Here is a 64,602-nt window from a genome sequence, read left to right as displayed (position 1 = left end):
CTCCCTCTTTTTAGTCAGAGGGAAACTTAGAAAGACAGCCGCCTCGTTGAAAGGAAGGAGAGTCAGGAAATATGAAGTCTTCTGGGAATTTAAAAAATATCTGACTTCCTCCCACACAAGTGAGCAGGCTGGAATAAAGGTGACAAGTTTGGTCAGCAATGGTGGAAGGGGCTGGCTGGGCCAGACCTAGACAATGGCTGTAGGAAGAACTCTGGGGCAGCTTTTTTTTTAAAAAAAAAACAAAAATGTAACTAACAAGATACGTGCCTTTTGACATTTTGCTTGAATGGAGCTTCTCTTGTCCACAAAGCCACTTCATTGCTCTCCTTCAAATCTCTTCTGAAAACTTTCCTTTGCCAGCACGCAGACAAAACCCAGGACAATGTTTAGTCTGCTGGTGTGCTGAGGCCATTGCCTGTTATGCTGACCAATATTGTTTCATTGTTTCCTTGTATGCCCCCATCTGCCTGTATCCATCTGTTGTTTCTTGCCTTGTACTGGGGTTGTAAACTCTGTGGGGCAGGAACCATCTTTTTGCTCTGTGTTTGTACAGGACCTAGCACAGTGGGCTCTTGGTCCACAATTAGGGCTCCTAAGTGCTATGGCAATATATGATAATAAATTAAGTGTGTATTTGTCTTTCTTCTGAGAGGAGATGGGGCAGAGAGGAACATTTCATCTCTTCTGTCTTCATTTGACTTTCTTTCCACGGCAGTCTCCTTTCCCCATGTCTGTTTTCCACTCAGATAAATCTATTTCCCATTTATCCTTTACTAGTTTTCGGTCTCTGCCATTTGCCTTCCACCAGCTCTCTTTTTAGTCATCCTTCCCATGTTATCTGTTTTCTCTTGCTAGTAATCTTCTGACTTCCGCTTATATTTACTCTCCCATGTTCTCTCCAATCTATGCCCCACGCCAGCAGTGGCTTCCCTATGTTCTGCTAACCTGCTCCTACAACTTCCCTATATTCTATTCTCTTTTCTCAAGTTTCTATAATCTATTTCTCTCTTACCATCCACTGTTCATGGGCTCCCATAGCCTTCTTGCCCTGTTCCACCCTTTATTTTCATTCACTCTTCATCTGCTTCAGTGGTTCCCAAACTTTTTGGCTCGAGGGCCACAAATATAATTTTTACAACTCTGAAGGGCCACCAGTCTTCACCAGCAGCCCCCACTCCTTCCCCACTGCAGCCAGAGGGAAGGAGTTCAGTGAGGAGGATCTCCCTCCCCCCTGGCTGCAGCAGGGAAACCCTGCGCTCCACCTGGGCCCCTAGGCAGCAGCTCCCTTCTGCAGCCAGTGGATGGGAGATCAGGGCTCCCCTCCCTCTGGCTCCAGCAGGGACTCCAGAGCCTAGGGACCCAGGCACAGTACTTTGCCATGCTCCCTGCTACAGCCAGGGGGAGGGGAGCACCGATCTCCCGTCCCCTTGGCTGCAGCAAGGAGCCTGCACCAGCAACACGCTCTGCCTGGGTTACTTAGGCAGCGGCTCCCTTCTGGAGGGAGGGGAGCCGCGAGCCACTCTGAAAGACCCCGCTGGCCACTTTTGGCCCATGGGTCATGGGCTGGGAACCACTGATCTACATCAGTTCATCGAGCCTGTTGTTCCTACAGCCCTATCAGTCCTGTGTCCCTGGTTTCCAATCAATCCGTCCTCTGTCCTGCAGACCTTCCCTCCAGCCAATTGCTTTTCTGACCCCAGTCCCCTACCTATTTAAATTGATTCTCCGACTTCACACCCCCCCCCCCCAAACAAACCTTACCAATCCAACGTCCTTTAGTACCCAATGCCCTTTTCCCAGCAAATGACTCTTACGAACCACAGCGCCTCACGTGCTAATGCAGCCATTTGATTGGCCACCATTCCCATCCCTTAGCTCCCGTTGGGCCCATTCATTCTCTGCTCCCCCTGTCATAGGGTGCCCCACTCACCACTGGTCTGGCACCTCCTCCTGGTCACTCAGGAATTAGCTCTTGAGGTTGACGCCCCCTTCACAGCTTGCCTGCCGTCGCTGTCTCTCTCACAGGTCTGCTGCCCCTTTCTTGTCCCGGGAACAACAGTGTCCCCTTCATGACTCAGCCTCCAGCTAGGTCACTCAGTGTTCCCCCTTCTGGGACAGTCGCATCCCTTCTCCCCAGCAGTTCTAGGTAATTGTCCCTCCCACTGCCTTCCACTGCCATTTCCTCAAGGGCTGATAGGGGAACAGGGCCAGCCCTCAACTGTGGGTTCCAGTCCAGGGACCCTCAGCTCAGCAGTTCTGGGACTTTCCTCTCTTAGCCCTCACTGCTTCTTTCCTGGGCTGCTTCCTACCACACCTGGTTCCCCATCTCTCTCTGAGTGTATTAGCTCCAAAACCATCTTCCCAAGGAGTGACAGCTGCCTGCTTTCCTGCAGCCTTCCCCCAGCAGCCCCCATCTCTTGCCAGTTACCTGGTTTTATTCAGGCTCCCTTCCCCCTTGTTCCTGCACAGCTGAATCCGCTTCTAATTGGTTCCCTGCTCCCTGGCTCTTTCTCCAGGTGCAGCCTGTGGAGTTAATTGGCCTGGCTTGGCCACCTTAAATCTTTTCAGTCCTGTGTAGGGTGGTCACCCCACCACACCCCCACGAAAGAAGAACAGTGCTTTGTAAACCAAATCCCCCTTTACAGTAACTTCGCCAAGATCAGTTTGCTTCACTTGATCTCAACACAGGCAGAATCATCAACAAGATTCCCTCTGCAAGCAGTGTCTTCGGCTGTCACCCAGGTCTTCGAAGTCACTTTCTAATGAGCTGGCTAACATAAAAAAGAAAATCCCTTTGTCATGTTTGTTTACACGACTGCCAAATCAAAAACTAAATGTGTACTGTCAGGCCTTTAAGCAAGAAGTGTCAACAAAAGGAGGAATGGAAGGCTGAGAGAAGGAGCTGCTACAATGGATTAGATGGTTATGTCCCCTGGGGAGGGAGATATACCAGGTGAAACAGTACAATTCTCAACCTCTTTTCTACAACATTTTTAACAATGGGTTAGATCCTGCTCTCCTTACCAAAGCAAAGTCATTAAATGCAATGGGTCTACCTGTGTGAAAAAGCCAAGCGGAATTTGGCCCAATATCAGATTTCACCAGTTCGTCACAATGTAGAATGGGTGACAGTTTCCACTTAGGAGGGATCTACGGATTGAAATAGCAGGGGTATTTCAGGTCAAGACTGAGGTGATTTACCTGTCATGTTGTGAAGCTTACACAACATATGGCTACATTGTGTGTGGCTCCAGCAAGCACTAATAGCCTGTCACTGAGCACCATGTTTAAACAATTTGAGCAAACAGCAAACACAGAAGGTGGGAGGAAAAAAAGCCTTGGAGGGATGAGAAAGAATATATTATTCAGCATACCAGGTGCTCCGATATTACAGTGAGGGTGACACACAAACCTGGATAGATAGCGGTGGATATTAACATGATCTTATGGTAAAATAATGTAAAACCAGGTTTCAGATGCATAAGTTTGTCTAATTTTAAAATCTACTCACCCAGCAATTTTTAGAATTACATAGACAATCGTCCTTGGTTTATACTTTGTCTGATCGTGTGAGATTCTTAAGAGAAAATGTTTTTGGTTTAGTGGAAAGGAAGCCAAAAAAAAAAAAGGATATGAAAGGAAAAATAAGTTTTAGCAACAACAAAAAACAAAGTAAACCACATCCACATAAATAACATGGACTCAAGTGTTGGAAATATATATAAAAAAAAAAAACCCAACATTTTAAAATAGAAAACTTTAAAATCATATTGCACTAGTTAGTATGAAAATAATAGGCTTTAGAATCTATGCTAATAGAGAATGTATTTAATCTGATGCAGAGTTGGAGATGAAGCAATCCAATCTACCATGGGAATGCTTAGCTCTGTGTCTGGTAGGTTGCCAACCATTTAAAATGTTTTTGTGTTGGTTTAATGATTGCTCCCATGAGCCTTGATGGTAAGGGTTGACATTAATTAAAGTACTAAGTCATCAGAGCTTGTATTGTGGAGTGCGGGAGAAGGGGTTGGATCCAATTGTCTTCAAGGTTTCTTTGGCCTTCCACATTTTTCTTTTAGATGCATTGTACATGCCAAGTATCCTCTTAGCTGAGGTGCAACAATGTAAACAGACATTCTCTGCAGATACGAAGTAACTCTGCAGGTTTTCCACATATTTTCATTTAGCCGATTAGAGGACACTCATTAAAATCTGCTAAACATGTAACTGGGTTGCATTCTGAATGTTAAATATATAAACAACAAAGAGGATTTAAAAAGATTGTCTATCCTTCTCTCCCTTCATTTGTGTGTACTCTATGCTCAATGGAACACAGTACAGTAGGAGCTTTGGTCCTCGTTCTGCATCCACTGACGTAATGGAAAAACTCCCATTGTCTTCTCTGGGAGCAGGATTTACCTAGAGCATTTTGTAAAGGTACATCTTTAAAGTATGTGAGGGACTTTACATACCATGCATTTCATACCCAGGCACAGACGTGTGAATATTCATTGCAGGGTTTAATTTGAGAGAGTCATAAAGTTACTGTAAAATAGTATAACATGCTGCGAATAAGGTCTACTGGTAAAATGATATTGGCAACATTTTTAATGAAAGATTTACCTTCTTGTCTTTAAGTACCTGAGTCATTATAATGAATACCTACACATTTAAAAAATTGCTAAATGTGTTTATATTACAAACACGAGGTCCAACTCTGTGAGGCAACACATTTACTTCTGTCAGCATTTCCACTGCATTGCAGAGAATGCACTGGAGAAAGTAGTGGGTGAAGAGAGAAGTTGCAATATGTCCAGCTGTCATTAAACCTTAGAATGAAATTATCTGAACAGTCTGGAACAAACTGAAAACCAAAACAAGTTTAATTTACAATAACTTCTATAATGCCTTATATGAGTGAGAATGGTTTGAGGTCCAGCCACAAAAAACTTTCTTGAGCATTCATGATACAAGAGATGAACAGCCCTCTGTTATATGAGAATATAGGGCTAGCCTGCCAGCTAAGGCAGCCCCCTGGGAGTAAGTATCGTCTCCCCAGACAAGGGAGACTGCAGAGAAGACCTAGGAGCCTCCTGCACCTGAGGAACTGGGTGAGTGAAGCCCAGAGACATTATGGGATTCGGCCTCACCCAACTCATGGCTGCCCTGCCTGAAGGCGCCTAGGAACATGGCAGGGCACCACCCAAGATCTATGACAGGCCACTATGGGAGGCAAGACACCCAGTGAATTGGACTAGAGGGGCCACATCCCAAAACGAAGAGACAGCAGTAGGAAGAAGCCCAGGGCAGTGGACTTAGGATCTCTGCTGGGAGAACCCCGTCCCCCCCACCTTCATCTTCATTCAAGGATGGACATACACAGGGCTCTGGGCTGGGACCCAGTGGAGAGGGATGGTCTGGGTCCCCCTAACTCCCTGCCTTAAAGACTGAGGCTCCTCAACCAAGGAGGAAGCTGAAAGTCATACACTCCAACTACTAGGCTGCCCAGCCCTCCAAACCCACTGCTACAGCAACCCTGATGAAAAACCCGATGAAGATCATTTGCCTGTAATCTCTATAGACTGGATCTACTGGAAAACCAGATCTCAGCCAAAATATTTAAATAAGTGGTGTACGATCAGATAAAAAACACCAGGATCTGAAGGAATATATGAAAACAGATATTCTTGGATTTGTTCATCCGTGTTGAAAATCCCAATGAATGTTCACAGATCCAGGAATGCCATCACTGAGCCTTTCCAAACTGTAAAATAGACTGCTCTCTATCTCAGGGATCAAATCTCTCTCACTCACAGTTTGACTTACAAAAGGTACAGAATAAAGATCTTTGCCCAGTTACGTAATCAAGATTAACACCTCTCTCCCAGATTATGCATGTATAGAGGAAAACTTATTGGTGTGTACACTGGTGGCTATTTGCACTAGTCCATGAGAATTGCTCTTGGTCTTTCATGTATATTGTATAGCGGTAGGCAGTATAAGCACAAGTTAAATATATAGCTAGTACGAAGTTCTTTTAACTGTCTTCTTGACTTTAAAAGGGGAATTTCCCAGTTTCCCCTTTTTTGAAAAAAATGAGTTTTACTCACTGTACTTTGACAGGTCTCAAAAATCCATAAGACCTTTTGGCAATCACAGAACAAACTATGTAAATGGAATAAACAATATATCTGGAAAGCACTCCAGTGCACTACAAATGCAAGTTTTTAAAAGAAACCAAATTCTCCAGTTGTTCTCTTTATTTCCTGTTTGGCACAACATACAGATCACAGATGACTCACTTGATGGGTAAAACTGTACATGAACTACACACAACTTATATTGGAAAAATTCACATTTGTTATGACTGCACGGATTTTAAGCTTCTTAACTGGGTTTTAGCTCAAATTAAGTGACAATTGTTGGATGTGTTATAAAATATTTAGTAAGCTTAAAAACAGAAAAATAGCTCATCTAAATTATATTGGGGAGGAATTGATCTAGTCATTAGAATATGGGACTAAGATTCAGGAGAGCTGTGTTCTCTTTCTTGGCTCTGCTATTGATGTTCTTTGTGACCAGAAGTCACTTACCATCACTACTTCAGCCTAACCCAAGAATATATTGGGCATCACAGAATTGAAGTGAGGCGTCATTCACATTTGTGAAGTGTTTTGACTTGTTCGATGAAGGTGCAAAATATCGTTCAATAGCCACTAATGGGGCGTCTGTTAAAGGAGTTATCACAGTGCTAACTCTATACAGACACTACCATTTCCACTTTTGAACCTTTGCCTTGAATAGTGTAGAAAGGCACGAGTCATTGTAAAGGTTTCCTGTGCTATAAGGGATAGGTAAGAAGAAAACATATGTTGACTATTATATAGCATGCTGTAACATCTATTACTAACCTCGGCTACTGGATTTCTTAATTCAGGAATGTAATGCGCCTGTTCCAAAAACGTCATCAGTTTAGTAGTTGAAGATCTGATGCATTAGCACCAAATCTTCAAAAGGAGGTTACATTTTATTTTTAATCCTTACAACAGCCTCCGGGAAAGGTGGGATACATGGGAAAGGTGCGGACTGCCCGCTCTTTAAATAAAGACACTTCTTAGACGCCGTAGCCTGCATACGGAAATGAAAGGCAATGAAGGCAGTCAGCCAGCACGTATTTACTGCTTTCTTACATCGATGAGAGGACGGATTGCTATTCCCGGTGGCTCTGCGGTGACAATGCTCGGGGGTTTCAGCTTGTAGGGCATCGGCCCCACGGAAACCGTTTTACATTTTAAAAGACGCTGGCGTTTTCCTAGCCCAGCGTGAGTTACCGAGCGGGGTATTGACTCTGGTTCCCCGATCACCCGGTTCTCTGCTCCGGCTGTATCAAACTCCTGGGGGCGGGAGGGTTACTGGAAACTCGGGCGGCTCGTGCTCTCGGAGAGCGGGGCTAGGTTTTGCAAACTTCCTCTGAACGCTTCTCCCGGCCACACAACACAATAAATCAAAACCTAACTGGAGCCTGGGACTTGCAGCGCCGGTTGCAGAGCGAACGGTTTGCAGGGGAATGTTTGCAGACCGGATTGGCTAACTCACTACATCTTTGCACGAATTCCTCGGCAGGAGCAAAGGCAGGGAGACACTCGCTGCTGACAGCCCAGGGTCGCACCAAAGAACCAAGCAACTGTGCGGGTCAGATATGTAAAGGGCCAGCTCGCTCCTCGCTTGTGCATCTGCAGGAAGAAGGAAGAAAACCAACCGACCAAGCAGGTGGATGTGACGTGGGGAGAGGAAGGCCCGGTGCCCACATGCCTGTAGACCTAACGGGACGAACAGAATCCGCATCAATACCCAGAGTATCTAGACTCAGCCTCTGGTTGCATCGCGGTAGCCTTAGGCCCTGATGAGGTTTCCACTGGGAGGGCTCCGATGACAAAGCTCTGACACCTACCCACACGCGGCGTTTCCTGTCTTAGCTCTCAGAGGAGCCCGGCCCCATCACCTCCCCCCGCCTAAATCTCCTTGGCCCAGCGCCTATTTTAAGACCCACTGGAAAGCCGAAGGGTGGAACCGCTCTGCCCCCGATGCGCTCAGCTCCTGCCGGCGCGCAATGCCCTACCCTGGGCCCTGCTCCTGCTCGAGCGGAGATCGCCATTTCTTCCCCCCGACTGACTCTCCTGGGGGCGGAGGTTGATGGTTTGGTGCGAGGTCACCAGCCTTAAACTTCTCGCAGTTCGCCATTTGCCGATGAGCAGCACTTGCCTTAGACCTGCTCCCGTCCCTGGCAAAGCTCCTGGTGGGAGGAAAGGGAGCAGGTGAGGTGTGGGGGGCGGGCCCTTCCTCAGCTCCTGCCGGTGCAGGAGGCAGAGCGGCTATTTCAGGGCGGGCCGCACTGCCACACGTGCTGCGGGGGGGTTGATCCCTTGCCAGGGCGCCAAAGACCAGCCCACGGCCGGACGGTCTCCGGTTACTGTGCTGTAGCGAGTCAGCTCTCCATTGACAGTCCTGGCCCAGAGGGGTTTGGCTTGAAAGGGGGATCGGGTGTGAACCCATGTTTTCCAGAGGAAAGGTTTCCTACGCACCGGGCCGCAGGGGTAACAGCGCTCTCCGTTTGCCTTCTGCCTCGCTATTCACTACAGGGGCCAGACCATGCCGCCCCCTAGGCGATCATTTGCGCCGCCACCCACGTTTGAATTGCATGCACCACAGCCGCAGAAAGCTGCCTGCAAGGTCCCCGCAGCCCTTAGCGCGGCGGGGTCCGATGGGGGAGCGCTCCAGGGCCAGGTCACGCACGCCGGGCTGAGCCAAGAAAAACGCCCGGCCTAAGGCAACGTTCAGGGTCAGTTTCCAGTGACAGCCCGGCGAGCAGAGCGGCCTGGCGGGGATCCCGTGGGGGAAGCTACGGCGCGGAGCGGTGGGACAGCCTCCCCCGGCAGCGCTTTGTGAGCGCCCCGTATTAATCAGTGAGGTAATCCCCGCAGAGCCGGCGCTGCAGCGACTGGGTGGTCTTTGCGGAGGGAGGCGCTCGCTCTTCTCCTCTGCCTCTCCCTCTGGCCTGAGCCAGTTCCTGCAGCTGGGCCGAAGGCGGCCCGCAGACTGCACTCGGCACATTTCTTCATTTCTCACTTGAGTGCCCTTCTTTAGTTCCCTTTCAACTGCCCACTTTATATCGGCTTCATTACACCACCGCTCCATTTGTAATGTAAATCGGGAAACTCGGGGAAGTTTTTCTTTTGGCCTTGTCTACGGAAGAATACCGAGAGGTATTCAAAACGTATTAACACAAATCAATGGCACCAATAAAAGCAAAATCTCCTTAGCAACATAATCTTGATTGCAAAAGGAGAACTGAGAGCATTTAGCAGAACAGTGGCCCACATGGAATACGCATTTGTCTAGAAGAATGCAGCACAAAGCCTAAAAGAGAGCTGCTGAAAAAATCCAAAATTAACTCACACTGAACAGTTACTCTTTTTTTCAAAAGTACACAATTGGCTACATTAAATCTATCGTGCGCTTTTCTGCTCAGCAACATTGTATCATACCGCTTTGCAAGCTGAAATTACAACACCCTGCATGCTTCAGAGCAGTTCCAGGGCGTTTTTTTTTTAAATATAGCTAAAAAGAGGCTGTTAGGATTTCCTAAGCAGAGTAACTGGAAGAGGATAAAGTGTTTCATACATAAAGAAATAAAAAGTTGGTTGATTAAATTCACTACTGCCTTACAGCACTGGATAGAACTAAATATACTATATAGTATTGCTTATTGAGGTTCTGGTTAACAAACTAGGTTTTGTAAGAAAGTCTGGTAGATTTACCTAATTAAACAGTAATGATTCTCATGGGAATAACCTGGTGACTGTCAATTGGATGGAAATTACATATTAACTGTGTGTGATAGGATAGGTATGTAATATATAAAACAAACTTGAAACACAGCCTTAACTATGGTGTTATTACTCCACCATAATGGGAATAGATGTCTCTAAGTCATACCAATAGCACTCTGATATGCAATGCTTAAGAACTCCAGACAGCGTTAAATAAAAGCTAGTTTTGAAAAATTCAGAGTAGGCAAGACTACCCAGTTTGAATAATGCAGAGAATTCTAGAGAGTTCATGAACAGTAAGTCACCCAAAATTGATTTTTCATTCTTTCTAAATCAGATTTAAAGTATTAACTTGATATGATTTAAAACAGACCTGAAGAGGAGCTCTGTGTAAGAAGGAAAGCTTGTGTTTCAGGACAGAAATTGGTCCAACAAAAGATCTTCTCTCACCCACCTTGTCTCTCAAGACTTAAAATGGACAATTATGCCACAAATCAGCTTTCACATATTTTATAATAGAAAACAATAAGCCTTAGTAGATAGCTTCACAATTATTTTATTAGTTTGTAATACACACAATTTAAATGCTTTAAAAAGGTTTTATATTGGAATCCATTCCAATCCTGGGTCAGGTCAGAAAAAACAGAAGGTTTATGCATTAAATAAAGTTATAAAATTCAACAATAGATTAATTTCAGTAATTGTAGCAGAGTGGTTAAATACTGTTAAATATGCATATTTACAATTGCGTTGTTTTTAAACTATCCTCTCCTCACTCATTTCCCTCTCCTCCTCCATTAACATAGTACTGGCCTTTAAGCTTTCAATCACTCATCCTGGATTTTAAATATCTGAAGAGTAATGTTAAAATAATCAAGTCACAGAAATCCAATCCTTCTAATATTCTTAACTGTTTATCACCAGTATATTCTTAAGTGACATGATTATTTTTGAAACTAGGTATTTCAGAGGCTACTACTACATCTTAATGTAAAGTACATTTATTGCTTTGGCTTTTCCCCCCCAAGGGCTCCTTTGTGTAGCATTAACATAGACTGATGCAGTGTGGTTATTTTAACGAGTTTATTTGGCCAGTTTGATAGATCTCATAATCTCTTAGGTCATTTTTAGAATTACTGCTTTATTGTGTTTAACAGGATTTTACTAACCATATACAGCCAAAGGTGTGTCTTTGTAATTTCACTTAATCAGTTGAGTTACACAAGGATTAGTTTAGCCCATGCCATCTACAGTAAATGATTTAATTCAACCTGAAAACAGTATTTTAAAGGTCATTATTTTCACTGCAAAATTCAGATCTTTTAGGAAAACTGAATCAATTACACATTTTAATGCTGAAATACTCTACCTTACTTATGGATTCCTTGAAAGAATTTACTCACTGAAAAATTCTTCTATTTTAAAATATATACAAAACATATCCTGATGAATTAGGAAGTCTGTTGCAACCATAAGAGATCAGAAACTAACTTTTAAAGCTCATTAAGAAAGTTACTCCATACAGAGACCCATTTTAAAATATTTTAGGATTACACTGCACCAGCATATTTTGATTTATAAAGGCAGCTAAAGCATAGTCTATAAAATGGATTAACAATCCCATTTTAAAAAAATAAAATGATTGAAACAAAATTCTTAGATTACAATAACTGATCCAAGTTCTTGACATTTGAGGCAAAGTAATTTTCAATACTTGTTACATAGAGAAAAAAACTGTAAAGGACATTACAAATGTAATATCTGCCCTTTAAAGGTGAACATTTAACAGTTTCTTCTCAATAAGACAGCTAACTACAAAATCTACTTAATTTACCTGAACTTAAGTTATCTTCACTAGATCCTAACTCTTGGGTCTTATCTATGTTATCACATGACAGGAGCTGTATGGACAAGTCAAGAATTTTCTTTGGAAACAATTAACCTTGCATTTCAGGCTCTATCTTTTGAAGAGATTGGTGTGTGCTTAAAGCTGTGCAGCTATCATCCATTATTCCTTTTTGAACTAAATATCTTAAAAGTTTTAAACTAAAGATACCCAGTGAATAGAAAAGGTAAAAGATACCTTATATTTAAGGTGGGAGCCTCTCTCATAAGCAAGATAGCTGGAGAAATCTCTATCACTTAGGGCACAACCAAAAAGGTTAATGAGGCACTTGCTTGAGACCCAAAATGTAGTGGGAATTAGAACACTGCCTACAAAAGCTCAGGAAAGGGATTCAATTAGCCTTGACATAACCTTCATCCTTCAATACCGTTTGATACAGAAAGAAACCCATTTTGAAGTACACTCAGAGTTCTGTTACCAATCTCTATGTTCAGCCTTTTGCACCTTGCCTTCCTACTAAAATTTGTTACAATTACCTTGATTGCACCATTGCCTCATTGTAACTTTCCCAAATGCTTGACTCCTGAGTGTAAATGGGAAAGTGTAACTTCATTTTCTCCAAGACAAATGAGGCAATATCAAAGGAAATAAGCCTGGATGAACTTTTAAAAGAGCGCCTTCCAATTCAACAAAACAATCTAGGTTATAAAAAAAAAATGTTTTATCCAGGTGTGATGTGGTGGGGATATACACTGATAAAAGTAAATTTAAAACACCTAACTCCCTTAGAGGATTCTTTTTTAACAACTAGTCTCAAAAGTACCAAACTACACTGACTACTATTTTTCCAGGAGATTCTGGGGGTAAAGAATGATGCTGTATCAGTGGGCAATAACAACATCCAAAGTTTGACATGCTGTTACTAACAAAACTTAACATATTAATCTGGTGGTGAACTAAAGCACTACATTAACTGAGGATATGGCACACATGAGCCACATCACACAAGAGCATTTGCTTCTACAGCACTTTTTTCCACTGGCACCCACTAATTAAATCTCCCAGCAAAAAGAACGTTTGATTTTATCATTGTCAGAAAATCCAGACTCACCCAGTTTGCAGACACACCTGTCATAGAAAGGGAAAGCATATGTAAAGCATTTGAATGCGGAACTAGTCATCCTTGGAAATACTTAGGTTCCACATTTTAGGGCTGTCCAATACAGCAAGGGAATTCATCTATCCTTATCTGCTGATCTAAAATGCTCATTGTGTCCCACATCCTGACACCACATAAAAAGCGGTCTATCTTGGCCACAGGCTCATTACATTCTAAATGGTCTGCATGCTAAAGTCCAAGTAACCTTCTGGGAAGCAATTTGTAAAATAAGCCTTCATATAGACAGGCCCATTCAGCTTATTAGCTCTGTTTTCATCTTTCCTAATAATTCCTCAGGAATTAATATTTTCACCTAAGCATGGCTAACAAAATCATTATACACTGCACATATAAAAGGCTGGGAAGGATGGTTTTGGGAAAAGAATCACAGAAATTAGAGAGTAATGATGATAAATAGATTTCTCTTCTGAAACATTGTCCTTTCAATAGCAAATTATCTAAACAAGAACTTAGTTTTAGTTATGGATCCAAAGCCAGCCAGGCTGAGGCACCACCCATGCTACTGTGTTGCTACAATGAATCCAAGACATCTTTTGAGACTAGGATGCATCCCTGATTGATTTTAAGTATCATACATATTCAAATTATGACCTAAGATAGAGAGAAGGCCTTTATCTACAATAATGAGGCGCTTTGAGGTGTAGACTTGAGCCACCAATATTTCTTTACTAAAGTGCTTCCCCTCATTGTTTTTTAATGCAGGCACACGCTCTCTGACTTCAGAGGTATATGTCCCATTTATGTCTCTCTTTAAATTGTTCAGTATTTAGCTTTCTGGATCAGCAATCTGCAGTATTACCAACTCAAATATTCAAAAATCATGAGTCACCCCCAATTAGATTTGTTTAAATGTCTCTTGATTTAAAAAAGAAAAAAAGGGGGGGGGGGTCCATTTCTTTCAGTTTTTGAGCCTTTAGGGCTCATGTGTTTAAGCTTTTACCTGCAAACACGAGGGATAGAAATTCACTTAAAAAAAAAAAAAAAAAAAAAAAAGCTAAAATTCTAACCTAATCACATGCCTCCAGGAGAGCTTGTGATAAAAGTCATGAGTTAGCAACATTGAATTTGATAACTATTTGGGAAAAACAGTTTTAACCCTTTCCTATATTTACAACTCAACTACTACAACATATGGTAATGAAAAATTCTGTTATTCTGATGGGTATAACTGGGACTCTTGGATTTACTTGTAAAATGTATTTAAAAAGCACCCTTACCCAAGGGATTTTGAAATCCTTACTAGCTTTATGTAACTTTTTTCCACAAAGTTTCTCTCCTCTGATTAACAGCTCACTGTGTCAACTTTGTAAATCCCACTGGAAGCTTCTAACCTTAACCAATGGCCAACACTTAAGAGTTCTTTCTTTTAGATATATTACACCATCAAGACTCCTTATGTAGGACCTGATCCAAAGCACTCTGGAGTGGGAGCCTTTCCCAGGACTCAGCTGTATCCATCATCAAAATATGTACTTTATTTTCTTTGTTTATAATATGGAAAGAAAGAGAAAGCCTGGCCAACCAATTAAAGGCAACTGTACTTACAATCAACTATCTAAAATAACTTTCAAATACAGTAATTGATGCCCTTAACACCAGTTTTTCAAGCTAAAGTGAAATAGGCAAAACTAGATATTGTGTTAATTAAAAAGAATACAAATGAGAACTCTCAAGTGGGTATCCAGCCTTCACAGTTCAACCAAAGACTGACAAGTGGATAAAGTTAACTAGTTAAAGGGAATTTAAAAAACTACTTTATTTTGTAGGATGTTTTCAGGCTATACTTTATAATTGTAAAACAGTTAACACACACACTAGTCTAGTGTGTTAACTGCTTTACAATTATAAAGGACAGCCTGGAAAATGTCCTGCAAAATAAAGTAGTGTTTTGATTCCCTTTTCTTCCTACCATTGTCTTGTGGCCTTCCCAAACTATACATTGTTCTTATTTTGGTAGTTAGACTCATAGGAAATGAAACCACTGTTAAGAGACATGTAAAACTATTGCATATTAGACAAAACACTAGAAATTATGTTAAAAAAATCCCTACTGCTTGTTACAGAGATTAACTTGATTTATTAAGGTCTTTTCCATCTCCAATTTCTATGATTTTTGTTCAGAGGCTAGGGGATTTGTGTAAAGAAGTTTTATAACTACTACTGGATGAATGGTCTATTTTGACTGGAGAAACCATAAGGATTGAAGAATCTTGGTCACCCATAACTGCCTCAATAATCCCAAACTCCTGAGTCTCTCTGGATGCCATCCCAAGTCAGAGACATTGAGTCTGATGAGAAGTTGACACATTGAACAGAAATGTCAAGGATAGTACCACATATAGGAACTTTACAAGGGATATGTCCCTAGTGAAAATCTTTAAGCCACTCACAGCCACTTCTTCATTAATTAAATACCAATGGGGAACTGGAAGGGATAACAGATATCCAACATTATGGCCATGAAACAGCTATTTTATACAGTCCGTTGAGAACTTTGATAATAAAAGAACATACCTGAAGCTTACACAAAAAGGACAGGCAGAGCTCCTTTCTTCAAAGTAGAGAGTGGGAATCAAGAGATAAAAGCTGAGTAATGGAAGATCTCTATTTTGGGGTACATACGGAGAACATAGATCAAGGTAACTCAGAGAAAACACCCTTGACCTTTCTAGACAGCTCCTGATATCAAACAATGAATATAACATTCACTTGTGAAGATTTATAGAGAATAACTATTTTGAAGAAGTATACAAAAATAGTTCATAACATCCAGATACCTGTATATATTAATGAGAAATTAAACTTGTATTTAAAACATTAAAAAGAGAAAGGTATTCTTGTAGTGGCATCAACTTATCATTCATACAAATATTAAGCGGAGTGTATTTGTTTGTCATAGTTATTCACATTATTGCTTGCTACCACAGCTGTATGAAGGACTGGTTCTTAGCATACATTAATGTTCATGTGCAGTAATTCCAGACATATAAAGAACATATTTAAAAATAAGATTACTGAGTAAAATCAAACATGTATGATGATATGTACAACCAAGTGAGATAAGTAACAGAATGAAATAGGACTGGCCTGACCCAAGCATACATTACAATCCAGGTTTTTTTAAATCATATTTGTGCAGAAAATAAACATTGTAAACCTAAATGGGAAGAAACCAAGGTGCAATAAATATTTATCCAGTACATTTCTTAAATTCTCACTATTGGCCAGTGTTCTCTGCTTTTACTGATTTTGTGACACATGGCACCTATCTGCATTGTGTCTGGAATTGTATTTTTCCAGATTTCTCTCAAATTGCCTCTGTGATGTTATAAACAAAAAATTTTTAAACCCACCCCCCAAAAAAAAGATTTTCTTGGACAATACATTTACTTAAACAAATATTTTTGCACCCTTGTGTACAAGATCTGGTAAACAATAAATAAAATCATTACATGGCATGTGCCTGAATTAAGATATATACATTATAAGTTGCAATACTAATGTATTTTTGTGATCCTGAGCTCTAGTAATCATCAGATGCATGCAAACCTTTCAGTGATTTTTTTAGTCTGAGTAAAATACTTCAAATTCTGGTTTATTAACCCTTAAGGTAAAATTTCTTCAGAACCAGCTGACAGGATTTTTTCACAAAAGAGCACAGAGACTTCTAAAGGTGCAGTGACATTTGGATTCCAAAATGGACAGTTTCAAAGAAGCAAAGCTCCTTATCCCAGTAGAGGTGGCTGGTTGATATTCCCTCCCTCTTATGGCCCAAAAAGAGGAGGGAAAATAAAAATATACAACTAGAATGTCACTGGCAAAATCTGGAGAGTGTCATAGAAGTTACTTAGGTATACAAGTTAATGATTAAAAGAACTTCCAAAGTTTACAGTCCACTCATTATGTATTTTATGGGGTTAAAAAAAATACCCGCTCATTTGTAGGCTATTTTCAGCTGTATATTTATAGTTATGTATATATACACAGATATAAACGACTTTCTGAAAATCAAGATACATTAACAAACAGAATAAGTACAAGTAATAACTTAAGTAGTACATAACATTTGCATGAAATGACTTTTGCAAAGTTTGACAAAATGCACTTAAAGCATGCTGTTATTAAAAAACAAAAAGAACAAAAAACCACCACAATAATCTGTAGAACCAATGCTATGTCACCACCAGGAGAGCACCAAGCAAGGCACCATTGGAAAGACAACATACTTGGATAAGTCTCTATAAATAAAGCAAATGCTAATCTGGTCGAAAAATAGGTGTCTTTGGTAAAAATTCTATCAGGATGACCTGTATAAAAAGAAAAAAAAAATAATAAAACTTTGCATCAGTCCTATCCATTAACTGAAGTTCATCACAGCAATCACTCACAAACTTTGTTCACATTTTTAAAAATGTGGGAAGAGAGGAACCATCAATGGCCATGCTACCCTAGACATGTTAAAGTAAGTCACCAGCTAATTATTTTTGACAAACTCAGCTACCTGTCTCATAAAGCTTTTCTAACAAAACATGAAGACATGAATGTTAAAAAGAGAAGATGAATACACGTAAGAATAACTTTATAACCAAACTATCAATAGTTGCTCTCAGTTCAAATCTGTTTTGCAATTAAAAAACATGCTTACAGTTTCAAAGATTTTCCATAAGAAGTTCTAATTGCTGTTCCACTAAAATTTTCTGTCTTACATATTTCAAGGTTGCCCATCTCCATATCAAAGAAATTGTCATGTAGGTAACAAGAAACTTGACTCATATTTCAGCATGAATATTCAGAGCTAGATTCTAGTGTGTGAGCCATCTTGCTGTTTTGATAAAGAAGGCCATCAAAAGAACATATCTGAATATAATCTACCCCTTAGTGTGTGTTGAAGGGCATCTTAAGAAAAACTACCCTTTCAAAACTTTCCTCCTCCATAAAATTGTCCATAAAATTACTGACACATCAGTAAGATTGGGACTCCTAACACTCTACTCTGTTCAACAAAGGAATGTAATTGAATTTTATTGGTTTCTAACTGTGCAATTCAAAGCACTCTGGTAAAAGGAGGTAGCCTTTATTCTAATCAATTAAAATTGCATTCCTAAAAGTTTTTGAAACAACAGAATGTTTCATCATCAAAAACATAAAATATAAAAATCCTATTACCTGAAACAGACAAAAAGCAGACTCTCTGCACATCTGCAGCATCTCAGTGAGTATATTTGGGGGTATAGGAGAAAACCAGCTGGCTGTTTAAAGGATAAATGCCTAGTTTATCTTTTATAAAAAGGTGTGTGTGAGAGTGTGTATGTGTGGGGTGGAGGGAGGGGGTGTTTTATGCATGGATTTGATCACTGAGGTCAAGATTTTCAAAGCCTTAAAGTTAGGTTTCTAAATCTATACTTAGGCACCTAAATAAGTAATTTGATTTTCAAAATTGTGAAGCATCCAGCAACTCTACTGATCTCCACTGACCTCCATGGGCTGCTGGGTGCTTAGTACTTTTAGGCCATGTTTCAAACTACAGTAAGCTAAAGAGGTGCAAGGCATTTTTTATACTGGTTCATTGAAACAACCTGTACACTGTTTAGCATCAACACCAATAGATAAAACCTTCCTGGAGACAAGCCCTATTTAGGTGCCTAAATATGGATTTGGGAGCCTAACCCAGCATTCATTTTTGAAAATCTTAGCTTCAATTTTTCCCCGCATTCTTTTTAAAGTTAACTCAAATAGAAAATTCAAGACAGCTTTAATATGATCAGCATCCTAACTAGTTACAGATGAAAGAATGGAACACAAATTTCTATGGAAAATCCATGTTGGATTAAAAAATTATATTAAATATTTCTACAGATAACTTGTTAGAAGTTTTAAATAATATTTCTCTCATTCTTACATCCTGATCCTGCAAACACTTATGCACAAGCTTAACTTTATTCCTGTAAGTAGACCAATTGATTGACAATCTTAGTTAAAAGAATGTCCACTTATGAAGAGTAAGTATAATTTCATACAAGTTCGCTTAAAAAGATGAACATTTGTTTAAACTCTAATAAGTCATCTTTCAAAATTAATAGAAAAGTATAGCCTCTACTGCTTAGTTTCAGTTTAATCTGCAAAGGATCTGAGGTGACAATTCTAACTACTTCTGTAGAAAAACAGAAGCATTTAGTGATGAAAAACCAGGACTAACATCTTGATATAGATTAAGCTCAAAACGGTTTACTGAAATTTGCTTTTTTTTCGGCTTATAATAAAATATCATGTGCCTCATCATAAATTAACATGTTTTATAGAATAGATAATGATACCAAAAATTTTACTTATTCAGTTTAGTGAATAGATCTATTCTGTGAAAAAAGACATTACAATCTTTTATGTTTCAGGCTAGAAATAGGACTTAGTGTGAAAATGAAAGAAAAGGGAAAGGCTAGCAGTGAAAAGATTATTTTAATATAGTGTTTAAATAATTAGAAATTATTTTAATCAATCTTTTCATATGCCATTTATGATAGCTTTATTGTTTCAAAGAATAGACAAAATATCATATAACAACATACTGTGCAGCATATGTAAGAAGTTCTATTCTAGGTATTTCTCCAAGGTTGGTCTTTATTTTTAACAGTTAACCCCTTCCTGGCTCACTCATGTCTCATATTATTGAAATTGTACGTATTTCAAAGATTTAATCAATTTTAACAGACTCATCTCACCACACTCATTTTCCTTTGACTGCTCACAAAAGTTTTTGAAAACAGTAATAAAACAGAAACAAATAAAAGAGCTAGATGGCAGCAAGGTGGGCAAATTGAAATCCCATAGTGACTTGACAGTAGAAGGCATGCAATTTTTCAGTGTATATATTACTATAACATCAGAATTTTTTAGGGAATAACAACCAAACTGAAGTCTCTTTTATAGCTTACTTGTAAGACTGACTTTAAAAATATTTTAGTGACATTATTAAAGAAAAAGATACTTTCAAGACAGTTGAGATATGGGGCAGTTAACATCTATAGAGGCTAAAGGTTTCTTAAGCCGAGCAGTTTAGCTGAAAGGTCTTCTTCCATACTTTTAGACTTGATTAGCATTATATAAAACAGCCATATCTGACTTGCTGCGTAACCAAAGTTGTGGTTATTCTTTATACAGCATCTAAAATTTCACACTCCATCAACACACGTTCAAGCTATTTTATCTTGGCAATTAATTTATTATTTTTCAGAACACAGTGAAGCCTTGTTTTCAAGTCATTCATAACTTTATAAATCAGTCCTGCACATGAAACCATGCATCTGTGAACCGTAGAAAATCCTTGCACTCAGGCGATTAAGCTCCTGACACCTTTACTGATTAATAATCATGAAAAGAATAAGATCAGAAGCAAAATAAATGATCATTTAATAGAGAAACTCACAAAACAGCCCTTTAACTTACATATTCCATCATGTTATTCGTTTCACATTTCCTTTTGCTCAGTCTCCAATGCAAGCACAGCTAGACAAGGAGGAAAGAAAAAGAAGAAAAATGAGCTGTATTTTATTGCAGCACACAGACTAGCCCATTTGTCCACCTTTCATATTTTTCGTTCAACAAAAGCATCTGTTTCCATACTGTGCAATTCAGACTCCAACAGTATGAAGCTGCTCCCTGCGGCACTCACCTTGTGGTATAACCTATTGTTTTCCCATTCTAATAACTTCTCAATCGATCTTCGTGTCTGGAAGACAAATGAGAAAGAATTTTACTCTTGACTGGTTTTAGAAAAACTTTGTTTTGCAGCTGCTTTTGTGAGAAAAGGGGAGAGGTATAGGACAGTGACTGAGTACAGGGTGGTCTGCAATACTATCAAACCTTCTGTAGTATTAAACAGTAACTAGAGTAGAAATGACCCTTTTTAAAAAGTAAAAACTAACTATGAAACAATGTGAAAAAAAGCATTACATCTTTTGAGTACAATGGTTCATAGATATGTTTTAATTGCTTGGAGATTAGCTATGTCTCCTGAGACTACTCAACAGCAAATTTCAGACAATTTTTAAGTTTCAGTAAGTGTAAGAGTGTTACCCAATAATATCAATGTGAATATACTGCTTCCAAAAGGTCAGTATCTAAACAGCTGAAAAATACTGTAAACTTTATTTTGTAATGCAGGAGGTCAAGTACAAATATCTAACATTCTATCTGAGCAATGCCTTAATGAAAGTCTTTTATAACTTTAACTCTGAAAATTAGTCAGGAAAATCCAAATACAGAAAGTTAAGATGGTACCTTGCACAAATGCTCAATTTTACAACATTTATGATTTACACAAAAATGCAGTGCAATACAAATATTTAAGATTCTCAAGCTTTGGCTATTTGTGCTTTCACATTTGACATTTCATGCAAAGAACTCAGATATATTTTGAAATCTAAATCTTGATAAATCTTTACAACTGAAATTTTGCAGGTATGCAAAAACAATTTAATGAAAAATGGCACTCTTTCTGAAGTACAGCTTCACGCCTAAAGATATTTCGAGTATAATAATTTAGTTATATTTACATTTTAGAAATGTACTCTGACATTTATGGTCATTTGACTGCCGCAATGTATACTGCTCAGCCCTTAATGGGATTTGCTAGTAAGTACGAATAAAAGAGGATAATTCATGATGCCAGGTGTTAAGATGAGACCAACAGAGCTGCAGGTGCAAAAGGACACAGTACTGACAAGGATCAACTGCAACTTAGTGCAGCTGCAGCTTCCTTACAAGGCAAGGGGACTGAGGGGGGAAGCATCTTGCTGTTATTATAGCAAAAATAACTGGGATAGTATAAACAAACACTAACAAGCACAAGCTAGAAATCTGTGTGTAAAGCAAATATGAACTGTGCAAAATAAAAATTAAACTAAACTGCTTTGAAATTACTGCTTTGGCATTTCAAAAGCAAAATGTAATATTTATTTAAAGTCAGCTATTTGCTCTCAAGTTACCATACAACCTTTCAACATTAAACATGTTTAAGCCTGAGCTATGATCACATGATTAGAAATAACTTAATTGTAATCTATGAATAATCATTATTGGATTGTGTTTCTACTACATTTTATTTCAAAAGCAGACATTACAGGAACTTTAAAAGGTGGCTGTGTCAAAGACTAAATTTATTGCATCAGTTTTTTGAATTCAGGGGTTGTGTTTTTTATTATTATTATTATAACTAATACTTTTTTTTATTATTATTATTAAAGACAGTGCCCTTTAACAATAATCAGCAGACCTAACTTGTTTCATAGCCTTTTAGAGTCTGCTCTTCTTTTAAATGAAAATAGGGCAGCAGTTATGGTCACACTTTTGTTAATTTAGTTGCCAGTCAGCTCCAAATCAAAAGAAAATAAGGCTGCAGAGTGTAATTAACATTCAGTTCAGTCGTTTTGTCCCTTGTCTAGCCCCCAAGCTTTGTTAAAATTGCCATCTGAATGCTGAAGGCTGTAGGGAAATCGATTTGATTCTAATCGCACCATGAAAAGAACATGATCTAACTGCTTTCAGCCCTCCGTAAATCTGTACTAGGTCTTTAGCACAATGCAACTTCCAATTTAAAAAGCACTGAATGTCTCGTCAATGACTTTGTGAAGAAAAAAGAACAAGGAGCAGACATAAAAATTCCAATAGTTGTTTAAGCATTAAAGTTCATTTGCATCACAGCAAACCTGAAAAGGGCTGACCTCTCAAACCGCCTCTCAGGTCTATGAAGTTGTAGCCTTGACAAGCTCACATTGACAGAGCTCATTGACTCTGAAAGGCTACTCTATCAATGGTGAAAAATGGCAATAGGTTCTACTCTGAGCAGGCATCTGCCTGCCCACCCGCTGCTAAACCAATGGCAAAACCGATTCAAAACCTGAATCTACCTTGTAATCTTCCTTTCCCGGACCTTTTAATAATAGATTAAGATCACTATACAATTTAATTTTACTACTTGCCTGAAAAAGAGTTCAAGCTTTCCAAATTCCAATAAAATCGCACGCGCGCACACGTGTATTATATATTGCATATAATGCATACACACAAGTAAGAAACTGAACATACAATATTAAAATATTGCACACAGAATGAACCAAAAGTACTTTGTATAAAAAAAAGAAGTTAAAAGATCCCTCATTAAAATAAAAATATCACCACAGATATTAAACCTGTTAGGCTAATGATGTAGGTTTAATCCATTTATTTAAAAACTGTAATCTGTTGTACCCAATTTAGATCTATTCTAACTAGTAAGATTTTGACTAGCTAACATTTGATAACACAATGTTATACAGATGGTCTTGCTGACTTATGTAAAAGTGCTACTATAATACTTTATATCCCCTGGTAAATATGCCTTGTGAGATTTAAAATTCCTAAATCAAAACTGAATTACAGCTATAAAAATGTGAATGAAAATTTAAATGTAACACATTACTGCAAACTCCACAGCTTTGGGAAAAAGAAGTGAATTAAACAGCATCACACAATTCTCTATAGCAAGTCTTCTTTCCTACTTGACAGGTGAAAAAAAGCACTTGCACGTGCAGCTTAATTAATCACTGCACTTGACATCTCAATGATTTACAGTGAGGAGCAGGTGAGGACATACAAAACCAGAAAGGAGCCCTTGATTTGAGTGTAACATTTCCAGCATACTGGGATGACAAGCATATAGATTCTATCAATGGTGTACAGAAAAACCTATACTGCAAATTATTTGTTAGTAACAACAAAAGCACAAATTAAGTGGAAGAAAGCTTTAGATTTTAGGAAGATTTAACACTGTCCAGCTTTTTAATTTTTTTAAAAAAATCAGTTTTATAACAAAACTAAAATACCAATTTAAGTAGATTATGATTTTTAAAAAAAATTGTTAATGGAAAGATAGACAGACGATGTGACAAACCACATGTTCTTTACTTTCCGTTCAAAAAAAAAAATGGCATAATGTAAGTTCGGCTTCTTCAAGTAACTATCTGGATGTAGAATTTAATGAGACATTTCAGTGAAATGAAACCATAGCATCTAACTGCATGTAGGAATTTAAGATTTGACTCAGCTTCTAAAATGTTCATGTTTGATGGCATCCTTTGAAAATTTACTCCTCCAATCACCAGGAAATGTAAAGCCCAAAATACACTTTCAGCTTGATCCTGCTCCCATTTAAGTCAATAGGAATTTTGCCGTTGTCTGCAAGGGGAGCAAAGTTGAGCCCTTCAGCTACAGTAGAACCTCAGAGTTAAGCACACCTCAGGAATGGAGGTAGTTTGTAACTCTGAAATGTTTGTAACTTTGAACAAAATGTTGTGGTTCTTTCAAAAGTTTACAACTGAACATTGACTTAATACAGCTTTGAAACTTTACTATGCAGAAGAAAAATGTTTCTTTTAACCATCTTAATTTAAATGAAACAAGCACAGAAACCGTTTCTTTATCTGATCAAATCTTTTTTTAAACTTTTCCTTTATTTTTTTTAAGTAGTTTATGTTCAACACAGTACTGTACTTTATTTGCTTTTTTTTTTTTTTGGTCTCTACTTCTGCCTGATTGCGTACTTCTGATTCCAAATGAGGTGTGTAGTTGACAAGTCAGTTCATAACTCTGGGGTTCATAACTCTGAGGCTCTACTGCAAAAGCTATGTTATGTTTCTTTAATTATTTAATTTGTTTAGTTTTTTTCAGGTACGATATGTATGAGTGTGACAAATCATTATCAGCCATCAATGAAGTGTTATCTATCTAAATTACTTAAATTATAAGATCTTTCTATTATATGTTGCAACACCCTGCTCCATCCTGGGCATGCACCTTGTTCAACACTGGTGTCTCTGGATCACTAGTATAGACCTTTTACCCCTCTAATCTTCCTCTCAAGACACGTCAGTAAATACCTGGAGATCCTGGCTGCTTTTCCTAACTCTATGTAAACTGCAGATCTCCTCAAAACCCACCGATTGACTATGCCTCCAACGTTGGGGCTTATTTAACCAGAGTAAACATAACATACATAACAGTCACATTCGGTAGACCTTCTACTTCTTACTCCACTAGGGAAAGCATAATCTAGTAAAACCCCAGTAGTGCTTCTCTTCCTGATCACAGTCTAGTTCCCCCACTTCCTCTGTGATCCAGCATCCCCTCTCCGCAGGAGCCAACCAATGATCCTTCAGATTCAAACCCCTGAGAGTTCCAAATGAGCAGTCTGGGCCGATCTTCCATTCAAGAGTCCAAGCTTCTGTGTCTCTGTGCACCCAGTGGTATATGTTCTTTTTGGTCCTCCTCCCACAACATATCACATCATATAATTTCACTTAACACTTATCCTATAACCTCTCATATCATTCAATTTCAAGTTAATCTACTCCCTTCTCCACATAGGTGTTTACAGCATCTAGCTGAATGGGGACCCAATTCCTGATGGAAGCCTCTAGGTGCTATTGCAATGTAAGTATTCAATTTTAATAACCTGGCACTCAGCACAATGCTATTTGAGTACCTCCTGATACCTTAAGGTGTGGATTCCTAAGGATTAGTCATACTACATTTTTGTAAAAATTTAAGGGATTGTATTGTTCATAAATGGTAACAGTGACAGTCCTGGAGAATGAAGCTCACTGTTCAAGTCAACTGACCAGGGGCAAGGCCAGTAGTAATTCAACTTTTTCACTCTACCCATTAATTTTGTTCATATTCCTCCAAGGTTGATAAGGAGGTTCATTCTTCATGTCCATTTGATCTCTGGCTTCTCTCCTGAAATTGCGAATGAGGGTGCTGCCTGTTATGTTACACATGTCCAATAAGAATTGCACCAAGACTACCATTTATTTTACATAAACCTTGACATACTCAAAAGATAATGGATTCTGCCCTGACCCTGCAAAGACTTATGCATGTCCTTGACTTCAAATATGCAAGCAGTCCAATTTAGTTGGGACTTTGCAACATTGGGGCCTTTGTTGCTATGCATCTGGACAGGAGTTGTACTAAATACCTAGACAGAAAGGCTCCTTATCTTATCTGTACCCTGACCTGTGCAGGCTCCTTTCATCCTAAAAAAAGGAAATTTTGCAAACGTGAATTCTGGTTTATCTCCATACAAATGTGTTAGCTTCCAGCTAAGGTTGCTCAGGTACACATCCTACCAACACAATGAAAGCCAAGGAAATCACAAGTTACATATATTTCACCCATACTTTTCAATATACCTTCCTCACCACCCCAAATTACAAAAAAACCCACATAGACCTTCTCCCTCTTACAATCAAATGCTGACCTCAACTCTTACCAATTTAGTTAGAGAAATGTGTTTAGATTGAGATTGTGGGAATAAATAACATATGGTTGTTATATCTGAATTGTGGTATAAGTGGCAATACAGCGAGAAAAGTGAAACAATTGAGGGATCATATTTGTCAAGGAAATTTGTGAAAATGTAACGTAGTTAGAGTAAGGAAAAGGGACTTGATTTTGTAATCATGTGAAACCATTAACTGGTAGCGTTTAGCATTGTAGGAGATCTACACAGTTTGTCGGGCATCTGAGTCAAGGGAGGTCTGTGTAGTTTGGGTGTGATATGGGTGGCATGATAGGTAAACTGAAGACACAATTGAAGTGTTCAGTTGGATTATGTACTTGTTGGTCTGGGGAAATCTTACATATTTTCTAATATCTTTCCTATGCCCCACCCCTCCAGTTCCACTTATCCTACTGGCCTCCCATTCAGCTGCAATACCTCCCATGATTTCCCTTAGCCCTGCTCCTCAACACACTCCTGCCAATGAGCGTCACCAGCCACCAAAACCCTTGCCTGCTATCAAGATATATGTGAATGCCTAAAACCTGATGTTGTAAGGGAACAGGGGGCACTGGGCTTGCTGAAAAAAACAAAATACAGAGGATTCCCCCATTTGTCAGAGTGCAGCTCCCTTCTGCTCTGTTTATTCCACCACAGGTTCCCCTTTCAGCTCAAGTACCAGTTTTCCATGCACTGCTTACAAAACTGTGCTCTCCCTATCACTTCATATCCCTGCTCCATCAATCCAAATGTATCAGGTGCTACAGCCTGGTGCTCTAGTAGAGGTGAGATGGGTTGTGTGGAGTTAGGAAGAAGCAGGGATGCATATGCGGTTTGGGACTGTGGGAGGTGCCTGGCATGAAAGGGAGCCTGCTGCCTACCAAGGCAGTTGTGGTACCCTATGGTGCTATTGAAGGTGCACTGGAGGGGGGACAAAAGATGGGGACAAAAAAAGCCATTTATGATCTTCCTCTCCTAAACATGAGAGGTTTTAATCCTCCCCGACTCTGATCTGTCAGACCACAACTCCCCATCTGGCGAACCAGTCACTGGGCCAGAGAGCAAGAAAAAAAATGACTTTATAGCCTGGTCACTAGGACACTGAGCTGGGGGGGAAATATGGGTTCCAGACCCTGCGCCAATGACTAACAATTTCACATGAAGTGGAATAACTTCCACAGCAGAGACTGAGAGAGATCCATCACTGAATACCCTGTGGCCTGGTGCTTAGGGCAGCCACCTAGGAGGGGGAAAATCTGGGTTCAAGTCCCTGCTCTATAGGGCTCCCCCACATCCCAGGCAAGTGCCATCATAGAGGGGCAAGGAGGACAGGGGCCATATTAGGCACCATCTAGTCTTTTTTTTCCTGCACAGAAAATAACGTTAAAAGTGCCCCAAAATGAAACATTTCATTCCACCAGAAACAAAATTTTCCCAACTTTTTCTATTTGCCAAAAATTCTAAAAACTGTCATTTTCAGTTCAAGTCAAACCAACTCTACCCCTCACCCCACACCCAATTTTTCAGAACTGATAATGAACCCCAAAAAATCAGGTATTCCCACAGATCTAGCTACACACTGCCTCTAGGATGGGTAGTTTTTTCTTTTCTGCTCTTATCAATATATTCTTCTTTACTTCCTTTTCATTATGCCAAAAGAGGATATTTCCTTTCCTGCCAATGGACAATATATCACTCATTTCAGTCAAATTTAAATAATTCCAGTGTAATTTATTAGCCTGTTATGTTTTTACAATCTCTGCTACTTTGTATTACTGTATATTTGTTCTCCTTTGCTTTTTTGTACTTTTTGTTTCAGATTGATTAATTGTACTTTGCTGGGATTATATTTGCTGACACATGCCATCACCATAAGGAGTGAATGTTTTGACTATAAACTATTATTTCCACATCACTATTTAAATGTTTATTATTTTTATTTTTTTAAAGCTAATGTTAGGGTCAGCAAAACTTGTTCCATTTATTTTTTATGTACTACATATTGTAATTTGTTTATATCTAAAACACTTCAAAGATTGCTATGGTACATAGACATATATATATCTTTTACAGATAAGTGTTCAAAGGCATAATTTCAACATACAAATGCAATTATGTTTTAAAGATCTTTCTGAATTAAGTCAGCATTCAAAGTATTCACTATAACATTTTCAAAAAAATGATTGCTTTTATATTTAAAAGACATAACCTGTACCTATATTGAAATGTAAATATAACTTTATTCAGAATACATAAAATTAAAATTATGATCTAACGTTCACATAGTGGCATTCCTTATAGACTTTCAATTGAATTTTGAGTCAGTTTTAGAACATTATTTTTGAAATAGGATACGAATGAACTTTAATACACAAATGTTAGATACTGCTGAATATCTTGCAATTGACTTCATATTCGTATAGATGCTCTTTCATGCCAAAAAATAAAGTTCACAAAATAAAAAGACACTCCTCCGCCATCTATTCCAAAACCTCACATAGGATTTACTCACTTTTCTACTTCCCAGAAAAGCCTGGGGGAAAAACAGATAGGTCCTTGGAGAGTGCACTGCAGTTTATCAAAATTGGGCTCTGATACTACATAGGTAGGGTAGTGAGTTCCTGAGCCAAAGATCCCATACTAAAAATGTCCTGCCATCTGTACCCCCCCCCCCTTTTTTTTTTTTTTTTTTTTTTTAAGTCAGAGGACTGTTAGCTCAAGTGACCACTGATGGCAACTATCATGAAATCAAAAGAACAGAGATTCAATAAGACCCAAAAACATTTTAGGTCTTTATAGGTCGTTACAGAAAAATACAATACACAACTGACAATATTGAAAAAACTAGAGATGTGTTAAGATTGTTGTAGACAGAACAAGCAGATAGTGATGAATCTATATTTTGATAAATAGCTGTATTGTAAGACAATGAAAACCAGTAAAATCTCACAAGTCTGTTTATCTGGCTGAGATAAATCAGGAAAAATCCAAAACAACACTTCATTTTCCAGTCCTCTTCCATTATTCTTACCATTTTACCTCTGGGGAATCATGCAAAACAAATCAAGATAAAAATACTGAAACTAAATAACTAGAAGTTGACATGAATCACATTAGTTTACAGATCATATATCATATCTACTGGTATATTGTATAATTTTTCCAAATGACTCATGCAAATATCAGTGCATTTCCAATTGTAAGTTTTAGGTATATGTGGACAGATGAAAATATACCTTCCCTTCATTTACTTCTGACAAATGAAATGTGTCAATAATCTCCAGAATTTAATTGCCAAAATAATATTTTAACATTCATAGACAGACAAACAAAAAGAACATAAGAATGGCCATACTGGGTCAGATCAACGGTCGATCTAGTGCAGTATTGTGCTTTCTGATGATGGTCAGTGCTAGAGGCTTCAGAGAGAATTCACAGAACCGGGCAATTATCGAGTGACCCATCTCTTGTTAACCAGTCCGAAGTTTAGGGGCACTCTGCACTTGGGTTTGAGTCCAAGATATTCTTGACTAATAGCCATTGATGAACCTATCCTCCAGTAGCAGCCACCAATACCAAATGGCGCATTGGGGCAGGAGCTGGTACCAAAGGACTGACACATCCAACCCATGTATCAGGTGAAACTGGTAAAGACAAGGGCAGTAATTCCAGAGCTGCCTCAAAAAGCCTCATGTGTAGATGACACCATCAAGGGCTCCTGACTCGGAGGTACCATGAGCTCTGCCAGTCCTGGGATCACTCTTGATGGGCCTTTCCTGAGCTCCAGATCAACAATCCCTTTTGGTACACAGACTTTATCTGGGGGTGCCTCTTCTTCGAGTGCTCCTCAGTGTCTTACCTCCACTCAGTGGCTTGCCTAGAGATTTTGAAGGCCTTGGTACCGAGTCCTTCGAGTATTTACAAAGTCTTTTCTTTGGTACTGGTGAGGCGGGTCTGTCTGTAGACTCAGCTAGAATTAGGTGGAGCACTCCTGACAGACTTGGACATGCTTGGTATTCGTTTTGTGCAGGAAGGTTCCAATGGAGGAGTCTGTGCTTCACCCTTGAGCCTGGCTGCCATGTCCTTTTTGGAACATCTGAACCCTCTACAAATGTGACATTTGTCATCTACATGTGCCTCCCCCAGACATTTAAGGCAGTCGAACTGAGGGTCGCTCACTGGCATAGGTTTGCCACATGAATGACAGGCACTGAAGCCAGGAGAACACGGCATGAGTCCAGTACCAAAATGGGCTTCGCTAGACTAACCTTAATTTAATCACTATGTACATAATATACTACTTTAGGCTAAACTAGCAGGACAGTTACTATATAGTCAAGAAAGGAGGAAAGACTTCCAAATACAAAGATAACAGCTCCAACAACCGTCACCGGAGGAAAGAACGAACTGTGCGCGTTCTGGGAGGTGTGGCCATTTATGCCTGCATGCAGAGGGTGCTCGCGCTGCCCTGACAGGTACTGCTGAGGGAAAAATCTCCAACAATTGTGCATGAGGTGCACACACACCTACAGAGGAATGGACATGTGCAATCACTTGAAGAACAGCAGTTAATTTAGACTTCATAATTTTGTATGTATAGTTGGGATTATGTTTTCCAGTATGCATTACTTTGCATTTATCAACATTGAATTTCATCACCATCCTGTTGCTCAGTTACCCAGTTTTGTGAGATCCTTTTGTAACTCTTCACAGTCAGCTTTGGACTTAACTACCTTTAGTAATTCTGTATTATCTGCAACTCTGCCACCTCACCGTTTACCCCTTTTTCCAGATTATTTACGAATATGTTGACCAGCACTGGTCCCAATACATATCCTTGGGGGACCCCACTATTTACCTCTCTCCACTGTGAAAACTAACTATTTATTCCTATCTTTTGTTTCCTATCTTTTAACCAGTTACCCTTTAGAGGATCTTCCCTTTTATCCTAAGACTGTCTACTTTGCTTAAGAACTTTTGGTGAGGGACCATGTCAAAGGCTTTCTGAAAGTCCAAAAACACAATATCCAGAGGATCCCCTTTGTCCACATTTGCTGACCCTCCAATTGAGGAGGCATGATTTCCAAAAGCTGTGCTGACCCTTCCTCAACATATCACATTCATCTATGGGTCTGATAATTCTGTTCTTTACTATAGTTTCAACCAATTTGCCTGGAACTAAAGTTAGGTTTACTAGCCTGTAATTGCCAGGATTACCTCTGGAGCCTTTTTCTCCCCCATAAGCAATTAAAGGCTGTAGAATATGTTCCTTTTACTCATCCCTCTCCCCTTTAATACTGTTAATTTAACCAAAAACTGGAAAAAATAATTTGCTGATGTTTGCATACCACTCTGAAGATGTAACCTTACAAATAAGTTTCAAATAATTATTATGAAGAGACTAAGTTTCCCTGGTGATTCAAATAGTATTTCAGTTTTCACAAGCTGTGTGTGAAGTCATGAGAAGCAGCTCTTCAAAGTATCGGTGTAGGTTGCTCTTAAATACGTCACATATGCCACTCATTTTAATCAGAGATTTCACATGGAACTTCTGAAAAATGCTTAATGACAGTGTGCATTCTACAAGCACTATATCATTTTTTTAAAGAGATTTCGAGGTACCGGAAGTACATCAGAGCTGTCATCATTACTGTTTCAGTCTGAGGTTTTTTATCCCATTGACTCGTGTTTGAGGATTGAAGTTTTTATTTGTATAGAAAAATGATTACTAATTCAGTTGAAAAAGTGGCTTCAAACAGGCACCTCAGCCTGTACAACTTTGTGCAATAAAGCCCACTGCGTCATCCTTTTAATCAGAGGGGCAATCATTTAAAGACTTAGCACACATTTGTGAAATCTGGAATTTGTCTTAGAAAAGAGAATACAATTTATCATTGAAACTGTTGTTGAGTAATGAGGGCCTATATCTACAAACTGCGGACTGCGTTTTCTGTCTTGCATTTTTTTCCATTATATCCTGACCAATACCAAATAAAAATAAGGAACTAAGGGTACTGAAACTTTAGTGCAAATTAGAGAACGTCTCTACTTTGACTGATGAAGAATGTTGCAGGCAATGTCTCATTGATTCAGTGAAAAGAGTTTTCAAGGGAAACAACAGAACCTGGACACTCCCAAAACCAGATTGGACAAAGCACTAAAAAAATAAAATGTACCTGAAGGAAAAAACCCTGTATTAGCAAGAAGAATGATCTAATAGGTCTTTTCCCTCAAATTTCTACAATTCCATGAACTGTCATTTCAGGTTTGAAACGGTATCTGGTTAGGAAATGTGAAAAAAGGAAAACTTTCTTCTAGCATCAGAAATAAGTATATACTTTCTTCATATAGATAATAATTGAAATAATTTTCATATGACTGCAACAATGATAATTTTTCAGGTGTTCTTGTTTCTTTTTATTCTGATGGGGGGGACGTGTTATCTTGCTTTTCTGAGAGGCAGGAAACTTCACAAATAATGTTTCTGAGAAAGGAAAACTTCTAAGTTTGAGGACACAACATCCCTTACTTTAGACCAGTGTTTCTCAACCTGGGGTTTTAGAGGGGTCGCAAGTGCAGAGCTGGTATTGGGGGTGGCAAGAAAAGCAATTGCCTGGAGCCACAGGGGCGCCATGAAACTAAGTTACATGCCTCAGCCCCGTGGGGGTGGGACTCAGGCTTCAGGAATACAGTAGTTTGGAAAGGTTAAGAACCACTGCTTTAGACATTGCATTTTGCTTCACATTGCCCTCATGAACCCTAAAAATTTGTTTTCCTAAACCAGGGCTGCAAACAGTCCCATCAATTTAACTGTGACAGGTCTATTTGACCTCATTACAAAAGGCACAAAAATCTTTATAAACCTGCCATTCTGAGAAGAAAGTCTCTAGAGAGGTTTAAAGTATTTATAACTGTTTTATATTTAAAAATAGACTTCAATATAATTAGATTTGCTGTTCCAATTTTTATTAAAACCTAAGCTTCAGGAACTCTGGCATTTTCAAGGCTGCCAAGCATTTATTCTATATGAAACTCTCAAAGTAATGAAGACTTTATAGGCCTTTATTCCCTCTCAGCATTTTGTGAATAAAATCAAAACTATAAACATGGTGCACCCATGAACTGCTAAGAGCACAATCTAACTGGCTGAGATGGAGCCATATCATCTAATGTCAGAGTGCATTAAAACATAAAAAATAAAGCTGACTAAAAGAAGTTTATTTTACTTAAAATTTAAGCACTTTATCTTGAATGATAACTATACACTAACACTTAAAATGAACTGATTTTACAGTAATTTATTTTTGTTGATTCAAGTAGCTATGCATATAAACATTTATCACAATGTAAATCATCACTGAATGCAGCGTAGTTGTAGCCATGTCAGACCCAAGATATGAAAGAGACAAGGTGGCTGAGGTAATGTTTTATTGGACCAACTTCTGTTGGTGGGAGAGAGACAAGCTTTCGAGCTTAAACCCTGCAGAGGACTTCATTGTCCAGGGCTGTCTTCAGGTTCTGAAGAAGAGCTCTGTGTGGCTCAAAAGCATCTCTCTCACCAACAGAAGTTGGTCCAGTAAAAGATATTACCTCACCCACCTTGTCTCTCTAGTGTAAACCATGACATATATTGGCAGTCCTACAGCCTAACACACACTATAGTTCCATTAGTTTAAATTTTATAAGCTAGATTACAACCTGACTACTGATATTCTTCATCTCTCAATATATCACTTTGCTTAGCAAAAAAGCATATTTTACATTAAAAATTACTTATTAAACAAAGGGTTAAATTGTAATTGCTGCCATACTAAAACTGATTTTTTTTTTTTAAATCAGACGGTTGCAGCAAATTTCCATAAACAATATAGTCCTCTACAGGCTGCGTTTTATTTCAAACCGTAAGAAGAGCTTTGCTTCTCTCTCTTCTCTTGATCAGTTTCTTGAATTAGAACAAGCTAGTTCAAATAGAAAAATGCCCTCTCTGCTGCAGCAGCGGAACAGTGCCCATCAACTGATATTTTGTCTCAATAGGAGAATATGTGGGACACTGCTTGTCCTAAGAGATTTCCTACTCTGCTGCCTTCTCTTCCTCCACAGATCTTGGGAATTAGAGAAGAAAGAGACTTGTGTTTATGATCGAAAGAGCCTAGGGGAGAGGGCAGAGCATGGTAAGCAAGAAGATTGGCTTCCGACAGGTGGATGACTGCTTTTCCAATTGCACACATTAACAGCATGGAAGGGACTTTAATGATCACAAGTGACACTCTGGTGCATAGGAGAAGCAGGTTAAGGAAGTATCCTGCCACAAGTGCAGATAAAGAAATTGGCTCATAGACTCATATACTCTAAGATCAGAAGGGACCAATATAATCATCTAGTCTGACCTCCTGCATAATGCAGACCACAGAACTTCACCCATGCACTCCTGTAATAAATCTCTAACCTATGACTGAGTTATTAAAGTCCTCAAATCATGGTTTAAAGAATTTAAGGTACAGAGAATCTACCAGCAAGTGAACTGTGTCATACTACAGAGAAAGGTGAAAACCCCTCAGACTTTGACAATCTGCCCTGGGGAAAAATTCCTTCCTGACCAAATATGGCGATCAACTAAATAAACCCTGAGCATGTAGGCAAGACTCACCAGCCAGATACCCAGAAAGAATTATCTTTAACAACTCAGAACCCACCCCATCAAATGTCCCATCACAGGCAATTGACATATCTACCACCAGCAGTCAAAGATCAATCAATTGCCAAACTAGGCTGTCCCATCATACCATCCCCTCCATAAATTTATCAAGCTGTTGTTTTGAAGCCAGCTAGGGTTTTTGCCCTCCCTCCCCACCCACTTGGAAGATTATTCCAGAACTTCACTCCTCTGATGGTTAGAAACCTGTGTCTAATTTCAAGTTTAAACTTCCTGATGGCCAGTTTATATCCATTAGTTCATGTGTCCATATTGGTGCTGAATTTAAATAACTCCTCTCCCTCCCTGGTATTTATCCCTCTGATGTATTTATAGACAGCAATTATATCTCCCCTCGACCTTCTTTTGATTAGGCTAAACAAGCCAAGCTCTTTGAGTCTCCTCTCATAAGGCAGGTTTTCCATTTCTCAGATCATCTTAGTAGCCCTTCTCTGCACCTGTTCCAGTTTGAATTAATCTTTCTTAAACATGGGGGACCAGAACTGCACACAATATTCCAGATGAGGTCTTACCAGCACCTTAATGGTACTAACACCTCTCTCTCTCTCTCTACTGGAAATATCTCACCTGATGCATCCTAGGACTGCATTAGCTTTTTTCATGGCCACATCACATTGGCAGCTCACAGTCATCCTGTGATCAACCAGCATGCCCAGGTCTTTCTCCTCCTCTGTCATGTCCAACTGATGTGTCCTCAGCTTATAGCAGAAATTCTTGTTATTAGTCCCTAAGTGCACGACCTTACACTTTTGACTATTAAATTTCATCTTATTTCTATGACTCCAGTTTACAAGGTCATCCAGATCTTCCTGTATGATATCCTGATCCTTCTCTGTATTGGCAATACTTCCCAACTTTGTGTCATCTGCAAACTTTGTTACCACACTCCCACTTTTTGCGCCAAGGTCAGTAATAAAAAGGTTAAATAAGATTGATCCCAAGACCGGTCTCTGAGGAACTCCACTAGTAACCTCTCTCCAGCCTGACAGTTCACTTTTCAGTATGACCCGTTGTAATCTCCCCTTTAACCAGTTCCTTATCCACCTTTCAATTTTCATATTAATCCCCATCTTTTCCAATTTAACTAATAATTCCCCATGTGGAACCGTATCAAATGCCTTACTGAAACCTAGGTAAATTAGATCCACAGCACTGCCTTCGTCTAAAAAATCTGTTATCTTCTCAAAAAAGGAAATCAGGTTGGTCTGGCACGATCTACCTTTTGTAAAGCCATGTTGTATTTTATCTCGGTTACCGTTAACCTTGATGTCCTGAACTATTTTCTCTTTCAAAATTTTTTCCAAGATCTTGCATACTACTGAGGTCAAACTAACAGGCCTGTAGTTACCCGGATCACTTTTTTTTCCCCTTTCTTAAAAATAGGAACTATGTTAGCAATTCTCCAGTCATACTGTACAACCTCTGAGTTTACAGATTCATTAAGACTCCTTGCTAATGGGCTTGCAATTTCATGTGCTAGTTCCTTTAATATTCTTGGATGGAGATTATCCGCCCCCACTCCCGATTTAGTCCCATTAAGCAGTTCAAGTTTGGCTTCTACCACAGATGTGGAAATTTCTACCTCCATATCCTCATTCCCATTAGTCACCCTACCACTATTTCCAAGCTCATCATTAGCCTCATTAAAAATGGAGGCAAAGTATTTGTTTAGATATTCGGCCATGCCTAGATTATCCTTAACCTCCACCCCACCCTCAGTGTTTAGTGGTACCACTTCTTCTTTCTTTGTTTTCTATTTCTGTATTTATATGGCTATAGAACCTTTGACTATTGGTTTTAATTCCTTTTGCAAGGAACAACTTGACTTGGCTTTTGGCCTTTCTCACTTTATCTCTACATGTTCTGACCTCCAAGAGATAGCTTTCCAGTGCCCTTAAGGCCCACCCAAACTCCCCTGTTTTCAGCTCTGTTTGCTGGCTCCTGCGCCGCTGCAGTTACCATTTAAAGTTCGTCTCAACACCCTGCTCTCAGCAACTCTTACATTATACTGTATCTACATTTTGCAAAAATACACTGTAATAGTAGGACATGAGAAAACTATTTATCATTTACATGTGTTCATGTTTTCATATAATCTCTTATTGTGAAAACAAACAAACATTCACTGTAAAAAGGTAGTGCCAAGTACATGTAGTACCTTGTATTTAACACAGCCATGGTACTGTAAAAATCAGAGCATCTCACTACAATCAAACTGACCATACAAAAGTTCAATGATAAGGAGTGGCTGATAGGAATTCAAATGTATTTTATTTTGATGTTTTAGAATATACTCTCTTTAGATCTACCACGGAATCTTGGCAATAAAGACACACACACTTTTTAATATTTTATAGATTTTAACCTTTTGCTGCAAGGATGTAAGATTTCTTATGTTAGTAACAAGTTAATCTGCTCCCAGAATCTACATTTGCAGAAATTATTATTTGTACTTTCTAGGAGGGCCTGGCTTCATTGTGCTAGGTGCTGTACAAACACATTATAAGAAGAAAGTCCTTGCTCCAAAGAATTTACAAGCTAATACATCTTGACTTTTACTACTACGATGAGGAGTTGAACCAACAAGGCTAGTCTACAACCAGTCCCCAGCACAGAAGGGCTACTGGAATCCAGTCCACACCCCAATTTTAAACACATTTTAAGGTAAATTTTGCATTCCAGAATGCTGCAGGATTGACAGCCCTGGAAATTGAAGTCCTCTGCAGAGTTTAATTTATAAATTTGTGTAAGTGAGAATATATCCCACCAAAGACAAAATGTGAAAAGTAGTGAACATATTTTAGAAGTAAGGGTCATTTAAAAAAAAAAAAAAAAAAAAAAAAAAAAAAAAAGCCTCCAGTCAGGTGAATTAGCAAACCCCCATTGTTCCTGCTACTTCTTGGTAACTGAACTGGGTTTTCATGAAGCTGCATTTTTTGGTCTTGACTGATAAGAGAGGTGGTATCTCTGGAAAAGGACACATTTTATCTTAAATTTTTCCTCTGCTGTCTTTTACTATGCATCTTATTGCCTTCCTTCTTCTGATCTCCTCCTTCTTGCAATGCACCTGTCCTCTATTGCTTTCCCTCAAATTTTCCCTGCCAAGCTTCCTCCAAATCTTAACAGCTTTAATTGGCAACTCTTTTAGTATTTAATGCACCAGCCAACCCAAAACAACCAGCTAAGGTGACAAGCAAAATACCTCATTCTGAAGCAGATTCATTTTACTTCTTGTAGGAGGATTACACAATGAGAAATAGGTCTCCAAGTTCCTATGGACACAGATGACCTGAATCGGTTCTACTGCCTACAGTAGCTCAGTTATGACCAAATTCTCCCTCACTAATGTTTTGACACAGTCTACGTCTACTAGGATAACATCCCTCGCACCTAGCTGCATAGGTACATTACACATCAGCTAAAAGCTTCCACTCTATTACCACAGCAAGATTACATGTTTTCTCATACTCATGCTCATGCTCCTTCAATGGATGGAATATATATTTGTATGTGTCTCTGTTGATCACAAGTGGAACAGAAAATGAGGGACTTGCTGGTTTTCTTCTAGCGTCTGGGAACAAGATACTGTATTGAATCTCTCTCACCCCCACCCATCTCCTTGGTACAGCTTGCCTTTATTGGTAACTCAAACAACAACAAACAGAACGAACTTGAGGTGCAACTCTCGTCAGACTTGTGAGTTTCTAGGATTTCCATGAATGACTACTTTTTCCCCTTAACCCCTACTTCCCTCAGTCTCAGGGCATGTCTACACTGCTGCAGAGGCAGGCATCGATGCAGCGGCATTGGTTGAGTGGGTCTGTGTAGACCCGCTCAGTTGATGGGAGAGTACTCTCCAGTTGACTCAACTAGTCCACTTCCATGGACTGGCGGAAGGCAGCATCGACGGGAGACACTCTCCCACTGATATATCACCGTGAAAATGCCACGCTGCATAGAGATAAGTACATCAACGTGAGACACGAACTAGCGTATCTCAAGTTGACCCAGCACGGCAGTGCAGACCAGGCCACATATACTCCAACCTCTTATATCCTGACTGGAGATAAGATGCATCTGTCAGTATAATTCACCTATAATTATCTGCCTCTTTATGCGTAGCTGAAGCACTTCACATTAGGATAATTACAAGGAAACCTGCTTCCTTATTCAGAATCTTAGAGTCCACCACCCTGTAACATGTTGCTAATGACTTCCTGCTGTGATAGCACACTAAGGTTGATCCAGTATGGGGAAGAAATGGGTCAGAGCAAGACTGCAGGGTCAGCATACCATGCATCTGTTTATCCACAGAACAAGTTCAGCTTCAGTAGTGGCAGTACGTGCTTCCCCTTCCATTGTGCCATAAGCCTGACTGCAAAAGGACATTTGGGGCTGAGAAGATAGTTCAAGCACATTCAATCCATGGCATCTCTACTGAGACTACCATCCAAATGGTTAATCACTTCCAACTTTAATACTGTTTTGGGGCATGGACATAGGACCGTCCTGAATTTGTCTAAAATTACAGGAGCCATGGTAGCTGGTGATAGTTTAAAGCCCTGACAAAAGCCTGTGGTTTGATCCTTTTCTCCCTGAAGCCAATTAGAGTTTTCGATTGACTCCAATAGAAGCAGCATCAACACTAACGAAGGTTAATGTACCTTAATTTTATTTTGCATACAGTAAAACTGGTCTTAAGCAATCACTCAAGGGACTGACAAAAAGCGACGGCTTAACTGAAATGATCTTCTAATAAAAAAGCAGAAATGGGGACACTTTGGGGAAGCTTCTTAAGATAGAAAGTTGCAAAATAAAGAGGGTCTCTTGTTCAAGCTTCACTATACACACCAAAATGTATTCTGAGACTAATAAGAGAAGCGGTTTTAAAAATGCTTTTTACATACCAATCGTGTGGGTCTCAAGTGTCTGCATAGCTTCTGCAATGTTTGAGACCTAAACCCAAGCAAGCTCCTTTCACTGTTTTAAATTTTAGTGATGTCATCAACCATAGCACAGAAAAAACAGAACCTCAAGACCCTGAATAGTTTTGAAAGATAAGTGGAATAATTAATTTTAAATTATTTTGGTTTTAATCTTAAATTACAAACAAAACATACGCTTACTGCAATGTAAGAGCTCAGTCTTGATTTACCGGCTGAGAAAAACGAGGTCTTAAGCTCAGCTCAAAGGCATTTCTTCATTTGTGTGTCTGTAATATTAAAACTTTTGCATGCTTTGGGTAATATGGGGCCCTGATATGGAGGGCCAAAGAACCATGGGAGGAGAAAGTGAATAAGGATTCACACAAGAGCAACTGGCATGGGAAAGGGGATTTTGCAGGGAGTCCCTGAAATAGAGGGAGATGGCAGATTGGCACACAGGGAGCCTTGTTGGGAGGGATGACAAGCCCCTGGTGTATGCAATGTGCTCAGTCAACAGAAGCAACAAAGTGAAACCTCTAATTATTAATACAGTAAAGTATTTTCCTCATTTGGAATCTGGAAAGAAGATACATCACTCTGACCACAGACCACTTCATTTGACTTATATCTTCAAAACAAGGCCTTATGAAATGAGAGACACTAAAAAAATCTGTAATCATTAGGAGCGTAATCAGTTTGTCAGTATAATCAACAGCTCTTCAAAACTTATAATTCATTTCAACCAATATCTCTAAGTCTAATATTCGGACAAGTCCAAACAGGATATTACAGAAAAGCTGAAGTAACACAAGTTCTTCTATTTATTTGTACTGTTGAAAGTTATTTTCTGAAGTAAAACTACTATATACATATAGCCATGCTATCAGAAACATTTAACATAGCATATACTTTGTTAAGTATAGTAAACTGGTTCTGTCCAATTTCCACTGTAACATTAGGAACTGGTCTACACACAATCTGCACTGAAATAACTAAGTTTAATTCACACCTTTTGTCATTTTGCTTCTGTGGACCAGACTTAACACACAGAGCTTTGAAAAGGGGAAAAGAAAAAAATAAACCATAAATGAAACCAATCACAATTTCCAGATTTACAACATATAATGCCAAATGATAATATAGTCCAACTTACTCTTTTACTGAGGCAAATAACTGGCCACATACTACAACCTAATGTACAGCAGCAACAAAGGCAGCCACAAAGTAGCCATCGGACATTAACTGGAAGATTCTTCTTAAGACAACTGTTAACTCTGCTGATGCTGGCTTTAAATTCCTCAGGTGCAACCTGTGAGGAAAGAAAAAGAATCCAGTACAACTGCAGTATAATTTACATGATGAGTATTCCTGCAATGCTCAACTATATGTAGAAACCCAAATACCAAGCTTTTCTAGTAGCAAAATCCTGTTAACCAAATTCTAAGTTTTAGTGGCTGTTATACTACACTTCTAATTGATTCTTATCCACAGACACTCACCTTTCCAGTTAATGATGAAGGGAATTCTGCTTCAAATTTGTTGCTCAGTCCAAATCTGGGGGAGGAAAAAATGTAGATCATACCAGAAACACAATCATTCAATGAACAGATTAATGAATACCTCATCAGCAAGGTTCCTTTCCAAAAGCAAATCAACTTAAAAAAAATATCACATTTCCATCTGAAAATGTTGTATCTATTATTATTAAAATTAACTTCTAAGATTACCAAAACTGAAAAAGTTTAGTGGAAAGAACCCTGTCTTTTTCAGCTTGTTTACTTTGACATTATACTGTACGTAATCTATTTTTGACTATGTCTACACCACAGAACTTATGCCAACATAACCCTCTAGTGTAAATGCATACAGGAGGAGTTTTTCTGCTCGTGTAGAAACATTACCTTCCTGACCAATTAGTTACGCCGATAGAAGCACTCTTATATCGGCACAACTGCATCTACAGTAGGGGTTTGTTGCCATAGCTATATTAGTCAGGGTTGTGGGATTTTTCACACCCCTGATTGACAGATATGCTGGTATAAGTTTTAAATGCAGATAAGCCCCTACTGTTTGTTGATGGTGCCAACCCTTCCCCAAGTCCTGCAAGAGGGTGTTTACCAGTGGCAGTCATGGCAAAGCTGAAGCTAAACAGACTGTTGTATGCACTGAAGTTTCGTCTTCACCAGGAAAAAAGGTGTGTATTCATACCAAGTTGTAAAAACACCTTTTTTCCCCTAGTGTGGATGCACATTGAAAAGAAAGGAAGGATAGCATGGTTCAGAGCTTTTACATTCAGGCTCAGGTACATCACTGTTCTATACATAAGAAAGGGAGCAAAACCACAGTTAATTTTTCAAAGAATTATTTTTCCATTTTAGGACATTATTAAAGGGTATTCTCTCAGAAACCGTTTTTATTTTGAAATAGTCAATTTGAAAGACATTCAGATTTGACAAAGCCTCTTTAACTATCAACATACTGACTTAAGAATACGTTTTAAAAAACACAAAATATGTAAGGTAAAGCTAAGTCCACAAATATTACAGCCAAAACTGCATGAACCAAGTCAGTAATATGTCTTATGAGCAATTGTGCAATGACACTAGAATTAGATTACACAGCAATATATAAATATAACAACAACATATTAATTCAGTTAATGTGTCTGACTTGGTATGCACTGCTGTGCTATATTTTAGGGAAATACATTGCATTGGTATTTCTTAGACAGCTCTGTCATTCTAGAAATGAAGAAACACACAAGTATAGTACTTAAAGTTTAAATTTGGCAAGTTGTTCCACATGGGGGAAGCCCACTGACGGGTGGAGCCCTATAGACTTCAGTGGGCTCTTTGAAGTGTTCACCCACATGGACGAATTGCAGGCTTGAGGCCTAAGAGTCTTTCCTCTTGTGTTGATTATTAATCCTCATTGAGTTCTACAAAGCCAGCCAACTCCAAAGAAAATTGGTAGAATAGCTTTTAAGTTATTAATGTTTAATGTTTGAGGAGAGGTGGTCTAGCACTAAAACTATTCTAGCTTTGAACAGATCTTAAAAACCAGCTGAGAAATGTTTCAACTTGCCAACTTTAAATTACTAAACAGATTTCCTGTGAACTTGGTTAGTTTTGCAAGTCTCAATAATACCTAAAACTCGAGGCAAATCTGAAAACTGTACACATTGTAATGTTGTGAAAGAAATTCCAGAATATACTATACAAAACTTGACAAATCCATCCACCAATGTGTTGTAGGAAATTTTACTTGGTAAATGATGGCCTTTCCCAGCAGTCTGTGTAGAATTTAAGCTTTTATTTTTAAGAAGTTACATTTCTAGCCCTTATTAGTATTATATTCTTCCAAACAATATAGTATTATCGAACTGAATCTACAGATAAGCAATTTAACATCTTGTTTCAGGCTAAGACTCAAATATTGACCCCATGGAACACCATGAGCAGTTGGGCAGTGTGCAGAAAAGTTCCTCTGCAGTTAGGATAGAGGAAGGTGTTAAAGAAATCATTCCCCCTATGCAGGTCACTTTGTGGCAGTACAGCTGCTCAATGGCTGCTACTTCACATCATTTGCATCCCTATTATGTCAACTGAAATGGCCAGCAGATTATACAAATAATATAGAAAAATAAATATTACAGAGAGATACAGAATAGAATAAGGTGCCTAATAAAGGTCTGTACCTTGACCTAGAAGTCTTGCTATACATAACCCGGCTGGAAATCCATACTCAAAACCCTTCTTTGGTCTGCTGTTCTCCAGCCTAGGGTCTTGTTCTAGGGTGGTATTTAGCCACTTCATCTTAAATCATAGCAGTTTAGCTAATATCCCCCAATGGTTTGAAATCCTAAAGGAGTGCTTCTACTTCTAGGGAATCAAATTCATTTTCCCACTTTAAACATATTCTTTAGTTAAATAGCAGACTACTTTTGAGTTTTATCACTTAATTTTAGCTCAAACTCCCCATTCAAGACAGTGGAAATGTACTTTTCTCCTTTCCCCAATAATCCAGTTTTTCAAATAAGTAAATACAATAAATAGAATATTGTTATCTCATTAGATGCTGTTTTGGTTACCATATTTAAAACTGTTGTTTGAAGTACCTTAAAGACATTTGTTAATGAATGTACCTTCTAAATTCAAGGGTAAGATTACATCAGGGAATTGAATTAATGTGTTTATTGTAAAAAAAAGTGTCAGAACAAGAATGGGAGTAGGGGAGTTGGGTTTCAGTATGGATTTGAACTTGAAGGAGCTCTCTTTTTCAATTATTTGTAGGACTCAGTCCAACGTAAATCATTTCCACTTTTGAAAAAACTGGGGGGAAACATCATCACAAATGCTGAAGAGCAGGAAGGCACGAAACACAGGGTGGGATAGAAAAGTTCTTGTGTACCTTTAAAACTATTGCTTTAAAAGAGCAGATGCTGTAGATGAAGAACTGTAAGCAAATGCTGAAGAACTCTGTTGCCTTAGATCACTATGGTAGTCTTCCAGACTGACTAGATCTCATTTTCAGATGAGATGAAACAAAGAAAACTGCTGAAACTGGCAATGTAAAATGAAGAGATCATGTTTTTTCTTTAGATCAGCTAAGAAAATCCTAGAGACATGGCCAAAGACCTAAAGTAACGCTCTTCCACTTTCCCAAAATCTCTCTGTTGGAGTCATCTTCAGAAACTCTCAGAACATGTATTACCTCATCCTGATCTTCCTAGTCACAATGTCTGACCTTTTCCTCTTTGGAATAGATGGTCACAGAAAATAATAAGAAGTTTCCTCCATAAAAAAAGAATCATAATGAGCCATGGTGGCCTAATAAATAGCCACTCTTATGGCTAGCAGGCAAAGGCACTATTGTAATGAGTCTTATAGAAAGTTTTACATAGTTATCACTTCCCGAATTGATCCAGCTTTTTAGCTTCTTTATTATGAGGGGCAGAGCTAAAAGTCTTAGCAGATCTACTTTTTTCAGAAGCCACTAACACAAGTGGCCAAGAACCAGGTGTTGAAAGTGAATTCAAGCCCTTTCGTGATGCATCTGGAATATGAGAGTCTGAAGACATTGGCTCACTGGCTCTAAAGCTCTCTAGCAGGTTACCGGAACCATTTGTATGAAAAGCTACCTTTTCCCATCTGCCCCAGATCATTTCAAGAATATGAAAAAGCCCATGGGGCTTACTTTGAAGAAAAAAGGGATTGTCAAGAGTCTGAACCCTCTCTTCCCTACAGCTCTATCTGGGTATTGTTATTTAGACTGCAAGCTCTTCAAGCAGGGACCTAATTGTATATCTAAATCATCTAGCACATCTGAACTCTATATAAATAAAATATTATTAACAGTTAAAAATAATAATAGGTCACCAGCTTTTATGAATCCTTTGATCCTGTGGAGCAACATATGAAAATGCAGTCATCCAGATAAGCGTATGACAAATGTAGGAGTCCAAAAGCCCATTCCTCTTTTGCAAACTCTTCTCCAATGATGAAAAACCCATGAGAATCCTCCCTGAATAATCTCAAGTGCCCAGGCAAAGGAGATGTAGACCTCAACCGCAATTCTCCTCCTCATCTTCCTATCAGGTATATCACCTCTAGAGCTAGGATGAGGTGGAATCAAGAGCCAAGAAAACTACACATTACATAAAGAGGATAAAAAGTCTATCTTGGAGAAGGATTCCAAGCTGAAGACACATGATTGACCCCAGAGTCTTAGAACTACAAGTAATTACCTAATACATGATGAAGTCACTGGCTCCACCAACAAGGCCAATTTCCTCTTAGGAGACAGTTCCTTTAAAAAAAAGTGCTCTCATGGATCTGATGCTTCAACTCCTATTACAGATCCAGGGATTGATGGATCAAACTAGTAGTGAGTCTAAAAAAAAAATAAGCTTGAGCAAAGGCCAGTGTCCAATTGTGGAGTGGTTTGAACTAGTCAGACCCAAGAACCATTCCGATTCTACAGGCAATTCTTGTTTCAAAAACTACAGTGATTTTGATGATGGGCACAGAACAAGAAAGTAGATCTGCAACAACTAGAGTTCTGGCTACCTGAAATTTGTGAGGTCTCTTTTCTCTCTGAGTGCTATCACATCTGAATCTCTGATCTGAGGGAGACAACTCTGGAACCAAGTTGCTTGTCTCTGAAGAGCATCTCTTTTTCCTGCAGTCAATCAAGTGCTTTCTATACTGTTTCTTAAGCATCACTAATAGTGGACCAAAAAACTCCTGGTACTCAGAGGCTCACAGAAAGGACACCATTGACCTCTCTGCCCCAAGAGGGATCAGAATCTCTCAGATACCAAGAGTTCTTACTTTTCTGAGAAGAGTTTTCAGATTCCAGATCCAAAACCTTCAAAGCCAGACTTAATTTTGACGCCAACTCCAGGGTTTGCTGGACATACCTATTAATGGCTAAAGTCTCCTCTCTCTTGTTCCAGGGCTGGGCTGCAAAGGCCACACAAGATCTCCCCAATGAATTAAATTTTACTTCACACTAACAAAACAAAGTAAAACAAAGGACATTTAACTACTAAACTTGCTACTATTGAAAACAATATCTTGAATAAATTTTAGGTTAAGATTTAGTCTAAATTCTAGCACCAAGTAAGGGAATAGACAAGGGTTTGTTCCATGACAACACTGGGTGGCAGACAGAGGAACGAAGAAAAAATCTGAAGGGAGGAGAGGATTGTCTTTCTGCACCCTATAGAATGTTCAGATTCGTGGTCCAATTTTTCAGCAGATGGATCTAACAAATCTTTATTAAGGCAAAACACTCAGCAAGTAGTGATTAATTGCTTGCAAGTCAGAAGCTCATTAGGACAATCTCATTACAGTGGCCTCCAGCACAGAACAATACAGCTTCAACTTCCCTTTGTTACACAGATATATTCATAACTATTTGTTATCTTTTCTTATACATATGTATTAGTCTCTCATTTCCCTGTTAAGTCATCTCCTCTGTCAGTACAAGTTTACTGTGAGTTCAAACAGGTCTTTTCTAACCTTCTAGTTGCTCTTTTATTTTTTTCACAAACATGATTACTTTTCAATTTCTGACATGTACACAATGCTAAACCTGATTATTCTGCAATTTCTTACACATGTGTAGTTCTACTTATGCTTACGCAGTTAAACATTATCAGAGCAGATTCTTAAATTTCACAGCAGGCTTCTATCAGGCCTAAATACGCCTTCGCTCCCAAGAGCCCCATGTTTTATTTACCACACACTGTTCAAACCATACACTGAAGACAGAATTAATTTCCTCATGGACTTTTCTATGGTGTTCGTGACTATAATACCTGAGGGCTTCACAAACATTGATTTATTTTGCACAACATGTCCTTGAGATGAGGATTTTACAGATGTGGCGCTGAGGCATAGAAACACTAGTGTCATAGGGGTACAATATTTTTGGTTGCCTGATTTGAAATGCTTCAGCCCTGATTTTTCAGAAAACTTAGCATTATTTAGCACTTTATATACTCAAAGCACAGTTCCTATTGACTTCAATTGCAGCTGTAAGCATTCAGCACTTGTGCAAATCAGACTTCAGGGTCTCAAGTCAGGCACCCAGAAAAGGAGGAACACAATATCACAGTTCAGGGAAACTGCACCTATAGTCCCCTTCTGTGGTTCCTTGAGGGCACCCTCTCTAGGCTCCCGTCTCCTCAGTTGTCACCTCTCTTGGGCAAAGACCTCCATCTCTCTCCTTCCTGGGCTCTTCCAGGCTGTGCAGTTCCTAGCCTACACTGTGGTATGCCAAGCAAACCAGACTCCCTAAACAAGCCAGCATCTGAGCTTTACTTTCTTTTCAAAGACTATAAACATAATTACCAGCAGTTACGAGTTATCACACAGCTCTTTCTAAGCAAGCACATTTATTCTTAAGGTGAAAACATTACAGAGCAAACATATTAAAAACAATTAAAAAAATCTACACACGTTAATAAGCTTACCAGAGATCATTCCCCAACTCCAACAAGGGCTCTGGTGGGAGTCAATCCTTCAAATCTGACCAAAGGGGTGTTTTATGGTTACCAGGTCATAAAAGCTATAGTTCAGAACTAGCACATGAATAGTCCATGAATAGGTTAGTCTTTTTTTTTTTTTTTTTAACATCACTTGGGCCTTTGATCTTAAGATTCTGGGAACAGGTAATCAGCAGACAATGGTCCTCTCCTCACGTATAGCTTCAAAAGTTGGGTTTTGCATAAGCGAAGGTGGGGAATTTGCATTCCCCTCTCCCTACAGATTCCCCAAGCAAACCACTAGACAATATCCCAAAAATCCATTCTTGTATGGTACATTGTTCAACACAATCCTTTGATGTTCATAGCACTTCCCAGGGTTCACATCTCTTCCCTAGAAAGATTACATACAATCACAGTCCACAATAACATAACCTTTGTACATTTAATACAACAGTCTCCAAAGATAATTAAGCTTAATTCAATAAGGTTTTTCAAGGATCTTGCAGAGAATTGCCATCTCTCTCTGTCATGCACAATTAGTAACCACCTCTAAAAAGTTTGCTTTCAGTGACTTTCCTAGTGTCATATAGGATATGTCTACACTGCAGCTGGGTGGCTAGCCCTAGCCTCTGCTGGTGTGGCAACATCCACACTGCTATTTTTAGTGTGATAGCTCAAACCCCACTACTGCAGCTCTATCTACCTGGGCTGGGAAACTCACTCCCAACTCTAGTGTAGACGCACCCACAGGGATTCTGTGGCCGAGGCAGAGATAGAATCCATTTATCCATGGCAGCACACAAGTGTTTTAATCATGAGTTCATTCTTTCTCTTCCTGCAGTCCCCTATCTCATTCACTAAACAGCTTCCAACTTCTGCAACAAAAGAGGCAAGGGTCCTACAGATAAGTCTCCTAAACTACACAATCCTGATTCATCCCAAAAGCAGGTCCATTCTGTGGACAGAGTGAGGCAGCAGTCTTGTAGAAAAAGTAGTATGTGATCATGTAATTAAAGACTCTCATAATGCATACACATAAGGGAAGTGAATCAAGGTTGCACAGAGAACCTTAATTTTGGCTTTTCCTAAATTTTGAGTGCTTGTGCAACCTTAATGCTATTTTAATGTAGCTTGTATGTGTAATTATCTATCTATATAAATAGACAGATTAATCACAACAATCAGATCCAGCAACCATTAGTAATTTAGCTTAGTAGCTACGAGGGTGGATTGATTTAAATCAAAGTGATTTAAATCACCTATTTTAATCTTGTTTTGCATTTGTATTTTTTAGTTATTTTCCTAAAGAAAGGCTGATTCCCATTGGTTGGTAACCACTAAAACATGTTAACTTGCCACTAAATATAGCCTTTACATTACATTTGGTATTTTGCTAACCAGGAGAATACACTACATGCATTTTTGAGTAATTACATAGCTTAACATATATTTATTCAAATTCTTGATTTTTACATTTTTTTATGTTAGTAAATAAGAAATGTATAATTCACATTTTCTAATTTTTTTTTACTTGTGATTTGTGTCAAGCTGCATTTGGATGGAAACTGGAATTCAATTAAATTCACAAAAAAGCATTTTAAAACTGTTTTTCATCAGTTAAATATGTTAAATGTGTTGGACACAATAAAAAAACTAAATTTATCAGAACAGGTTTTGCATTTAAAACTAACTGATTTATCAAACAAAGGAAGTATTATCTGCAGTTAGTGTATTTGAACTGATTGTTCCTGGTCACTATGTCGTACAAAATTATAGATCTAGTAGACCTCATCCTCTCACACTTCATTTTTATTCATAGATTGGTAGAGAAGAACAACCTTTCCTTTTTCACTCCCAAGCAGTTTCTCAAGTTTGAATGAATTAGTCATTGAACTGAACTAGCTGAACAAACATAAATGGGTTAGCCCTTCAACAAACTCCGTTTGTTAACAAACTCCAAGTGCTTAGCCAATGACTTTTACTTTCTTTAGTTCAATGGTTTGACTTTCTTTAAACTTTAGCAGAAAACATGTAATGTTTTAATGTAACTTTTTAAAATTTAATTTAAATGAGTACAGTCAATTATAATGAACTAAGGCCTTAATACAGGTTGTCATAACTTCATATTTAATTGAAATAGGTTTATTTTTACAACAATTATATTTAATTTAAATTTAAAAATTTGATTTCAAAATTGGATTTTTATTTTTTTAAAACATTGATTATTCGTTAATCTACGCTGATTGGTACCTAATTTCATCAAAGATAGCCTATGCTCAAGTGTTTGTTGCATTTTAACTCTATAAGTTGGAAGTTTGAAGAGTCTTTTTTTCTGTTAAGATAATTTGGGACAAAGAGGGTTTAATATAGACTGTTAAATTTCCTAAAGGGCACATTTAAAATTAATTTTAATTAATAAATAAATTGATTCACTTGAAAATTTATTTGGTATTTGAAAAGTATGTGTTGTGATTTAGGGAGAATATGCTGTTTTCATCACAGATATGAGTATGAACACCTCCTTTAAGTGCAAAATTAAACTCAACCTTAACTACAGCACCATGACTGGTGCTCTATGATGTAAATTTTATCATCATAATTAAATCAGAAAGGTACAACTATCATGCTATAATTTCTAAAAAAAATCTTGCCTTTATTAGGGTTACGTTATTCAACAAGATATTCCACACACTTATACTGTCACATATCTGTGTTTTTTGTTTTGTTTTTAAATGATTAATACTTTTCATCTATAACAAAAGAACTATAACTAAACTGCATTCACGTCAGTACAGATTACTAGTTGACTTTGCATTCCTCAGAATATTGTTTTCATCAGCTGCAATTAAAAACAAACATTGCATTGTATTCGAACTTGCTGATGTGGTTTATAATAAAAACCAAATCAAATCAAAGGAAAACCATGTTTTGATAAATTGATTATATAAACAATAGAGAAACTGGCATTGAGAGATCTGGTTTTTGTTCATTCACTGGCAAAGAAAAACTAGTTTTCCTACTTTCTCCATACCCAATCAGCTTCTCAAAATTAAAACGAACTAGTGCAAATTTTGAAAATGTTCTTTTTACATCTACAGTAGAGACTATAAAATATCAATCCCCTTCAACTCGCTAAGCTATCATTTTCAATTTATTTAAATAATTATAAATTAGTGAGTTTAATCTTAAATTTAATTTTACAACAAATGTAATGTATTTTTAAAAATAAAAATATCCAATTTAAACTGACTTTTTAAATTTTTTAAAATAATCCATCCTGAAAGGGGCTGTATGGCGGTGCTTTTTAGCATCTATGTTAGGGAATATATAAAAGGAAGAGATCCTCTAAACTCTGTTTTCAGTCTCAAAGTTTATAAATAAAACCTTGAAACGATATTCTGTACTAAATCAATCTGTTCACAACTTATTTATTATTGTAGTAACTAGGAGCCCTAGTCATGGACCAATACCTTATTGTGCCAGGTGCTGTACAAACACAGAACAAAAAGATGGTATCTATCAATTATTAAGCATTGAAATGCTTGACATATCCCCCAAGAAGGAAGAACTTTTTGAAACTGAGATGTAATCTTGATTCTCTGCCCTACCATAACTTAACTACATAATGAATACCTGAGCCTCCTGTATGATATGCTCCCCTAGGAGTAGGCACCTTACCTTGTAGCCTTAGAACCACTGGTAAAACTGTTAGGTTGTGTTCCTACATCGATCTCAATCCAACAGTGGCCACACAATGAACAATGGGAAAACAAAATATGGAATAGTAGCTCATTTAATGAGCACCCTCCATCATCTGCACTGAGTGAGGCTGGGTCCTGTGGAAAAAATGGTATGTGATCACATAATTAGAGACTGTATCATAGTGCATATGCACAAGAGGGGTGAATTAACATTATAAGGGCACCCTAATTCTCCATTTCCTAACTTCTGAGTGCTTAACTTTGCAACCTTCAAGTTCCTTAAATGTAGGGTTTTTTCTGTGTAATTTCCTAAGTTTTTTAAAAGCAAACTGTAAGAACAGAAATTCCATCATATGGTGTCATATTGCCTTCAACGTCTTTTGCCCAACCATACATATCTCCTCCACTTGAGCAGACAGAGTAAATTATAGCAGTAATAAGTTGTTATCCTCTAGGTGTACAGCAATGGAGGGAGGAAAAGACATCCGCTTTGCTAGTGGGATTTACAAATAGTTGTTCACAACAGAGGAATGGTGAGATGCTGGAATCTTGGGATCCATTTCAGACCCTAGAGGTCACATACTCTTTGGCCAATTTCCCCTAAGCTTGATCCCTTCTGCCCCATCCTCTTCAACCTGTTCCTGCCTATAATAGACACAAACTACATCCCTGCAGGTCCCCACACAGTCCTGCTTCCCCTTCTGCTCCCACCGCTGCTCTGTTCCCCTAACCACCTCACATCCCGACAATGGTGGAAGTACCTTCCTGAGTCAATGGGTGCACCATACTAAACTCTAGTATAATCACGGGATGAAATAAAACAAAAAAATAAATACGAAGAGAGCATGATACAACGAGAGTGCATGGGGAGTGGTTCAGGGGGTTGTCCAGTGAGGGGCCCAGGATTAGCCTCAGCACAAGGCCCACTTCACAAAGCCATGCTAGGGCGGATCTTGGTTACTCACAATGGTGAGAGAGACCCTGCCTAGGACAAGAAGAAGGAGAGGCCCTACCATCAGCATATACATACCTGCTAGCCCCCACTACTTTCAAATTGCCCCTGAATCCCTGTGTCCTGCTCATCTACTAAAACACCTCACAGAACACTTCTTCCCTCCAATTTCCTCATAATCCCCCATTACAACCCCTTTATAATCTCCACAGTCTTGCTCTCCTCCACCTCACACCCTTTTGCTACCCTGTGTGTTACCATGTTTTCACAGCTTAATTTTTTAAGTGAATATCAACTTCCTTTCAACTACTATGGTCATATTTAACAGTTTCATATCCTGAAAATGTACTTGGTAAATTAATATATATACATATTGTTTTTGGAAAGTTACCCTGAATCCCAGAAGATAACCCCAGAAGACAATATTATACTAAGAACCAAATTCACCAGTACACTCCAGCTGCTTTGCACTGCAAAGAAGCTGTAAACCCAGTTTAACTTGCCAGTACACTCTGAATGCTTTTTTGTTGCGTCAGGGCAGTAAAAAACAGACTGAATGTACTACTGAAAAAAAAAATTAACTTTTACTGAAGGTCAAAACTACACATTTTTCAAATTTGTAGTAGCAATTGTTAAGATTTTTTGTTTTATGTCCAGGTGTAAAAAAAATTAATTAAAAAATGCAAAAAAATCATCCAAAGACATTTCCAGAGTGGAAAAAATAAAACTACTTTAAAATGGAGTTGAAGTTGAGCATATATATTATTAACTTAATGGCAAATATCACAAGGATATTGTATTTATCTAAAAAACAAGCATTAAATGCCCAGGAAATTCAGAAGTTAAACTTAAAAGACTGCATCTTCTCCTCTTGTTGGATGATGTTCAAGTAATAATTTTATCTGTGACATTAATCTGTAGTCATGAAAATGACTGATAATACAAATTTAACATAATGACTCCAAAGCAAGATCAGAAAGGATTGGACAACAGACTATGAAGGACGAAGCCTTTGTTTAAACTAGGGCTGTCAATTAATCACAATTAATGCATGAGATTAACACAAAACAAATTAACTAGATTAAAAAAAATAGTCGCAATTAATCGCACTATAAAAAGATAAACAAAAGAAATAGTATTTTTCAATTCACCTCAGACAAGTCCACTCAGTCCTACTTCTTGTTCAGTCAATCATTAAGACAAACAAGTTTGGTTTTATTTACGGGAGATAATGCTGCCCGCTTATTTACAATATCCCCTGAAAGTGAGAACACAAGTTCGCATGGCACAGTTGTAGCCAGTGTTGCAAGGTATTTACATGCCAGATATGCTAAAGATTCCTATACCTCTTCATGCTGCGACTTGTAGGCTCTCAAGTTTTACACGATTTTGTTTTTGAGTGCAGTCATATAAAAAATAATAATTCTACATTTGTAAGTTGAACTTTCACGATAAAGAGATTGCACTACAGCAGGGCTCGACAAACTGGGTGCCAGATCACCATGGCGCCTAGAAATTTAAGTCTGGCGCCTAGTATTCCTCCAGGGGGAGCAGCCGCCATGCTCTGGCCAGGGTGCCACTGCACCCATGTGGCAGGGCTGGGTGGGGGGAGTGCTGCAGCTGCTGCACTCCAGCCAGGGCGCCCCGCCACTGTGCGCACGTTGTGAGAGAGGGGCGGGGGAGAGGGGCAGGGGAAAGGGGTGGGGCTGGGAAGGGAGAGCGGCTGCTGAGCTCCGGCCAGGGCGCCCCGCCGCTGAGCCCATGTTGTCTGGCTCCTTAATTTTTGGGCTGGCTCCTAGCTCCAAAACAAATTTGTCGAGCCCTGTACTATAGTACTTGCATGAGCTGACTTGAAAAATTCTATCTTTATTACAGTGCAAATATTTGTAACAATACAAAGTGAGCACTGTTCACTTTGTATTCTGTTGTAACTGAAATTAATATATTTGAAAATGTAGAAAAACATCCAAAAATATTTATAATTTAAATTGGTATTCTATTATTGTTTAATGGTGTGATTAAAACTGCGATTAATTATGACTATTTTTTTATCTCACATTTAATTGTGATTTTTTTTCTAAAAAACAGCATAAGCAGTCAGCAACATTTTAAAACTGCAAAATCAGTGACAGGCCAATATAGTATTCCTGTTGCTTGCTAGATCTGTGATAAAATTTTCCAGAACTCTAAAATGCACATTTCTGTAAATCAAAGAAGAGGAATGCTTTGCATACAATTTGTTGTATGTTTCAAGTTTTATAACTAAAAATCTAAACAAAAAATAGTTTTTATATCTTATTCCAAATATGTTTGAAATGTACCTCTAGTGTGAAAGTCCTTATTTAAGGAAACATATGATGATATGGATGTAGGAATTACAAATGGCTTATGATTTCATTAGAAGGAAAGAGGTGAAAGACTCCAATAGGAGTTTGCTCTGATGTCCTGGAATTGCATTAAATAGATGTAATTGGGATGGGGTGGGAGGGAGAAGAGAGGGAAAATGGGTGGCTGAGGACATTCAGAGCATATTTAATACAGGGTGGATACAGGGTCTGTATACAGACCAGATGAAGACCACTCAAAATAATTGCTGGAGGCACTCTTTTGCCCATCCAAAAGCTCACATACTAGAAATTAAGAGAATTCTTTTTTAATTAAAGCAATTCACATGAACAGTTGGCAAGACTGGTAGCCCAGAGCCAAATTCCTTCTTTGAGCCAACAATGTGAAGGCTTTTTCATGCTTCCCCATCAACAGGCCTTGATCTTGGCATACAGGACCCACACTCAAGGAAGAGAGAACAGTAGTGTCTTCATTTCATTTAGTTCTTTGCCTTTTTAATTAGAATAATGAAAAGGTTGCCAACAAGTGACCAATTACGGTTATGATTTTATTACAGAATATGGTCAGCTGTCCACTAAAAATGGACTATTTCACATATGTCAAACAGCCATTGGATGGTAACAACTTTTGATTACTACAAACCAGAGCTGTATGCAAACTGATCTACAAGCAAATCATTCCCTCCCTTTTAACATCTTCCCAACCCCTAACATCTCTCTCAAAGAACACCTAGTTAGGCCTTATGTAAGCTTTCTGATTTCTCATCAGAGAGCAAAATCATCTCCGTCTTTCTGCATTATTTGATGCTTTCCCTGACATTAACAACATACTAAAACAGTATTAATGAAAAGTTACCACACTACTCTCTATATTAACCCCAATATCTTGGACAGCTTGGCATCACATCTGATAATAGGATACAGGGCCTTTAACGTCTATGCTGCTACCTCAAATCCAGTCCAGTTCAGTAGTGAATACAACATGAAGAAGCTTGTGCTGCCCCTATTCTATCTTTTGCAGATTTTTTTTTTAGTTCCAAAAAATTCCAGCGCTAAATGTTGTTTTAAAAAATAGAGTTCCTAATGGAAGAGATCACAGGGGGAAAAATAGCCTGTTAAATTACTGAAAAGTTAAGTATAATTTTATTTTAGTCGTCACCAGATCCTCACTGATACCTGGCCAAAAAAAAAAAACCCCAGTGGGTGACCCTCATCACATGCCAAAAGCCAAAGAAATTGTTTTGGGTGTGCTTGTCAGAGTGGCTGATTGCCCTGATTTACTGACTTTTCAGACCACTGCTCACAGACAACACTGGTAACCCAGGCTGAGACTGTGACTAACAAAAGCGTAAACAACTACAGAATTGCAGGTCATGTACTTGTAAAAAAAACCGAAATAGTTACCAAATGTCCCACTTCCTGACAGCTCACCACTGGATTTAATACTTCACATACCTCTGTTAGTCACAACCCAGGTCAGCTTTGTTTCCTTACTGGCTCCCAGTAATGACCTGCCCGTGAGGGTTTCTAGGCAAGAGCAGAGGGTTCTACAAAGCGACAAAAGGCAAGATGCGGCACAGGGGAAACGCCACAGGTGCCCCCATGGCTGCCGGCGAGGAGGGAGTGGGGAGGGAGGAGCCACACACACACGGCCCCGACTTGGGATGGAAGTTCAAAGCCAGCACAGCCTGCCCGGGCTGGCTCTTTGCAGCTGTGGAGCGGGCCGGCCTCCAGCGGAGCTTTCCGCCCGCTGGCCCTTCCCAACGAGCTGGCAGAGAGCAGGCAGCGCCTCTCGCATCACAGTCCCCCCCCGGCGCACCGCCAGGGCCGAGCCAGCTCCCCCAGAGCAGGGGCTGGACCGGGCACAGCTCGCCACATTCTCCCCACGCCCAGAGCCGCCTGTCCCCGCCAGGCCGCGCGCCCCTTCCCCCGCCGCGGCCCTTACACGGTGACATGGCCAGAGCCGCGCACCACCACCGGGTCGGGCGAGTACTTCAGCAGCTGCTCCTCCAGCGCCCGCTCCTCGTCCTCCTCCTCCTCGTAGATCTCGTCGAAATCCGCCATGGCCGGGCCGGGCCGGGCCGCGCTGTGGGGCCGGACAAGGAGCGAACAGGCGGCCGGACTCCACCGGCGAGCCTGAGCCGGCGTCGTTGAGGCTCAGGGGCAGGAAGCGCCCGTCGTTATCCGGGGAGGGGGAGGAACAACAACATCCGGGCCGGGCCGCGGCGCCAGCGCTAGCGCCTCCCCCGCCAAGGGAACCACAGCAACAGCGCGGCCGCGCGCCGCCCGGACAGGCGCGAGAGCTGGTCTGGGGGTGGCGGTTAGGATCGAGGGGGGAGGGCCAGGGCGGAGGCAGAGGGGGAGTGGCTGGTGGATCGAGGGGAGGGGGAGCAGCGCGTGCGTTGGGATAGTTCGGGACTGGAGGGCGCCAAAGGTGTGTGGAGGTGGCTAGGGAGGGGGCTCTGGCGTGGTGTGTTGGGAGGAGACACTAAGGCTGGGCGGGGACACTAGGGCTGGGAGGTGGTTAATGAGGTCATGAGGAGTAGGGCAGATGTTGCCGTTGCCCTGTAGCAATCTATAGTGACCTTGTTTTCATCACCCACATGGCAACAGTGCGAAAAAGCACCATTTTTTCTTGTAAAGGTGAATGGTCCAGTTTGTCCCTTTTTCTTCTTTATGAGGCATGAAGTAGGGCAGGGCTTTTTCTGCTTGGTTTTTTTTTTTTTTTTTTTTTTTTTTTTAAAATATAAATGTTTTTGTCTTCGCTGGTTTTGCTGGAGTTCTTGTTGGAGGAGCTGAGATATGGAACTGGAGCTTTGTTAGCTCTCGCTCAACACCCTTCTGCTTCAACTCTTCACAATGAGAACTTTTCTCCCGGATTGTTATCAGGTGTTTGGCTGAAATAGTGGCTTTAAAAAAACCAAACAAAATACAGTTTGATAGGAAATCACTTTCTTGGTACTGGTGATGTCATGATCCTATTAGTTCTTCAATAATACATAGTGTATTCCCGGAAAAACACTAGTAACAAGACCTGCATTTATGATGTGCTTTAAAAAACTCAACCGCTATTACCTTCTGCACTCCCACCCCCCACAATTGTTAAGACTCTATACTTTTCTTTTTTTTAAGCTTTTGGTTTTTCATTTGCAGTTCACCTTTAACACTTGTCAAAACTGGAAATTAATGTAAAGGGTGCACAATTCCAGCAATATAATAAGGCTTTCAGCAACCAATAGAATGTTGGCTGTTGTGGCAACAAAGCGTAGACTGCTGGTGTGGCATTTAGTGGTATCAGGAGGATGGCATTTTAGAATGGGAGAATTATCTTTGGTTTGGACAGAGTAAACTAATGGACTATAAAGAGTGCAGAAATGTTTAGATACTGTGCTTAGATAGGACGGTGATGGGTGGGTCTATACAAAACCCTAAAATAGATATTATTTGTGTCTGAGACTGCATTGTGTGAATGCACTGTTGCTTGTCTTAATCTCTCTAGCTCTAATTATATGGTGGTGAGAATTCTTATGGGTTTTTTCTGTTTTCCTTATACTATATTTTCATCTGTACATTTTTATTACTATGCATGCATTTTTCTTTTCTGTTTAAAAACCTTATGTAGCTATTATATAAAGAGTATTATGAAAGCTGTGGCACCTTTTTCTTGCATGTATTGTTCTTTATTAATACATGTTATATATACCAAGTGGCTAGTGAAATTATTTGCTGAAGTGCTGTGTGGCTACTTTGGCTTTCATCATTTAAATATATCATTTAAATATATATTAATTGTATACTTATCGAAACTAGGAAGTCTACTGAAGATTATTTTGTACTGGACCCAAGATGAATAATAAACAGTGATAAACAGTGATCCTACTACATTAGCCTTTTCTGCAAAGAAAATAGAAAATTCTTTTCTTAGTGCTGCCAGGCTAGAACAAGAAGTATTTTTATGCCAAGGTCTACCTATAAGATCTGGAGAATAGTCTTGAATTCCCACTCAGTTAAATAAATAAAGTTTGCCTTTATTACTTTCAATTGAGTGTTTTCCCTACCAAATATATTGACTTCAATGAAACCATACTGTAGCGAGGGGGTGTGGCCTCTGTCCAAGACTGACTGCCACGCAACCTCTGGAGGGTGGAGAAAGGGAAACCATGCCCGATACACCGGAAGCAGAGGGGCAGAGCCAAGGCAGGAGCTGGAAGTATAAAGAGTGGGCCCTACAGGTCAGACAGGAGGCAGCCACCGAAGGAGAAGGACATCTCCTTCCCACTGCTGGAGAGAGGAGCCGGTGAGGAGCTGTTGGACTGCCCAGAAGTGAGGGCTTGCTTGGACTACCTCTGGCAACGTACTCTGGGGAAGTCAATGATGACCCTTGGCTGGAGGTACACGGGTACAGGGATGGAGGAAGTAGCCCAGGGATAGCTAACTTGGGTCTGCCTGGGCTCATGCTTGAGTGCCTGTCAGTGAGTTGCAGCTGGAGCCCCACTGACCCGGTGGCGGAACACTCTGCCACTGATAGAGCCCTGGCCTGGGACGCAGTGGAGTTGGGAGGGCTCACATTCCCCTTCCCCCTTGTCATGACATGTCTGGTGTGGTAGCCTCACTCTGGCCTGCGAAGCCTCATTGGGCCATAGACTGCTTGCCTGCCCTGCCTTGCCTGAGGACCTGGAGCTAGAGACTGTGAAGAACTAATCCCCTGCCTAAAGTTTACCCACACAGGTGCAGCAGCGAGGGGGCATGCCCCCTCCCCACCCCCCCGGTTCCACCCTTAGATGGACAGGAAGGGACAGATCACCTTTCTACATGTGGTGGAGAATGCAGGCAGTGCCAGCACCTCTGAATCTAAGGGGGACTGCGCTGCTTTCTCACTCCCCAATAACAGAGGCCTCCATGGAATGGAACCAGCTGCTGGAAAGCTGGGTCGAGAACCACAGCAGCAACGGCTCCTACAGCAGTTGGGTTGCAGGGCAGAGCCTGGGTCCTGCAACACAAGCCCCCCTCTTTGAAAGCGGCACTCCGGCTGATGAAGGACTTCTGGCCTGCTGGACGCCCCCGTTGTGATGACAGCCAGTATGGAACACTAGAGCACCCGAGACCCGTGGTCATCGGCTCTTAGGGCTAGGTCTGCATCAGAGAGTCCTGCGCCCGTCGGCACAGTCTTTCCAAGGTGACGAGCCCTGTGACGCTCGGGAAGCTATACCTGCAAGCCCTAATGGACTCGGGGTGTGGGCAGACATTAGTACGCTGGTGACTGATCCCAACTGGCAGTGATCAGACTCAAGGGCAGATCAGTCTCCACTGCATCCATGGCGACATGAGGACGTATTCTACGACCCATGTCATGCTGACGGTGGCTGCTCTGACGCGGACAATACCTGTGGGTATCGCCCCGGGGCTGTCCTACCCTGTTCTTTTCAGCAGAGACTGGCCTGGGTTCGCTCAGTTTCTGCGCTCCATTGGCTGCCCAGATGGCTCTTCACAGGAGCAATCCCAGCAACATGGAGGTGGAGACAGGAGAACCAGGCTTAGCAGAGCTCAACAAGGAAGACCCCGATGACATGGAGGTGGAGTCCGGAGAATCGGGCCTTGGAGATCATCCTGCCCTGTCAGAGGCTCGGGTTGCTGTGGAGGATGCCACTCCAACCCCCGGGGCCTGAAGGGGAAGACGTATGGCTCAACTCAGCACTGGACTTCTGTCAAGACCAGAAGGACGATCCCACGCTGGGGCACACCTATGAGCAGCTGGTCTGTATAGGTGGCGTGAAGGTAGACTCGTGGTGGGCCACACAGTGGCCCCAGTTCAAGCACACCCGAGACCAGTTGTATTGAGTCAAACAGGACCCACAAACCCAAGAACCCTGGTCCCAACTATTGGTCCCTCGCTGCTCTCAGAATGCTGTACTACATCTAGCTCAAGACATCTCCACTGCCGGCCACCTGGGTCTGGGAAAGACCCTAACCTGGGTATTGTTCCATTTTTTCTGGCCAGGCATACACAGGGACATTAAGGATTACTGCACCTTCTGCCCAGAGTGCCAGTTGGCAGCACCTCTTGGAGTTCCACAAGTCCCCCATGTCCCTCTTCCAGTCTTGGGGATGCCCTTTGAAAGGTAGCAGTGGACTTGGTCAGGCCCCTTGCAAAAAGCGCTGCAGATTTCCAGTATATCCTAGTAATGATGAACTATGCCACACACTTCCCTGAGGCCATTTCCTTGAGAAGCGCCACCGTCCGCACCGTAGCAGCTGAACTTCTGAAGATTTTTCACTCAGGTGGGCCTACCTCAGGAGATCCTCACGGATGAAGGAACATATTTCACCTCCCAACTCCTCTGAAAGTTCCTTCCTTCTAGGGATGAAGAGGCTAAGGACCTTGGTATATCATCCCCAGATGGATGGTTTGGTCGAGAGATTCAACCAGACCCTCAAAAGTATGCTTCGGAAGCTCTCTGTGGAGGAATTCTGCCGCTGGGACCAGTTCCTCCCGCTGGCGATTCGGGAGGTACCCCAGGCATCCACGAACTTTTCTCCATTCAAGCTCCTTTATGGCCGCCAACCTCGAGGCTTACTTGACCTTGTGCGGGAGACATGGGAGCAGACCGTGTCCCAGACTAAGGGGTTACGCCAATATTTCTCCCAGCTGCAGGAATGCCTAGCGAAGGCCAGAGCCCTCGTGAAGGAGACTCTGCAAGCTGCCCAGGGGACCCAAGCCCAGGGGACCTAAGTTATAAAAGGGTATAACTGGGGGACCCATGATCAGACATTTTGGACCAGGGGATTGGATCCTTATCCTGCTCCCTTCGGCTGAATCCAAGCTTTTAGCCTGTTGGCAGGGCCCCTAAGAGGTGATCCGCCGGACAGGCCCAGTCAACTATGAGATCCGCCAACCAGATCGATGGAAGAAGCAGCAGATTTATCATATTAATCTGTTGAAGCCCTGGTGCAAATGAGAAGGGATGATGCTCTCGCTGTACCCACCCGAACCTGAGCTGAGACCCCAGGCACCCAGAGGGACCAAGCTCTATGGATCCCTGCTCGGGGATACTCTCTTGGAGGAACAACTGCAGCAGGTAAGATGCCTTGTTGCAGCCTTCCCCAGAACATTCACTGCCACACCTGGATGGACCTCCGAGATCCACCACATCATCTCACCAACCCCAGAGAAGTCGTCTGGGGGACAACCCAGCCACTGCCACTCCACATGTGGGACGTGGTGGAACAGGAGGTCCAAGATATGCTGGAGCTCGGGGTAATCCAGAGAACTCCAAGTGAATGGCTAAGCCCCATCATTCTGGTCTCCAAGCCAGATGGGACCCGCCGGTTTTGTATAGATTTCCAGAGGGTCAGCGCAATCTCTCGGTTTGATGCCTACCCGATGCCCGGGTTGATGAACTACTCGACCATTTGGGGGAAGCCCAGTATATCTCTACCCTTAATTTGACCAAGGGATATTGGCAGATCCCTCTGAGCCCCGACTCGAAGGAAAAGACCACCTTCACCATCTCCAGCGGGCTCTACCGCTTCACTTGAATGCTTTTCGGTCTTCATAGGGCCCCTGCAGTGTTTCAGCAGCTGATGGATCATCTCCTACTACCCCACCTCAAGTATGTGGCTGTGCACTTGGATGACATGGTAATATATACTTGCCACTGGGAAGAGCATCTGAACCAGGTAGCTGCTGTCTTGAGGAAGCAGGAAGCCATTTTTACTGCAAACCCCAAAAAGTGCCGGATTGACTGGCAGGAAACAACTTATTTGGGGTACACCTTAGGATGGGGAAGCTGTACCCTCTTATCAGGAAGGTCCAGGCGATCCAAGAACACCCCGCCCCAACCACCAAGAAGCAAGTCTAGCAGTTCCTGGGACTGGTGGGCTACTATAGATGTTTTATCCCCGACTTTGCGACAATCGCCACTCCCCTGACTGGACTGCTCACGAAGGACCAACCCCTGAGGGTACGGTAGAACCCTAACTGTGAGGTCGCCTTTTGGGAACTGAAGCGCCACCTGTGCCACGAACCTGTGCTCGACAGCCCGGACTTTACACACAGTTTCGTTTTCCAAACCGAGGTGTCTTCAGTGGGACTAGGGGCCATCCTCTCACAGAACATTGAGGGTGAAGAACACCCAGGTGTGGTAGCCTCACCCTGGCCTGCGAAGCCTCGTTGGGCCATAGACTGCTTTGCTTGTCGTGCCCCACTTGAGGGCCCAAGGCTAGAGACTGTGAAGAGCTAATCCCCTACCTAAAGTTTGCCTAAACAGGTGCAGCAGCGAGGGGGCATGGCCTCCCTCTGAGACAGACAGGGAGGGACAGACCCCTCCTCTACACATACAGAGTGGGTCAGGTTTAGCTTGGTTAAGATATGTATTTTAATTTTGATAACGTTATGAACTTTTTTCTCCAACTGCCTGTTTCATAATAGTGGTCAGATTAACAGCAGGTGTGGAGTTAACACTACATATGCTATAATTTCAGAAACTGCCCCTTTTCTAATCTTGGATGGTTCTTTTTGGTTATTGTTTATAATTTTTTTGTTTACACTTGGCTTGTGTGTACTCAAGTACACACTTGATTGTGCTTAATAAGGTGTGATCTACAAGGGATTTGGGGAAGTGGAGAAAGAAAGTTTTAAATGATTCTGTGAATATCATATCTGTGGCATCATAAATTTGTGACTGTAAGATCTTCAGGACAGAGATTGTCACACTGTTTGTATAGTGCCTAATACAATGGTACCCCGATCTTAGCTGATCCCTAGGTACTACTGTAATACATATAAAAATAATCATCATGCATTTCTGTTAATGGCTAAATGCAAAATTATATTGCTGAATATCTGGGATAATCCTAACACTAGTTTATTTTAAAGGTGACCTGCAAAGGAAACAAATTGCATTTATACTTGTTTTATTTTTTTTATGAAGTACAGATGGATGGAGTCTCCTGTTACTGTTGATGTACGAGGATTCAGCAAACACTATAATGGAGTGTGTTTGTGGAAGATCAGACCGATGCAAGAACTGCAAGCATGATTGCATGTGGGACATACAGAACTGTCTATAACCATTGTAGGCTGTATCCTTGCTTTGCACTGTTCATGTTTTTTGCGTAAGGTGCTGCTGCACATTGCTTCAAAGTGGTTAACGGCAACATGACAAATCTGCCGCTGCCTTGCTTTGTCATGGGCTGTTGCTTCCCAGTTACTGGGATTGACCTGATCTGCTTTCAGATTTGACTTCAGTGTATTTTTGTACCATTCGTACTGACCACCATGAGAGCAGATGCATTACTTTAACTGACAATAAAATATGGCTTTTGATATTTTCAAGTCTGGCATATGAATGAGTTGCCCATACCAACATAGCTCAGCTGTTATGAGCATGCTTTGAATTCTAGACATCTGATAACGATTAAGGTTTTTAATATTAGGACTCTTGTCCCATCATTTAACCCTGAAAACAGACTGAAGACAATACATATGGAACTGATCAAGTTTCATTATATAGCAATATGTTGTCCATGTCCATAGGTGGTGTGACAACATTCCAAATATAGAGCTTGCCTTTGCTATGCGATGGTAGTCTCATCAGCAGTTGTGGCAGTCTGACAGCGTGATCCTAGGTAATAAAACTTCTACATGGACTTGAAAGGAACATTGTTGATCTTAATAATTGGATGGACTTGTGCATCCCCTGACACAGGTTGGTATAGTACTTCAGTTTTCCTTATAGTAATTGTGAAACCAAAGCGATAACTGCAGGAGCATAGTGAATAGCATAAATTGAATGACATCGAT

The 64,602-nt window shown here is 40.1% G+C and overlaps 1 protein-coding gene across 2 annotated transcripts; it reads right to left on the bottom strand.

Moving 5' to 3' along the window:
- Positions 1 to 10,368: 10,368 nt before the first annotated feature.
- On the bottom strand, positions 10,369 to 57,139 carry CHIC2 (cysteine rich hydrophobic domain 2). Of its 2 annotated transcripts, none has more exons than XM_067531121.1 (6): positions 56,746 to 57,139; positions 41,306 to 41,360; positions 40,960 to 41,115; positions 20,523 to 20,579; positions 20,297 to 20,356; positions 10,369 to 17,163 (listed from the first exon to the last, which is right to left on the bottom strand). In XM_067531121.1, exons 1-6 carry the CDS (start codon positions 56,862 to 56,864, stop codon positions 17,113 to 17,115), a joined length of 498 nt encoding a protein of 165 aa, XP_067387222.1. In that variant the 5' UTR covers positions 56,865 to 57,139; the 3' UTR covers positions 10,369 to 17,112. The 2 variants fall into 2 exon arrangements, with proteins under 2 accessions (XP_067387222.1, XP_067387223.1); XM_067531122.1 differs by having other exon boundaries at positions 56,794 to 57,139.
- Between the last annotated feature and the right edge of the window lie 7,463 nt (positions 57,140 to 64,602).

The sequence above is a fragment of the Emydura macquarii genome, unplaced genomic scaffold (genome assembly GCF_026122565.2).
Source record: "Emydura macquarii macquarii isolate MOO-44397 ecotype Brisbane River unplaced genomic scaffold, CSIRO-AGI_Emac_v2 contig_3128, whole genome shotgun sequence".
Taxonomy (NCBI): domain Eukaryota; kingdom Metazoa; phylum Chordata; order Testudines; family Chelidae; genus Emydura; species Emydura macquarii.
This window is presented reverse-complemented; position numbering and strand designations above follow the sequence as displayed.

What these genes read in the sequence shown, in the direction of transcription:
- CHIC2 (XM_067531121.1), bottom strand. Translation starts at nt 56,864, where the DNA reads ATGGCGGATTTCGACGAGATCTACGAGGAGGAGGAGGACGAGGAGCGG. An exon ending in TTATTTGCCTCAGTAAAAGA is followed by an intron (nt 20,580 to 40,959) that starts GTAAGTTGGACT and finishes TTTGTCTTCCAG; the next exon opens with ACACGAAGATCGATTGAGAA. An exon ending in ACAATAGGTTATACCACAAG is followed by an intron (nt 20,357 to 20,522) that starts GTGAGTGCCGCA and finishes CTCCTTGTCTAG; the next exon opens with CTGTGCTTGCATTGGAGACT.